The sequence below is a fragment of the Zingiber officinale genome, chromosome 1A (genome assembly GCF_018446385.1).
Source record: "Zingiber officinale cultivar Zhangliang chromosome 1A, Zo_v1.1, whole genome shotgun sequence".
NCBI classification, from domain to species: domain Eukaryota; kingdom Viridiplantae; phylum Streptophyta; class Magnoliopsida; order Zingiberales; family Zingiberaceae; genus Zingiber; species Zingiber officinale.
In genome coordinates this window covers 172,336,829-172,408,917 of record NC_055987.1, presented here as the reverse complement: position 1 = coordinate 172,408,917, position 72,089 = coordinate 172,336,829, and the positions used below count along the sequence as shown (strand labels likewise).

Here is a 72,089-nt window from a genome sequence, read left to right as displayed (position 1 = left end):
TGGCATCACACATCATCGAGCACCTCCTTGTCGCCTTCCTTTGCTATAGCTTTTCCTTTCCTTTATCTGCAGTAAGAGGAAATGCAATCTATAAGCAAAATTACTTAGTAAGCGCTATCTAGCTCACAAAACTCGGATATGCATGTATTAAAAAAGAAACTAGAAACTGAATGCTTTAACAAGGAAACTGCTCATGCTCATCTGATAGCAAGGAAAATTACTCAAGCTCAACTAATAACAAGGAACTAGAAATAAGAATCAATACTGCTCATGCTCGAATCAATAGCAAATAAAAACTAAAGAATCTGCTCATGTATATCTAATAGTAAAGAAAACTGGTCATGCTCAACTCATGGCAAATAAAAGCTGCACGTGCTTAATAATAGCAAATGAAAACTAGAAAATCTACTCATGTAATTCTAATAGCAAAGAAATCTAGAAATCTGCTAATTAAAAATTAATATCTGCAATGCTTCATGAAAGTAGCAATCAAACTAAGGTTTGCAGTGCTAAAAAAAATCACAAAACTCAAGTATGCATATTCACCAAAATCCGGAAAACAGGATAAGAAGCTACTCATGCTCATTGATTAGCAAGTAAGGTACAAACTGCATGCTTAAATAACAGAGGCTGTTCATGTTCAGAAATCATGGAAATCCAAGGCTAAAATACCAAACTTAAAGCTAATTATGTTCATGGAATTAGCAAGGAAAACTAAACTACAATGTACACTATGTATGGCTGTTCGTGCCTATCGCATAACAAAGAAAACTATAACTGAAATTAGTTAACTTGTTGAAATAAAACTAAATTAGCTATCTTGCTGAATTTGAAACCAAAAGAACTAAACTTGCTGAATTTGAAACTTATATAAAGTTTATTTCATTTTTTCCAAAACTTATACTCTTATACTTCAAAATAATAATAAAGCTTCTCTTGGGCCCAGGCTTAGTACCAATAAGCGCTCCCTAATAGAGACTATGGTAGCTAGTCACCAGTCCTACGAGGGTAAAGACCTTAGTCTTACCAGGGCCAAGACCTTGGAATTGGTCACTTGGATTTGTTTAAGGACAATCTTTGTAACGACCCGCCTTCTACTGACTAGGCTGTAAGGCCGATCGTTACGTAATGTTGTGCTAAATTACTATTGCGGAAAATCTGGATTGATTAAAAGTTTACTAAACTGAGTACTGTAAAATCAGAACTTAATATTCTAGGTGTACCTAGGAGTTGTACACATGCTAGGGAAGGTAATCTATGCCTCTCGGATGTCCTGCTAGCTATAATCAGGCATTTCAATCGATCCGTGAATCGATTGGGCTGTCGGATCGATCCAGTGATCGATCCAACTTGACACTGGCACGGAGAAACGCTCTGGATCGGTCGGCTGACCGATCCACAAGCTATCTCGCTTCTGGATGTGGCTGGATCGGTCTACCGACCGATCCAGGAGTACACTGATCGGTCGGCTGACCGATCAGTGAGCTTCTGCACCCACTGTTCGCATCTGGATCGGTCGGATGACCGATCCATAAACTCTCTGTTCGCGACTAGATCGGTCAGCTGACCGATCCAGTGGCACAACTAAACTCTGATCGATCCGTAGATCGATCGGAGTTTCTGATTTCCCATTGAAACTCTGATTTCAGCACTAGTTCGTGCCAAAACCTCACACAACAATTATACAATGCATGGAAAACATTCTAATATCCACTAACTAGCATTCTAACATGACATAGTGCAAGGTTTATTAATTCATAGCATTTAAACGACTAGAAATGCATAAAAGTGTCTTAAGTAAAGAAACTAAGTTCTTAATTTGCTAAACTTCCTAAGGATCTTCATTCCAGGTTCCTGCCACACACACCATCACTGCATTGACCTCCAACTTCCTCTGCTAGTCCATCTTTCCTTTACCCTTATCTGCAGTATAAGGAAAAATAGTATCTGTAAGCTTTAAGCTTAGTAAGAAACCATCTACCTCACTAAAACATGCAACGATGCAAACATGTTTTTAAAGAATGCTATTTGAAAACATGCACTGAATTTGTTAAAGCATGGCATATTGGAGTTACATGGCATAAACACTGAAACATGGCATGCATAATAAAATCTAAGCATGGAGCTATCTCATGATATCAACTAGGAGAAAATAAGCTGAAACTGTAACTGAAACTGAGCTAAAACTGAGCTAGTGCTGATCTTAAACTATAATCACATAACTAAATTATGAGTTTGAAAGCTATTATCGTAATAAGTGAAAATACATAATCATGTTGCTAGTGGGCCCGGTAACTGTACTTTGCTGTGCGCGCATCCCTAACTAGACCCGGGTTTGCAAGTCCCGAATTTAGTAGGGTTACTAGGTTGTCTGAACCTAGGGACGACTGTGGGAGTCCAACCCAATGGATATCTAATCCAGTACAATGTCACTAAAAATAAAATACTGAATATAGCTACTAGTTGCTTATTTTGCTGTTTCTAGGTTATCTGAACCTAGAACTAGGTTATCTGAACCTAGAGGCGACTGTGGGAGCCCACCCATTGGACCGTAATCCCATGTAAGCTGAAACTAGACTAATATACTGATTTAAATGCTACTAATGCATTTAACTGAGCTGTTAAAAATATCTGAGGTGGTATTTAGCTACACTAATCATTTTGTCGAACACTTGGTGTGCCCCAACTCTCCCCTCTAATAGGGAGACCACCTCTAGGCACCCGACAACGTCTAGAGCCTCCAACTGAAGGAGAATAACGTGTCTGGCCCATCTAGAGGTGCTCAACTAGATCCCTAGTCTGCGAGGAGTAAACACACCCTGAGTGCCGAAAAATCTGCATATAGCTAAACTAAAGGCATGCAATCAAACGAAAGCTACTTATACTGCAGGTGAGGGGTTTCTTACCTCGTACGCTAATTTCCTTACAATTCTATTCGCTAGAATTCCGGTGGAGACGACCCCTTCGACAATCTTCTCGCGTCTATGCGTTCCTCTCGCGAAGAAGAGCGTCCTCGTGCCGGAGTTGTCGCCGGAAGATGACCTTGGGGCCCTAGGGAGGGAACCCTAGAGTTGGCGCCGAGAGGAAGAAGGAGAAGGGAGGGTTGCGGCGTGGCTAGGGTGAGGAAAGAAAGTTCACGGTGGAAAATAATCTCCTCACTTAATAATTTTCCTATTTATATTTAGGAATTAATTCTCCCAATTCCAATATAAATTTAATTGATTCCCTTTCCTTTCAGCACGGCCCTGCTGGGTTCAACCGGTTACTTAAGCGGTCTAAAGGTTTAACGGACCCGAGGGGCCCCGGGTTCGATTCCCGCTTAAGCTATTTTGCTTTTCTAATTATTTTTGCTACTTCCGCTGCTCTAAAAATTCTGGAAAAATATCTAAAAATTCCAGAATAATTATAGAATATTTCTAAAATAGTTTTGAGAATTTTCGGGCATTACAACCTTAGAAGTCGGGTACTAGCCTTTTAAAAATAAAATACTTGTTATCTTTAATATTCTTATAATAAAATGCCTTGGCATTTCTTTGAGCACTTGGTGTGTTGCTGATCCAAATTCTGAAATTTAGGGATCCTATCAAGACCTTGGTCTTTTCTTACTTATAGCTACTCATAATCCCCTAAAAAGATTTAATAGAACACATAATTATTCCACTAAAATACATGGCTGCTCATGCTTGTTAAAATAGCAAAGAAACCTAACTATATGCTTCAATTTAAAGAGCTATTAGAAGCAAATGAACGCATATATGCATATGTATCAAAATCCGGAACATGATCAAGGACTATCTTGCTCACGGCAGCCAGAAAAGAAAGAACACTAAACTGCAGCTAAAAAAAATGGAACTTCGTGCTTACTGGAATAACCAACAGAATCTTTAAGGGCTAATATAAGTTCACAACAGTAACTAAGGCCCTAAACAAAAAAATAGAATTTCTGCTGCTATCAAAAGTTAACACGTGATATACTAAAACATGCACCCAATGGATCTACACAATCTAAATTCTTTCCAACTAAGTAAAGCATAAAGAAAAGTTGCTCAAAAATCTATACCATTACAGGTTCATTGCCTGGCAGCAAAAATTCGAAACCTGCAAGGCTCAAAATGATCCGATTGTGCCCCTTATAGTAACATGTAGAAATCTAAATATGAAACACTAATTATAAGGGCTAAAGAACCTCATCTACAGGCCTAATCTATACAAATCCCATTTTAATTTCTTTATGAGACTCACGACAACAAGCTTCACAAGCAACAAACTTTACAGCATGCTTCAAAAATCAAGAGAAACAAGGACCCGAGAGCTACTCCTACTACAGGTGAGAAGCACTTACCGAGGTGTTCTTGAACTTACAACTGAAAAGGAACTTCTAGGGTTTCGGATAGCTCAAATTCCGACGACTCCTTGCGTCTCCGTGCTCTCCTCGACGAGGGGATCTCGAGGATGCAAGGAAACCCTCGGACCAATCCTTGGCCGGCCGCTGGAGACGATGCCCTAACCCCTGACTTCGTTTTCGCCCGAGCAGAGATGACACACGCAGAAGAGAAGAGGAGAGAAGGAATTAGGTTTTCGAAAAACAATTCAAGTTCTCCTCTTAATACCTAATTATTTCCGTTAACTACTACTACATAAATATAATTCCGACCTCTATTTGATTAACAACGCCCGATTGGGCACTTGGTCAGCTGGATTCACTTAAGACTTGGTTCGGCCGGAGGTCTCCGGTTCGAATCTCGACTTGGACAATATTTTTGTCGAAACTTCTTTCGTTTAGTAAAAATACCAAACGACCTCCAAAAATTGCATAAAAATACTCTAAAAATTTCTAAAAATCTCTAGAATATTTCTATAGCATTTCTAAGTATTAATAAGGACTTTTAGAACTTAAGACAAGGAAATTTTGGGTCGTTACAAAAGTCTAGATAGGTCTGCGGGGATTGATATTTGGCGGGAAGTCCGGTTGGGTCCACGGGACCTGACAATCGACCGAAATCCAGTTGAGTCTAGAGACCAGACAACTAGTGGGAAGACCTGGTGGGTTAGAGGCAAGTCGAGTGACTGCAAGTGGTAAGTAAAGGTAAACAACTGGAGGAGAGATTCAGTAAGGACGCGTTCCCCATTGAGGAAACTGTAAGCATCGGTCCATCTTAGGTTTATTTGGGAAACTTGAGATGAGACCTTGACTAGATCCTGGCCTCGGGGAGACAGGATCTAATTACTACTCATATTCTATTATGTTGTGCTAAATTTGTTTTGCACAAAGGGGTCCGGGCGCCTGGAATGAGTCCGAGCTCCGGAAGGAGTCCGGGCGCCCAAAAGAAGTCTAGGCGCCTGAACCAAGCTCACCCGGGTGGGCTGCAGGCGCCCAAGGGGTTGTGGCGCCCAGAGTCGATCCAAGCGCCTGGACCCAAAATTTCATCCACAAGTTGATATGGAGCGCGTTGGTTGGTCGAGCCACGTGGTCCAGGCACTCGGAGGGGTTCCAAGTTTCCAGAATGGATCTATATAAAGGCCTTCGACCCGGAGCTTTAAAATAATAACTATTACAAGTTTTCTTCTTGCTCGGTGCTCTGAAAAGGCTCCCGCAACATTGCTACGCTCCACCGACAATCAGTGACCAATACTTTTTCATTTTATTATTGTTGGTGGTAATTTTTATTTCAAGTTCTTGTACTTAACTCTTATAATCTTTTGTGAACTGTTAGTAGATTGCCCAATTAAAGCACTCGATGAGTGCGAACCTTGGAGTAGGAGTCATCGAAGGCTCCAAACCAAGTAAAACTCGGTTTGTTAGCATTGGTTCATTTCTTTCTTCCGCTGCGTACTTCGATTAATTTGTTATCGATTTTCGCAATCGCTATTCACCTCCTTCTAGCATTTTTTTCGATCCTACAAGTGGTATCAGAGCCAGTACTGCTCTGAATTGGTGCAACCACCAATCAAGCAAAGGGGGTCCTTTTTTGAAAGAAAAATTATATTTTATTTTTCCCTCCAATTTTTTTTGAAAAATTCACTATCATTTTTTCACCATTAATTAGAATTAGTGAAATAACTCTCTTGACAAAATTTATCAAAATATTTTTTATTATTATTATTTTATTATTTTATTATTTTATTATTTTATTATTTTTTTCTCAAAATTGGTGAAACACCTTTATTTTCTTTTTATCTCCCACACTACTTACCCCAAGACAAAGTCTTGGAAATTGCTTCTCGTCTATATTTTTTGCTAGTATACCAATTGTTGGACCCCGTGGGTGTTTTGATGTGATCAACCAAGTTAGGTCAGGTCCTGCTTGTTATTTGATCCCTGTATCTAAGTGTGCAGAAACTTAAGAGCGCAGAAAGTCGAGCGGAAGACGTAGCTAGAGAGAAGGACGGTACGGGAAGGGAGCTGACGGGCTCAGTGCGTCCAAAGGACGAAAGAGCTGTGGAAGACTACACCGGTGGACGAAAAGAACATGCACAATGTTCGAGGGACGAGAAGCCGGGTCGGAAGCCTGCTCGAGGAGAACGCCGGAAATTGGGTTCGGGTGAGCCCTATTTCGGTTGGCCGAAATCACCCAAGCGATCGGAGCTTTGGAAGAAGAGGAAAAAGAGAAGCTTGAAACTATTTATACCATGCAGGTTGAAGGCAGTATTTATACCATGCAGTCCGAGGCGTCTCCATCACCTTGAAAGCGCCTCAGACCAGTCTGAGGCACCTCCATCACCTTGAAGGTGCCTTAGACCAGTCTTCGGCACCTTCAAGGGCATTGGAGGTGCCTTAGACCCAGTCTTCGTGACCGTTTGTAACCGGATAGAGTTTTATCCGGTCAAACTGCTTGGAGGCACCCTCAACCCTCTTGGAGGCACCTTTAACACTCGAGATAAGATTTCCAAGAGCTATATAAAAGCCCCTGGAGCTAGAAAATTAATCAATCAATTCTGTAACAACTTCCTAGCAACTTGTAAGAGCTTTTAGTGTGTAAAAGGCTTCTCCGCCTTCAGAGAATGAGACTTTTCTAGTACGCTTTCCAACCACCTTGGATTAACAACCTTCTTGATTGTAACCAAGTCAAAATCATTGAGTCTTCTTTCTTTTTTGTTATTTTGCTTTATTTTATTTTCTTATTATTGCTGCTAATTTTAGAGTTGAAAGTTTGAGGAGAGTATTCTTATTTTGCAAGCAATTCACCCTTCCTCTCTTGTCGGCCCCGCAACACCAACAAGTGGTATCAGAGCCTGACAGTCTCAGAAGGACTAACCGCCGACTAAAGCAACAAAACGATGGCTGGAGCTAACATCTATCCACCAGCATTTGAGGGGGAGTTTACTTTCTGGAAGCAACGAATGGAGGTATATCTTAACACAAACTATGATATTTTTTTAATAATGAAATTTGGTTATGAAGCACCAAAGACAACGAATGGAGAAGACATCAAACAATACCTCTGGACCAATAAGCAACGTGACGAGTTTATGGCAAACGCTCAGGCTGCATTTCACCTTCTAAGCGTACTACCAGATGAAGAGCTTGATAGGGTTGGCGACTACCAAAGTGCAAAAGAACTTTGAAAAAAGTTCTTAAAGCTCCACGAAGAACCAAGAGAAGTCGACTCCTCGATGGATACTGAACCGTCAGAAGACTCCGAGATCGAGGAAACTGTTGGGTCAGCCTCAACAGCCAAATTCCATCTCGAGGACACAGAAAGCTCATCCCAGATGAGCATCGATGAAGGGGGAGAGTCTTCGGAAGAAGACAACTCAACAGGGGGAGAATCCACGACCGACAAGGTAAGTCAGGTATGGTCTCCACCTCTTGATCAATTGGTTAAATAAATCAAAACGTTGCTGCAAGATTTTTATGAATTACAAAATATTTTGTCAAAAGATTTTTGCAAATCAAAATATTCCTGTCAATTAGAAAAATTATTAACTAATAGTGAGTTAAAAGAAACAATCTGTCAATTAAAGGATTTTGACAAACTAACAATAGAAAAGATACTACAATTTTCTGAATGTTCAAATTTCTCTACTTTAGATTTGAGTAATTATGATAAACAAAAATAAAAATTTAAATATCATAGTGTAAAAATTAGAGCATTTGATCTAAATTAAAACTTTAGACTTAGCACTTTTAGCGAGAAAATTAAACATTAAAATTTCTTTATGAGGCTTTGTCTAAAGAAGTGTTGTTGCTCTAATAACCAAGAAGGCCTAGTACCTCGCCACGACCTGGAAGCCAAAATATTGGAATAAAAATATTTAATTAACTTTCTGATAAAACATTAAAATTAGACTTAAAGAATGCTTTAGAAAGTTTTTTTTAAAAAAAATTAAATTCTTTAAAAATATTTTTAAACTTAGAAAAATGTCTAAAATTTTATACTTAAAATTTTTTTAAAGACTTAGAAACTTTTTCAAAATGCTTAGAAATTTATTTTGAACATGTTTATACTCCGTTTTTATTGTGATCAAAGGGGGAGAAAGATAGGTACAAGTTTAGGGGAAATTTTTAATGTTTTTACTTAAAATTTATTTTTAACTTGTGTTGCAAATTCTATTGCAATCCTTATACTTGAACTGTAAGTTTAGTAATTTCTATAAATTACTGTTTGTCTATTTTTGTTTCTCTAACTTGAAATTGGGTTGATGGACATCAAAAAGGGGGAGATTGTTGGACCCCGTGGGTGTTTTGATGTGATCAACCAAGTTAAGTTAGGTCCTGCTTGTTATTTGATCCCTATGTCTAAGTATGCAGGAATTAAGAGCGCAGGAAGTCGAGCGGAAGACGTAACTAGCGAGAAGGACGGCACGGGAAGGGAGCTGATGGGCTCGGTGCGTCCGAAGGACGAAAGAACTGCGAAAGAGTACACCGGTGGACGAGAAGAACATGTATGACATTCGAGGGACGAGAAGAACGTGTATGACATTGAAGGTGCCTTAGACCAGTCTGAGGCGCCTTCAAGGGCATTGGAGGCTCCTCAGACTGAGTCTTCGTGACCATTTGCAATCGGATAGAGCTTTATCGGGTCAAACTGCTTGGAGGCGCCCTCAACCCTCTTGGAGGCGCCGTTAACACTCGGGATAAGATTTCCAGGAGCTATATAAAGGCCCCTGGAGCTAAGAAATTAATCAATCAACTCTATAACAACTTCCTAGCAACTTGTAAGAGCTTTTAGTATGTAAAAGGTTTCTCTGCCTTCAGAGAAGGAGACTTTTCTAGTGAACTTTCCAATCGCCTTGGATTAACAACTTTCTTGGTTGTAATCAAGTCAAAATCACTAAGTCTTCTTTCTTTTCTGTTATTCTACTTTATTTTATTTTCTTATTATTGCTGCTAATTTTAGATCAGTTGAAAGTTTGAGGAGGGTATTCTTATTTTGTAGGCAATTCACTCCTCCCCTCTTGCTGGCCCCGCTGCACCAACAAGTGGTATCAGAGCCTGACAGCCTCAGAAGGACTAACCGTCGACTGAAGCAACAAAATGATGGTCAAAGCTAACATCTATCCACCAACATTTGAGGGGGAGTTTGCTTTCTAGAAGCAACGAATGGAGGTATATCTTAACACAGACTCTAATATTTTTTTAATAATGAAATTTGGTTATGAAGCACCAAAGACAATGAAAGGAGAAGACATCGAACAATACCTCTAGACCAATAAGCAACGTGACGAGTTTATGGCAAACGCTCGGGCTGAATTTCACCTTCTAAGCGTACTACCAGTTGAAGAGCTTGATAGGGTTGGCGACTACCAAAGTGCAAAAGAAATTTGGGAAAAGTTCTTAAAACTCCACGAAGAACCAAGAGAAGCTGACTCCTCGATGGATACTGAACCGTCAGAAGACTCCGAGATCGGGGAAACTGTCGGGTCAGCCCCAACAGCTGAATTCCATCTCGAGGACACAAAAAAACCTCGAAGGCGTGATTACTCTAATGATGTCCAAGTGACTCATCAAAACCCAGAAGTTTATCCAAAAAATGTTTATTTGTTGAATACAAAGCTAAACTTGAATCTAATATAAAGTAAAACCCAACCTTGAAATTAAACTTAACTCATCACACAAAACTATAGTATTTCCTTATTGAAAACATAGATCGGGTGAGATGATTAAGGATTTAAAATTAAATTAAATTATAATTATAATTATAATTATAATTATACTTAAAATTAAATTAAATTAAATTAAATAAGGAATACATTAATTTAAATTAAATTAAATCAAATTAAATACCAATATTAATTTAATTAAACACCAAAATAAAAAATGAGTTAAAAATATTTTAATTAACGTATCATATATAAATTATTTAAAAAATTATTATTGTAAAAATCTTTTAAGTTCTTTTAAAAATTCTTTTAAAAAATCCTTTAAAAATTCATTAATTTTTTTTTTTTAAAATAAAAATCCTTCAAAAATTATTTAAAAAATCCTTTTAAAATTATTTTTAAAATTCTTTAGAAACCCTTTTTAAAAAAAACAATCCCTTAATTTTCTTTTAAAAAAATCCTTTAAAAAAATACTTAACTTAAAACTTAAATCTCTATTAACAAACGATCAAAATTGAATTAACTTAAACTTTAAAATCAATTAAGTAAATAATTAAAATTTAATTGTTTAGCCTAACATTATTTAAGATTTAACTTAACTTGATTAGTACCCTAATTTAATCAAATTAAAACATTAACTTTACTCTAATTTACTTTAAATCAAACTTGAATTTATAAGTTAATTAATGCTTAACCTTTATTTAACTTAATCAACTTTAAAATCAATTAAGTAAATAATTAAAATTTAATTGTTTAGCCTAACATTATTTAAGATTTAACTTAACTTGATTAGTACCCTAATTTAATCAAATTAAAACATTAACTTTACTCTAATTTACTTTAAATCAAACTTGAATTTATAAGTTAATTAATGCTTAACCTTTATTTAACTTAATCAACTTTAATTTCAATGTTAATAAAAAATCTTACCTTTTCTTTAATTAAATCTTAATTTATATTAATTAAATATTGACTCAAATTGAACCGTAACTCATTTACTAACTTTAACTCTGAATTAATTCAAACTTACAATTCACTTAATCCTAACTTAACTTTAATCAATAAATTTGTTTAAGTTAAACCTAATCAAAACTTAAAATTAAAACTAATACTTTCATTCGTTAATCAATTAATATGAAATGTAAATTGTTTTAACTAAATAAGTAGTAAATTATTGAATTGAGTCAAGTAAAAATTAATCAATAAATCATTGATAATGATTAATTATTATTGAATTAATAACAAATTATTTCATTTAACCTAAAATTTAATTTTAACTTAATATACCCAAATCTAAGGTTATTTTTTATTAATGATTAATCAAACTTAAGTGAACAATCATAATAAGGTGTAAATAATATATTTGATGAACATTTGTATTACGAATAGTAAATTCCCTAGATACTACGATAGAAATCCTTGTTGCTAACAAAGATAACTAGAAGATGCTAGTTTAAGGGGGAGCAAGGGCCTTGAAAATGTGTTCAATTTAATATGTCCAAACCCTAGTACAATTTAAGAGAGAGTGTTAGTTGGGAGATTGTTGGTGCAATATTCCCCAGGTCAAGGTTGACCTAGTTTGACTAAGCTTGAATTGGGTCAAGCTCGAGTCTTAATATTTATGTTTTGATGGTTTGACAATACATGTTGACAATACATGTTTGACAATACATGTAGACAACACATAAAAATTACAGGTGCAATTGTTCATGTGTGGAGATTGTGATGGAGAGTCAAGTAGGTCAAGGTTGACCGGATACTTGACTAGAAAATCCTGGTGAGTGAAGCCAGGTGAAAGTCCTAACTTGGAGGTTAGGCAAAGGAAGTCCTGGCGAGTGAAGCCAAGCAGGGGGAAAATCCTGGTGAGTGAAGCCAGGTGAAAGTCCTAACTTAGAGGTTAGGCAAAGGAAGTCCTGGTGAGTGAAGCTAGGCAGAAGAAGTCCTGGTGAGTGAAGCCAGGCAGAAGAAAATCCTGGTGAGTGAAGCTAAGTGAAAGACCTAGTGAGTAAAGCTAGGCAGTGAGGAAATCCTGGTGAGTGAAGCCAGGTGAAAGACCTAGTGAGTGAAGCTAGGCAGTGAGGAAATCCTGGTGAGTGAAGCCAGGTGAAAGACCTAGTGAGTGAAGCTAGGCAGTGAGGAAATCCTGGTGAGTGAAGCCATGTGAAAGACCTAGTGAGTGAAGCTAGGCAGTGAGGAAATCCTAGTGAGTGAAGCTAGGTGAAAGTCCTGGTAAGTGAAGCCAGGCAGAGGAAAATCCTGGTGAGTGAAGCCATGCATGTCAAAGGGATTGACCGGATACTTGGCACGAGGAAGAAAAGTCCAAGTAGGTCAAAGGGATTGACCGGATACTTGGCAAGAGGAGAAAAGTCCAAGTGGGTCAAAGGGATTGACCAGACACTTGGTGAGAGAGTCCTAGCTGGTCAAGGGTGACCGGATGGTAGGTTTTATGTACCAACAAGTCATGGTTGACTGGATGTTGGTTTAGGGGGCTTTGGACTTGGTTTTGGACAAAAACCAAGATCTGGATCGATCAGCCGATCGATTGGATCATGCCCAATCGATCGGCCGATCGATCAGGTGAGTCCCCGCAACAGGCATTATCCCAATCGATCAGTGGATCGATTAGAGAGAAGTGTCGCGCGAACATAGCCCCTTTGGATCGATCGGGCGATCGATCCAAAGCTCCCAATCGATCAGTCGATTGATTAGGAGGCACGATTTCGCGCAATAAGCCCTGGATCAATCGACCGATCAATCCAAGCTATTCCAGAGAGCACATAGGCGCTCTGGATCGATCGGTCGATCGATCCAAAGCCTCTGTGATCTATTGGGAGCATTCCAATCGATCGGGATCCGATCGTTGGCATCGTATTTAGCTGCAGGCGTTCGATTCCTTCGGCAAAACTTCACGCATACATCTCAGATCATCTCAGCGCTTCCACAGCATCTCTACAAAGTTCTCACTGCCAGTTCTTGAAGGATCTTGGAGATACGCCCAAGTCAAGAGGCGAAGAAGAAAGCTAGGGTTAGGGTTTTTCTTGTGCAAACTTGTAAGCTCTTGCTTGTATTTTATTCCCTTTCCTTTCCTTCTTGTAGTGTGAACTTGTAGGGCTTCTCCGCCTTTGGTAGTTACCATAAAGGAGTGTTTTTATTAGTGGAGGGTGCATGAGTGTGTGGATCCTTGGATTAGTCACCTCTTCTTGAGGTGGATACCAAGTAAATCCTTAGTGTTAGCATTGTGTTTGTTTTCTTTGTATTTTCTGCTGCATATCTTTGAAGAAACAAGCAATGAAGAGCACGACGAGCGCACCGAGCTATTCACCTCCCCCCCTCTAGCTAAATAATCGGTCCCAACAAGTGGTATCAGAGCAAGGTTGCTCTTCACCGGAATCATCGCCGGAAGGGGCAAAGAGCTAGAGGGTGAATAAGTTGGAGCAAAATTCTTCAAGTCAAAGATTTCTTCAAGCTCAACTTCGACATGGAATTCCAAGACGGACTTGGATTCGATACAAGGGTGACTCCATCATTTACTTCAACAAGCTTCGATCTTTGGAAATCAAAGATCGAGAATTTCTTGATGATGGAGATAGAGCAATGGTTTGCTCTCATGGAAGGTTTTGAAGCTCCAACAAACTCCAAGGGCAAGCCTCTCAAGAAAAGCAAATCGAGCCAAGAGCAAGTTCAAAGGAGCAAGGCAAATGATAAAGTGACCAAGCTTTTGGTCAATTTATTGCCGAGCAATATTTTGGCTCAAGTTAGAGAATTCAAGGATGCCAAGGAGCTTTGGAGCAAGTTGGCAAAGATTCATGAGATCCCCTCCACTGTACCAATTCAAGAAGAATTCAAAGAGGGTGACTCATTGGATCAAAACCAAGAGGAAGAGGACTCCGAGGTTGAGATATGCTCAACTTCTGAAGAAGAAGTCCAAGAAGCTTCATCTTCAAAGGAATTCAATGAAAAGGGCAAAGAGGGAGCACTCTCTTTGTTTCACATACAAGATGAAGATGAAGAAGCCTCCACCTCTAGGATTGAGGGGGAGCAACCTTCAGTGACACCGGATCAAGAAGAAGGAGAAGTCTCTACATTCGGGTCAAGAGAAGAAGAGGATGAAGAAGCTTCTATCTCCACAAGTCAAGACAAATCTATTGGAGGAGTATCAAGTTCGGATCAAGAGGAAGCTTCTACCTCCGGATCAAAAGGAGAAGATGCCACCCCTACAAGAAAAGGTATAACAATTTCAATAGAAAATAACAAAAATCATATCATTTGCTTTGAGTGTAGGGAAAAAGGGTATTACAAAAGTAAATGCCTTGAATTGGCCAAGAAGAAGGGCCAAGTGGCACAAAAGGGCAAGGAGAAGCCCAAGGAAACCGCTCCCGGAACAAAAAGGAGCAAGGAGCACATTGTGTTCTTTTTGTGCAATCAAAAGGGACATTACCGGAGTCAATGTCCCAAGGGGAAGAAGGTGGTAAAGGATCAAGGAGGAAGCACACCTCAAGGGGGAGTCTCCAAGGTAAAAAGAAAGGTATCATTTATTGAGCCTACTCCCTTGAACAATGGTAAAAAGCATGCTAAGTCAAGTCTTTATCATTTTATGCTATTTACCATAAGAATAGAGAGCATGATAGCATTAAAGAAAAACACATGGCTCTCCATGCTAAAACTACCACACCTAGGGTTAGGAAGGTAGATGGAATTTTAGGCAAGAACTCTAAGGATTTTAGCTACAAGCCTAGAAACAAAAATGCTCATGGACTTAATGGAAAACCAAAAACTAAGGACTTAGTGATGGAAAATCAAGTCTTGAGGTCAAGACTTGACAAACTAGAAAAGACCCTAAAAAGGATGGAAAATATCCTTAAAGGGCAAAATGAGCAAAATCTAAGTTTACGATAGAGTTCCATATAGTTATGGAACAAACCCTAGGTCTAGTGGTTAAGTCAAGAATACTAGGGAGGTTATTCCTAAGAGTATTTTTACAACAAATGTGACTAAAACTTCTAAGAAGTCCAAGAAAGTCACAAAGAAGGTCACAAGGGAAGCAATCCCTAGGGTTGACTTAGAAAATGTGACCAAGGCTTCTAAGAAGCCAAACAAGGTCACTAGGAAGGTATCTAGGGAAGTTGTTCCTAGTGAGTACCTAGAGCATCCAAGGAGCACCAATAGGTTTTGGGTTCCTAGGAGCATCTTCTCTACCTTATAGATGGGTTAGAGAGTGTCAACTCTAAGTGGAAGGGTAGTTAACCCAATCATGATGAAGTTGACACTCAAGGAGCATTTTCAAGGTTATTATTAACCTTTGAAAATGAAAAGGATAAAGGGTTTACTCTTGGAAAGAGTAAAATGTGTCATATTTTGAGAAATTGGATGAAATTTTAAATGACACAATCTGAGAAAATCATAAGAACTACCAAGTTGGGATTTTGGTATGTTCTTAGGAAGTTAAAGACAAATTTAAGCTTTAACTCAATTGATTACTCTTTAAAAGAGTAAATTGTGTCAAAATTTGAGGAATATGCTTAATTTAAATTGGCACAAATTAGGAAAAGCAAAAGAAATGTCAAATTTGGTTTTTAACATTTTCTTGGGAAATAGTGGGCAATCTAGGGTTTAAATTTTTAAGTTAGCTAAGGGTTAAGGATACTTAGGTAGGTAATCTAGGTATTTTTTTCTATGCTAACTTGTCATGCTTTGCTTGCCCATTAAATGCCGTGACATCATATTTATTTATTTGTGTTTGCACTCATGCCTTATTATGAAAAACACAAAAATACCATGTCATATCATCTATACATCATATAGTTATTGTAATGGCCGAAAATTCTCAAAACTATTTTAAAAATATTCTATGATTTTTTCTGGAATTTTAGAATATTTTTATGGAATTTTTGGAATAACGGAAGTAGCAAAAATAAATAAGACCGTAAAATAGCCTACGCGGGAATTGAACCCGAGACCTATTGGGTCCTACGACTTATAGATAGCTTTAGTAACCGGATGAACCCAGTAGAGTCGTGCTGAAAGGAAAGGGAAACAATTTTATTTAAATTAGAGTTGGGGGAAATAATTCCTTAATATAAATAGGAATTAATAAGTGGGGAGATTAGAGTTGGGGGAAATAATTCCTTAATATAAATAGGAATTAATAAGTGGGGAGATGGGATTTAATCGGCAACTTCTCCTTTCCTCACCCTAGCCACGCCGCAACCCTCCTCCTCCTCTCTTTCTCTCGGCGCCAACCACAAGCAAGGTCAGGGTTCGGCCCAAGGGCACTTTCCGGCGACGACTTCGACATGAGGACGCTCCCCTCCGTGAGAGGAACGCTTAGACGCGAGAAGATCGTCGAAAGGATTGTCTCCTCCGGAAATCTAGCGATTAGAATCGTAAGAAAATCCGAACTCGAGGTAAGAAACCCCTCACCTGCAGTATAAGTAGCTTTTCGTACGATAGAATGCTTTTAAATTAGCTATATGTAGATTTTTCGACGCATAGGGTGTATTTAACCCTCCTCGCAGGTTTAGGGATTTAGTTGAGCACCTCTAGATGGGCCAGACACGTTTTCTCCTTTCAGTTGGAGATTCTAGACGTTGTCGGGTGCCTAGAGGTGGTCTCCCTAATAGAGGGGAGAGTTGGAGCACACTAAGTGTTCGACAAAATGCTTAGCTTAGTAAAATGCTACCGTAGGCATTTTTAATAGCTCAGTAAATGCAATAGAAACATTTAAAATAGCTTAGTTAGTCTTGCTACAGCATATATGGGACTACGGTCCAATGGGTGGGCACCCACAGTCGCCTCTAGGTTCAGATAACCTAGTAAAAGCAAGATAAATTAATTAGCTATTATCTAGTATTTTACTTTCAGTAGGGGCACTGTACAGGACTAGATGTCCTTGGGCTGGGCTCTCATAGTCGGTCCCTAGGTTTAGATAACCTAGTAAACCTTACTAAATTCGGGATTTGCAACCCCGGGTCTAGTTGAGGATGCGCGCATAGCATGTACAGTTGTCGGGCCCATTAGCAGCATGATTATGTATTTTAATCTATTATATTGTTAGCTTTTCAAAACTCATAAAGATCAGTTATGTTAGTTGAGTTTGAATTCAGTTCCAGTCTAGCTTAATTCATGTTCAGCTCAATTCTTCTTTATTGATACACATGATAGTTTATGGTTAGCTTGTTATGTCATGCTTTGGTGTTCATGTTCAGTGATTTCAGTATGTCATGTTTTAACAAGTTTAACATATGTTTGATAGCATGTTTTTAAAAGCATAAATGCATCGTATGCATGTTTTAGTGAGTTAGATGGTTTCTTACTAAGCGAAAGCTTATAGATACTTTCTTTTCCTAATACTACAGATAAAGGTAAAGGAAAGATGGACTAGCGGAGGCTGGAGGGCAATGCTACAAAGATGTGTGTGGGCAGGAACTTGGAATAAAGATCTTAGAGAATTTCAGCAAGTTTATTTTGAAGCATTAGAACCTTTAGCATTTCTTATTACGCTACTTTTGCTTATTTAAGTGTTTGCATGCATGGAATAATAGAAACTCTGCTTAGATTGCTAGTAAACCTGTTTAGAATGTTAGCTGTTTGTTTTTAGAGTGTTTCCTAGTCATTTTAGAACTTGTAATGTGATTGAGGCACGAAACAATGCTGAAATCAGAGCTTAGCTGCAAAATCAGAAACCTCAATCGATCGGTGGATCGATTGGGGGATTCCAATCGATCAGCTGATCGATTGGGCAATCTGTTCTGCAAACAGTAGGCTTCTGGATTGATCAGCCGATCGATCCAGCAATTTCTGTCGCGAACAGAGAGCTCTGGGATCGATCACTGGATCGATCAGCCGATCGATCCAGAATATTGCCCCGAGCACAGTAGCGTGCTGGATCGATCACTGGATCGATCCAACCCACGTCCCGGATACAGTAGCCCTCTGAATCGATCTCCGGATCGATTCGACCATTCCAATCGATCGGTGGATCGATTGGGAGGCCTGATATTAGCTAGAAACCCTTAGTTAAGTTCCTTGACCATTGGGGGATGTAATAGATGTCATGAATATCTTAGATTACACCCCTTAGCACATGTAGAACCAAGAAATGATAATAGTTTAGCAAAAATTTTAATTAGTACATCTTCCGCACTTAGATTTAATGATGGTCATGGATTAGTTAGCACAGCATAATGTGACGATCGGCTTTACAGCTTAGTTAGTAGAAGGCTGGTCGTTACAGAGTGGTATCAAAGCAGTGTTCCATACTTCCTACACACACATCTGCATTGAACCTGCAGCTTCCAAGTAAGAAACATCTCTCTCTTTATTATGTTCTTTCTTTCATGTTTATGGATAATGTAGCATGTTGATTGATGATAGTACCTAACATGATAGTGATAGTAGTTATATAAACATGATTTCCTTAGTTATGTATATCCTCTATGTCTTTAGCAATGGCACGAGGACGCCCAGCTAGAAGGGCACCAGCTACTGAGCCCCAGCATGAGGCAGGCAGTTCAGTGCCTCCCCCAGACCTTACAGCATTAGTGGCTCAGTTACAGCAGCAGCTAGCTGAACATGCTGGTCCGGTTGATGCTCAAGATGCTCAAGATGCTGGTCCGGTTGAACTAGTCAGCACAGAAAAAGAACGAGTCCGGTTGATGCTCAAGATGCTGAGGCCGGAAATAGCAGTGAACGTGGTTGGCGGCGTTCACAGGCCGCAAACCACCGAAGAATTAGTCAGCAGTGCTTTGACCACCGAGCACTACCAGAATAGTATAAAGCAGCAGAAGCAAGTCCTCTCAGAATCTAAAGGTCAAGGAGGCTCAGGTACTCAGAAACAGCAGGGTCACAGCTCCCATGGCTCTAACTGGAAAGGGAACTCCAGCAACAAGCGCAAACCAGGGAGTTACCCAAAAGGAGGACCGGCTAGTAAACAGCCTAGCTATCCAAAATGTGCTACTTGTGGGAAATTCCATCCTGGAGTTTTTCGTAAGGGCACACGAGGATGCTTTGAATGCGGACAGGAAGGGCATATGGCCAAGCAGTGTCCGAACAAGACTAGCTTTCCTCCACCACAGCCGATCCAGTACGAAGCCAAGCCAGCACAGTTGCATCAGATGCAGGCCACCTTAGATGGTCCACACATCAGCCAGGGCAGACTAGAAGCCCCCCCAGCTATGACGAGTGCACGGATCTACTCACTGACCAGAGAGGACGTAGCAAATGCCTCGACAGTTGTTACAGGTCAGATTAGTATTTTACAGCAAAGTACAACTGTCTTATTCGATACTGGGGCAACCCATTCATATATATCCAGGGCATTTGCTGAGAAGTTAGCAATACCTCCAGAGGTACTCAGTAGTCAGTTTCTGACGACGTCACCTTCCGGAGAAAGTATGGCATCCACGCACTGGCTCAGAGCAGTGCCAGTCATTATAGCAGACAGAGAACTCTTTTGTGATCTGATAGTGTTAAATATGACTGACTACGATGTTATCTTTGGGATGGACTTCCTGATCAGATACGGTGCTTCCATAGAGTGCCGTAAACAGAAAGTCATATTCTAACCTGAAGCAGAAGTGCAGTTTGAGTACATCGGAGAACCAAAGAGAAAGTCCAAGAAATTTCTCTCAGCTATGAAGGCACAGAGATTAATGGATTCAGGATGTACGAGATTTTTAGCACATGTAGTCAGTACCAATCAGGGCAAGGACCAACAGCTAGCAGAGGTCCGAGTCGTATGTGACTACCCAGCAGTCTTCCCTGAAGAGTTACCAGGCTTAGCACCAGACAAGGAGATTGAATTTGAGATAGAGCTCGTTCCCGGTACAAATCTTATTTCCAAAGCGCCGTACCGCATGGCTCCAGCAGAACTGAAGGAACTTCATGAGCAACTACAGGAGCTGCTTGACAAAGGCTTCATACGCCCTAGTCACTCACCATGGGGAGCGCCTGTATTGTTCGTGAAGAAGAAGGACGGGAGCATGCGCCTGTGTATAGATTACCGGGCACTGAATCAAGTTACGATCAAGAACAGGTATCCTCTTCCCAGAATAGATGACCTGTTCGATCAGCTAAAGGGAGCAGCAGTGTTCTCTAAGATAGACCTCAGATCAGGTTATCATCAGGTGAAGGTCAAAGAAGGAGACATACCCAAGACAGCATTCAGGACTAGATACGGACACTACGAGTTCGTAGTCATGCCCTTTGGCGAGATAAATGCTCCAACTACTTTCATAGACCTCATGAACAGAGTATTCAGAGACTACCTAGATAGATTTGTTATTGTATTTATCGATGACATTCTTATCTATTCAGGAACTCAGGAAGAACACGCAGAGCACCTGAGAACATTATTGCAGACCCTTCAGCAGAATCAGCTGTACGCCAAGTTCACAAAATGTGAATTTTGGTTAAATCAGGTGTCCTTCCTGGGTCACATCATCTCAAAGGAGGGTATCATGGTAGACCCCAGTAAGATAGAAGCTGTGAGTAACTGGAAAAGACCCAAGAACGCCAGCGAGATCAGAAGCTTTCTGGGATTAGCAGGTTATTACAGAAAATTCGTAGAGGACTTCTCCAAGATAGCCTCCCCACTGACAGCTCTTACCAGAAAGAACAGAAAGTTTCAGTGGACAAAGGACTGCGAGAACAGTTTCAGCGAGCTGAAAAGGAGATTGACCAGCGCACCTATTCTGACTCTACCAGAAAACACAAACAACTTTGATATATATAGTGATGCCTCTAAATTGGGACTAGGAGCAGTGCTGATGCAAAATGGCAAGGTAATCGCCTACGCCTCCAGACAACTCAAGGATTATGAGAGGAATTACCCTACTCACGACCTTAAGCTTGCAGCAGTAGTGTTCGCTCTCAAAATTTGGAGACATTACTTGTATGGAGCTCAGTGTAGAGTGTATACAGATCATCAGAGTCTGAAGTACTTCTTCACTCAGAAGGATCTGAATATGCGACAGCGCAGATGGCTAGAGCTGGTCAAAGACTACGATATAGACATCCTCTACCACCCAGGAAAAGCAAATAGGGTAGCAGACGCCCTTAGCAGAAAGTCCAGTGCTGCCCTATTATCTCTAGCAGCCATGTCACCGCCCCTACAGAAAGAGGTCACAGATTTCGGTCTTGAACTCATAGTTGGACAGCTCTCTACTATGACATTAGAGTCTACCTTGCTTGGTGATCTCCAGACAGCACAGGAGCAGGATCCTAAAATTCAGAAAATCAAGCAAGGATTAGCAGAAACAGAAAGTGGAGAATTCAGAGTGTCCGCTAACGGGGTATTGTACTTCGGTGACAGATTATGTGTTTCAGATCAGGAGGAACTACGGAGAAAGATTTTAGATGAGGCTCACAAGACTCCCTATGCGATGCATCCTGGCTCCACCAAGATGTACCAGGACTTGAAGAAACGTTTTTGGTGGCCTGGGATGAAAAGAGACATCGCTAGATATGTCAGCACCTGTCTAACCTGTCAGAGGGTCAAGGCAGAACATCAGAGACCAAAAGGAGTCTTGCAGCCTATTCAGATCCCAGAATGGAAGTGGGAAGACATTTCTATGGATTTCATAGTGGGATTACCCAGAACCACGAATGGTTTTGACACCATCTGGGTAATAGTCGACAGATTGACTAAATCAGCCCACTTCTTAGCTATCAGGATATCCTACTCCATGGAGCAACTAGCTCAGTTGTATCTCAAGGAGATCGTTAGACTACATGGAGTCCCACGAACCATTATTTCAGACAGGAACAGTAGGTTCACGTCACACTTCTGGGAGTGTGTATGTGCCCTAGATTTCAAAGGAAGTTGGTGCAAATATCTGAGCTTAGCAGAATTCGCATACAACAACAGCTATCAGGCCACCATTGGCATGACACCTTATGAGGCTCTCTATGGGCGGAGGTGTAGATCTCCAATCTGCTGGTATGAGAGTGGTTAACAGAAAGAACTAGAACTTCAGACAGACCTAGTGGCAGATACCACAGCAGCTATACAGCAGATCCGCCAGAGGATAGAGACAGCTCAGAGCCACCAGAAAAGCTATGCTGATACACGGCGCAGACCTTTAGAGTTTTCAGTTGGGGAGTTAGTGTTCCTCAGAGTAACTCCCATGAAGGGAGTAATGCGTTTTGGGAAGAAGGGCAAGCTAAGTCCCAGATATGTGGGACCATATCTTATCAGCAGAAGAGTGGGCAAGGTAGCGTATGAGCTAGAGCTACCTCAGGAAATGTCAGCTGTCCACAATGTATTTCATGTCTCTATGCTGAAGAAGCATATCCCAGATGCCACCCAGGTGATTGAGCCCTAGTCGGTACAGATCCGCGAAGACCTCAGCTATGATAGTCGGCCTATTCAGATAATAGACCGAGCAGTTAAGAAATTGCGAAACAAGGAAGTACCATTAGTCAAAGTCATTTGGCACAGGCACACAACAGAAGAGGCAACTTGGGAGACAGAAGCCAGTATGAGACAGAAGTACCCAGAGTTATCCTAAGTTCGAGGACGAACTTTTTATAAGGTATGGGGGATTGTAATGCCCGAAAATTCTCAAAACTATTTTAAAAATATTCTATGATTTTTTCTGTAATTTTAGAATATTTTTATGAAATTTTTAGAATAGCGGAAGTAGCAAAAATAAATAAGACCGTAAAATAGCCTACGCGGGAATTGAACCCGAGACCTATTGGGTCCTACGACTTATAGATAGCTTTAGTAACCGGATGAACCCAGCAGGGCCGTGTTGAAAGGAAAGGGAAATAATTTTATTTAAATTAGAGTTGGGGGAAAAATTCCTTAATATAAATAGGAATTAATAAATGGGGAGATGGGATTTAATCGACAACTTCTCCTTTCCTCACCCTAGCCACGCCGCAACCCTCCTCCTCCTCTCTTTCTCTCGGCGCCAACCACAAGCAAGGTCAGGGTTCGGCCCAAGGGCACTTTCCGGCGACAACTTCGACACGAGGATGCTCCCCTCCGTGAGAGGAACGCTTAGACACGAGAAGATCGTCGAAAGGATCGTCTCCTCCGGAAATCTAGCGATTAGAATCGTAAGAAAATCCGAACTCGAGGTAAGAAACCCCTCACCTGCAGTATAAGTAGCTTTTCGTACGATAGAATGCTTTTAAATTAGCTATATGTAGATTTTTCGACGCATAGGGTGTATTTAACCCTCCTCGCAGGTTTAGGGATTTAGTTGAGCACCTCTAGATGGGCCAGACACGTTTTCTCCTTTCAGTTGGAGATTCTAGACGTTGTCGGGTGCCTAGAGGTGGTCTCCCTAATAGAGGGGAGAGTTGGAGCACACTAAGTGTTCGACAAAATGCTTAGCTTAGTAAAATGCTACCGTAGGCATTTTTAATAGCTCAGTAAATGCAATAGAAACATTTAAAATAGCTTAGTTAGTCTTGCTACTGTTGGTTGCTACTCGGAAAACCTAGAGGTTCCACTGTACAAAAATTTTGTACAAAGGTCTGAACCTTTTCCTAACTACCATGTGTTCTTTTAAATTAAATTTTGGATCGCCTGCGGAACTTAACACGTTTGATCCAAAACTTAATCTATTTGTTCTTTAAGGTTTTGACTTGGATCTCCTGCGGAACTTAACACGTTCGACCCAAATCACCTTAAGTTATTAATTTCATTAAATATTAATTTCCATAATTGGTTCCCAGTACTAACGTGGCGAGGCACATGGCCTTCTTGGATATGGGAGCAACCACCACCGACTAGACAAAACCTTTTATGGAAAGCTAATATTTAATTTCCTAAAATAACTTTAGGTTAACCGAAAAGAACAATCAAAACACAAGAAAAAACAAAACAAAAGAACACATCATCGAAAAACATATTCGAGATACTAGAATCGTAAGCCTCTTGTATTTGGTATTATTTCCATAAATAACTAGCATGATGCGGAAAGAAAAAAATTACTAGTTATACCTTCTAGAAAGACCTCTTGATCTTCTACCGTATTCCTCTTCTAACCTCAGACGTTGTGTGGGCAACGTTCTTCCGAGATGAGAAACCACCAATCACCTTCTTCTTCCTTGCAAGTTTCGGCTATCAAAACATCTTCTAGGATGAAGAGGTTCGGCCACCACCACCATGCTCCAAGGGATGCTAGAAACGAGGCTTGTTTTCTCTCCTTCTTCTCCTTCCTTGATCCGACCACTAACAAAAGCTCCACCAAGAGATAAGTTTCGGCCAACAAGAGGAGAGGAGAGAAATAGGGCCGGCCACACCACCAAGGAAAAGAGGGAGAAAAATAGAATAGAGTCGTTAGCCTTGAAGCTTCCTCTACCCCCTCTTTTATAATGCTTGATCCTGGCAAATAAGGAAAATTTAATAAAAATTTCCTTAATTCTTTTTCCATTGAAAAGGAAAAATTATTTAATTAAAATAATTTTCTTTCTCAATTTTATTTGGCCACATAAAAGCTACAAACAAGGAGAGTTTTAATTAATTAAAACTTCCTAATTTGTCTCCAGAAATTTATAAAATTTCTCCAATAATTTAATCCCTTCATGATTGGTTTATAAAAAGGAAATTTAATAAATTAAAATCTTTCTTTTAAACATGTGGATAAAAAGAAAGTTATCTCTAAAAATTAAAATCTCTTTTAATCTACAAATAAGGAAAGATATCAAATCTTTTCTTAATCTTTTGTAGAAACTTATAAAAGAGAATATTTAATTTTAAACTCTCTTTTAAATCATGAACATGATTAAAAAGGAAAGTTTTCTTAAAATTTAAAATCCTCCTTTAATCAACAAATAAGGAAAGATTTCAAATTTTAAACTCTCTTTTAAACATGTAGATGATTTACAAATAAGGAAAGTTTTTACCAACAATTAAAAACCATCCTTTTAAACTACAAATAAGGAAAGAGATTATTCTCTTCTCTTAATCTTTTGTAGAAAGTTATAAAAGAAAATTTTTAATTTTTAAACTTTCTTTTAAAATCATGATATCCATATAAGAAATAATTTTAATAAAAATCCTTTTTAATATTCTAGTGGCCGGCCACCTAAGCTTGGGACCCAAGCTTTGGCCGGCCACCTACATGACTAATCCACTTGATCTTGGCCGGCCCGAGCTTGGGTTCCAAGCTAGCTTAGCCGGCCCCATTGGATGGGTAAGAAGGTGGGTATACGGTGGGTATAAATCTCTATATACTAGAGGCTACGATAGGGACCGAGAGGAGGAATTGGTTTTGGTCTCCCGATGAAATTAAGCATCCCGTGTTCGCCCCGAACACACAACTTAATTTCATCAATAATAATTCATTCCACTAAAGAACTATTATTGAACTACCGCACCAATCCCAAATTACATTTTGGGCTCCTTCTTATTATGAGTGTGTTAGTCTCCCTGTGTTTAAGATAACAAATGTCCACTAATTAAGTAAGTTACTGACAACTCACTTAATTAATATCTAGATCCAAGAGTAGTACCACTCAACTTCATTGTCATGTCGGACTAAGTCCACCTGCAGGGTTTAACATGACAATCCTTATGAGCTCCTCTTGGGGACATTCTCAACCTAAATTACTAGGACACAGTTTCCTTCTATAATCAACAACACACACTATAAGTGATATTATTTCCCAACTTATCAGACTTATTGATTTATCGAACTAAATCTCACCCATTGATAAATTAAAGAAATAAATCTCAAATATATGTGCTTGTTATTATATTAGGATTAAGAGCACACACTTCCATAATAACTGAGGTCTTTGTTCCTTCATAAAGTCAGTATAAAAGGAACGACCTCAAATGGTCCTACTCAATACACTCTAAGTGTACTAGTGTAATTATATAGTTAAGATAAACTAAAACCTAATTACACTACGACCTTCCAATGGTTTGTTCCTTTCCATCTTGGTCGTGAGCTACTGTTTATAATTTAGAAGGTACTGATAACATGATCTTCTGTGTGTGACACCACACACCATGTTATCTACAATATAAATTAATTGAACAACTATATTTATCACAAATGTAGACATTTGACCAATGTGATTCTTATTTCTAGATAAATGTTTTATACCAAAAGCTAGGCTTTTAGTATGCATTCTAACAGCTACAGCATATATGGGACTACGGTCCAATGGGTGGGCACCCACAGTCGCCTCTAGGTTCAGATAACCTAGTAAAAGCAAGATAAATTAATTAGCTATGATCCAGTATTTTACTTTCAGTAGGGGCACTGTACAGGACTAGATGTCCTTGGGCTGGGCTCCCATAGTCGGTCCCTAGGTTTAGATAACCTAGTAAACCTTACTAACTTCGGGATTTGCAACCCCGGGTCTAGTTGAGGATGCGCGCATAGCATGTACAGTTGTCGGGCCCATTAGCAGCATGATTATGTATTTTAATCTATTATATTGTTAGCTTTTCAAAACTCATAAAGATCAGTTATGTTAGTTGAGTTTGAATTCAGTTCCAGTCTAGATTAATTCATGTTCAGCTCAATTATTCTTTATTGATACACATGATAGTTTATGGTTAGCTTGTTATGCCATGCTTTGGTGTTCATATTCAGTGATTTCAGTATGCCATGTTTTAACAAGTTTAACATATGTTTGATAGCATGTTTTTAAAAGCATAAATGCATCGTATGCATGTTTTAGTGAGTTAGATGGTTTCTTACTAAGCGAAAGCTTATAGATACTTTCTTTTCCTTATACTGCAGATAAAGGTAAAGGAAAGATGGACTAGCGGAGGCTGGAGGGCAATGCTACAAAGATGTGTGTGGGCAGGAACTTGGAATAAAGATCTTAGGGAATTTCAGCAAGTTTATTTTGAAGCATTAGAACCTTTAGCATTTCTTATTACGCTACTTTTGCTTATTTAAGTGTTTGCATGCATGGAGTAATAGAAACTCTACTCAGATTGCTAGTAAACCTATTTAGAATGTTAGCTGTTTGTTTTTAGAGTGTTTCCTAGTCATTTTAGAACTTGTAATGTGATTGAGGCACGAAAAAGTGCTGAAATTAGAGCTTAGCTGCAAAATCAGAAACCTCAATCGATCGGTGGATCGATTGGGGGATTCCAATCGATCAGCTGATCGATTGGGCAATCTGTTCCACGAACAGTAGGCTTCTGGATCGATCAGAGAGCTCTGGGATCGATCACTGGATCGATTGACCAGTCTGGATCGATCAGCCGATCGATCCAGAATATTACCCCGAGCACAGTAGCGTGCTGGATCGATCACTGGATCGATCCAGCACACGTCCCGGATACAGTAGCCCTCTGAATCGATCTCCGGATCGATTCGACCATTCCAATCGATCGGTGGATCGATTGGGAGGCCTGATATTAGCTAGAAACCCTTAGTTAAGTTCCTTGACCATTGGGGGATGTAATAGATGTCATGAATAGCTTAGATTACACCCCTTAGCACATGTAGAACCAAGAAATGATAATAGTTTAGCAAAAATTTTAATTAGTACAACTTCCACACTTAGATTTAATGATGGTCTTGGATTAGTTAGCACAGCATAATGTGACGATCGGCTTTACAGCTTAGTTAGTAGAAGGCGGGTCGTTACAGTTATAGGAAATTTTCTGTTGAAAATTTTTTTTTTTTGATGTATGTCATAACATCATCATGCATCATTTTAATTCCTTGTTTATTAAGGACTAATGACATTAATTAACAAGTAACATCCTTGGTGGATGTCTATAATTCAAAAATGCCTAGATAGATATGCATGATCCCTAGATTAGGGTAAAACCAAACTTTACATCTCACAAAGACTCATAAGGTGACTTGTATGTGTTTTAGTGCACATTAGATACAAGTGAGATGTTAGGATGATAAACAAAACTCAAGATGTTGATTTAGTGCATTCTTTTGAGTTTTAAGTTCATCAAAACACATAGTTATGTGTTTTCCCATCATTGGGAAAGCTAATGTACAAGTCATGTGTATTAAACCCAAGGAACATGGTGGGATATTGGTTTTTGAAAATTGTTTTAAAATACTTTTGAAAAATCATTGGTGAAGGCTATCGTTTGATAGTAATCACCATTGAATAGTTAGGCACAAACTAGAAGAAAACACTAAAGTTTTTGCAAGTTTTCTAGTTTGTGTAAATCTTTGAAAATATGAAGTATTTTCTTATAAAACTATTTTTCCATGATAATATATGCCCTAAGTAGTGTCTACACAAATTTTCATGATTTTTAGAATGTTAGGGAATTTTTGTGGAGTTTCTGAAATTCACCGCAAGTGAATTTTAGAACTATCAAGCATTCAATCGATCACCCAATCGATTGAAGGGTCTCAATCGATCGGGCAATCGATTGAGAGCAAGCTTCTCGCGAACAGAAGCTTCCTGGATCAATCCACCGATCGATCCAACCCTCCTGAATCGATCAGTGGATCGATTCAAGCTGGTTCAATCGATTGGGACCCAACTCCAATCGATTGAGGAAGCTGATTTTGGCTGGGAAAGCCTGATTTCAGCATTCCAAACCAAGTTTAGTCTAGGAAACCATTCCTAACCCCTCAAAATATATTTGTATATATAAAAAGGGTGTTTTCATGTTGAAAACAAGGATGGATTGGTTGAGGAAGACTAAATTGAAGTTTAGGTTGAGGTTTGGTTTCAATATTAAATTTTTGAACCTCAAAACTTCTAAATTTGGGTTTCCTAAAGTTTTAGGGATTCCAAGTCATTGTTGGTGCAATGACAGAAGTAACGACCATGTCTTTAGGGAAAACTACTCTTTAAGGACATGAAAATTTAATTTTCATACACCTTGGAAGGTGGTTAACCTTCTTTCGTGAAAATGCTCAAGATTGGGCATTTGACTACAATGGAGAGTGGATATCTTCATTGTTTAAGTCGTATATGCTCATGGATGAACATTTGATGATAATGAAGGGAATGTGGTGTCAACCATATTACATGTCACGTGGTGCATCAAATTAATTAATATTGGAACATTTCAAGACTAAAAATAAGAGATGTAGTATGGAGTCCCAAGTCGTATTTTTCCAAGGTTAACTAGTAAATGTGTGCTAATTTTAAAATTGATTCCAATCAAGTTATTACATCAACAAGGTCTACTATGCTTTTCCACTTGATTCACAAAACAAATTAAATTCTTCTATAAACAAAGATAAAATCAAAGAAGATTCATTCTCTTCAAACTAATATCAGTGAAGGATCATTAAACACAATCACACTAAATCCAATCAATTGAACCAAAGAATTTGTAACTCTTTGAATTGAACCTAAGCACTAACTTATAAAAATCAAAGTATCATTCAATTCACATTTACAATCAAATGCAACATTTAAATTCAAAAACTCAATCACAGTAACATCGAACAGAGGTACACAACCAATAATTTCCAATTAACCATTCACCAATTAAACTCAATCACAGCTATAATTAATCTCAAGAGCTCAAATTAAACATCCAACATTCAAACAAGATTACAATCACAAGATCAATTCAATTGAGCAAGAAATTGCTGATTAAATGACCATCTACTAGTTAGCAGTTAACTAAACTACGAAATCAGAATTTCAATGAAGAAAACAGAAACAGGATTGTAACAAAACTGAAACAACAATGAAATTGCAAGGGAAAGGAAATCAGATCTAAAGATCTGAGTAATTTTGAGACAATTCAAAGACAACTAATGAAGAAAACCTAATATATGGCATTCCACAAACCAAAACCAAGCTCCACATCCTTCACCTCTGCCATGGCACAGAGCTGCCTCAGGGAACACCCTTGTGGCAATCACCAGCAATCCACTAAATAACCAGCACATTCAGGAGAAGTCCAGAACTATAGAGAACGCCCTAGTTAGCTCGGATTCACCTGAAATCTCCAGCCGACGAAGAAACAGAGCACTCTTGCCAAATCCGGAGACGCGAGGTGGAAATGAAGATGGATCGATCTCTGGAGAACCGGAGAACGCCCCTAATCCTCCAGAGAGAATGGCAGCAGCTTAGATCGGAGAACGCCCCTAAATCTTCGCCTGGATGAAACCCGCGGACAGCAAGATCACAACCGGAGAATGCCCCTGCATCGCTGCTCTGTGCTTCGTTTGCTGGTTGCTGGATCATAGAAAGCTCGCCGGCGACGAAGAGATTGAATCCTGGATCTGGAAGTATGGAATGGGAGGCAGCGGCGTCGCGGAGAAGAAGGATGAACAGTGGCTAGAATCGCGAGATCGCCGAGCTCCTCTTCTGCACTGTAGCTTCTCAGATTTAAATCAGATCTGGAACTGAACAGATGGCTGAGATGATTCCGGGCTAAATCAACGGTGAAAAGTCATCCAAAATATGATCTGAAGGTACTGATGTTGATCTAGGGTCTGGATCTACTCTCCTATAGGTCAGATCGATCAGATCATCACTGGATGGTCCAGATCCGACCAGTCTTCAATGAACGGTCCAGATTAATCCGGCTGGATCAATGGCTGGATGAACTCAGATCTGTATCAAAACTTCTGGATCTTCATAAATAGCTCAGATCTGCTCCCCATTAAGTTGGATCGGCCAGATCTTCAACGGATGGCTCAGATCTGCTCAATCTTGGATGAACGACCTATAATGCTCCGAGGCTTGATCGACTTGATTAGCCCTTGATTTGAGCCCAAATGCAGCCTGATCTGATCGGGTCCATGATTCTTTTGATACCTACAAAATAAGGATCAAATATTAGCATCAAATTAAACCATAATAACATAATTTGTAATTTAGTCCAAAATTGATACAATGTATAAAAATGTAATGTAAATATGGGTTCTATATATGAAAACTACATCAAACCATGATTATATGAATGAGAATAGTATAGTAAAATCATAGTTATCAAATTCCCCCACACTTACTCTTGAACGTCCCGTGAAAGTAAAGAAAACTAAAAATCATCTCCATAGAAAATTCCCTAGCAATACCTAAAAGATAGTAAAAAGAATTTAGCTAAGACCATATTAAAGATTACAACAATCATGAATACAATCCAAACAATATTCAGTAGGTATGGTAGTTTCAATCCAATTGAAAAATTAAGCAAGTTGCAATCTCACAAGGGATTTACCTAATCTATCTCTCACACTCAAGCATGTGTATAAGTGGAGCTCACTCAATGCAACTCACAACATTTCACTACCATAAGCTTGCTTATATTCTACTTCTCAACCACTATAAAACATGGCATACATGAATCAAAAGGATTTAATCATCAAGAATTGAAATGGAAGCAAAAAGAACAATGGAAGTAGATAAAATAGCAAAAGAAAAGAATTTTCATGAAAAATTAAGGAGATAAGAGTATTGGAGGAATATACTTGATGAGTTGACCAATTTGATATAAAAAGAGATGAATATCATTTGTCATTACTAATTCAACATATCAAGCTAACCTCTCCTTCAATTTGATGGCAAACAAAGAATCTTGATACTCTATCTTCCACTTGATACTCTCTTGAATGTGCCATTTTTTCCTTTCTTCACTGTTTTTACTGTTTTTCCCCTTCATTCCATAACTTTGAAAGCTCAAATAATCCCAAATCAACTAATGGAGAAGAGCTCCCTCCCCCACACTTAAAACATTGTCCGTCTCGGTCAATAGAATACATCACATGTTAACCACTTGAACACTTTAAAACCACTATTTCCTTGTCCTCATTCTGCAGATTTCTCTTTCTCTGATTCTGATTTTTTTTTCTGTGGTTTTTCATCAGTTATAGATTTCACACAATTGCAACAGAAAAGTTATTCAGAAGTTAAGTAGCATAAATTGACTAATCTGTTCAAAATCAGCATTTAGAGTTGGCACAATTCTAAGCTCTAATTCCATTTCCAGCAAAATATAACCTGGATTCCATTTATATTCTTGCATTCTTTTAAGTCAAAAAATAAGTTTACAATAAAAATCCGGTCCCAGAAAATTGGTACTCTAGCAAATTCCAACAGCAACCTTATCATTTCTGCATTTATCCTTGCAAGTTCCAAATTCAAAAGGCAAATCAGAAATGTTCACTATTGAAACTCATTTATGAAATTCTTAAGTTACAGAATTCAGTATTAGAATTCTAAATCCCAGTTATGCTCTGAAAATACAGCTTATCAAAAGGGAGTATTTTCCACTAAGTTCACAGGAACACCAATTGAGATTGTTGGTAAAGAAAGATTCGGCAGTTTGAATTCTGAATTTTGGAAATCAGTAATTCAGAACTCAATCCCAGCAGCATATAAACAAGTACAAGGATCTACATCAGATTTTACATCACTTCACATATAGACATCCACCACTGATTTCCTGCATTTCTGAGCTCCAAAAATTCCAGCAAGTCACCGATTCCAGCTTTGATGTGCAACTAGCCAACTCCAAACTTTGAGTTTATCAGTAACCAAGAAGCTATACAGAAAGTTTGCCACATAACTAGTCCAAATTGATACACAACTGCTACCCTTTATAGAAGCACATCAATAGCGATATCAGAAATCAGATTTGTTAATTGTTATTGTCACTTCCCTTCTTTCTTATGAACGACCTCAAACTATGGACAGAAACAACCACCAGAAATATCTTTCGATTACATAGATAAGGATTCAAACTGAGCCCTGCAGTAACCCAGCAAATCACCTCTTTCAATCCTTAACAACGACAGCAACTTCAGAATTCTGCATTCACAGAATTAAGGCTAACATGAAAAGAAAGAAACACCAATTGATACCATTCAGACATCTCAAACAGTTTTCGAACTCCCTGCAATAGAATTCCAGCAATGAATCACAAGATACTTGAGAAAAAATGAAATACCACTTGTCTTTGAGTAAGCAAGAACATTACTAGTCTTTCCACTTATCAGTTACTTGCCACAAAAGTTTGGCACGTAACTTGTCAAGGTTGATACTTCAATTACAGATTTACTGGCTATTCTTTTCTTCATGTGTCATGTCAGATCTTAACTCAAGGATCCAGCTTTTGCAGGAAAACTTTTAGGCCAGCAGCCTCAGCAAGGTGAAGACAGGATCAAGATTTGATAGTTAAAGTAGTTCCCACTTATATCATGTAGAATTCAGCTTAACAAATATTTCCATTTAGCATAGAATGAATACGAAATTGAATTCAGTTTCTACTGATCAGAATTAACAAACAGAATTGGCACTAAATACTTTTAGTTTCTTCAGTTGGTACCAGCCTTTAAATAAATTTGATAAGCTTCTGAATTCCATGCAGTAGCAATGTGCAACTTAATTCCAGCAGCTTATAGCTCCTTACAAATTTGCATCAACATGATTTTGAAATTCTAAAGTTACTAGTGTCATTTCTCTACTTCTATATCTTTCAGTTTGAAAAGAAACATGGATGAGATGGAAAACATTTCCTACATAGAATGCAGAATTCAGCAGGCTTCAGCAGCAACAGATTTCAGCTTCTTCAAAATCAGGAATATCAGCATCTCTGAATTCCAAATTCTGAGCACTTCCTTCAATTATATTTCCAGTTTTTAGATGACAAGAATCACTCATCATAAACAGATTTAAATTTCCATACAGGTTTCAGAATCCAATTCAAAATACTGTAGGTTCCTGCAGTTTCAGAGTCAGATTCCTGAACATATTGAGACTTCAACAGGTAAGTAAAAGTGTCATCAAAATTGTTTCCAATAGCACAATGCCTTCAAATGCTTCCTTAGTGAATTTAAAAACTAGCTATACAAAGTTAATACACAATTGATACTAGAATCAATTTCTGATTCTGCACACTGCTGTGAGCAGTAGTTGATACTTTAATTTCAGAATTGATCTTTGTCGCAATTGAATTGTAGTCTCTGCAAGAAAGCATGCATTACTGATCAAAATCTACACACAAAATTTTCACTAAACAGATTTTAATAACAAGTATTATACTGAATTCTTGCACTGCAGTGCAAATGATTCCAGGTTCTGCATCTCTGTCAATTCCCAGTTCTACAATTTCCAGTGAAGATCCAGATCAAATTCTGCACAGTGTCTGCATATCCAATTCCAGCAACCCCTGATTTAATTGTCTAACAAATACTAGCTTTCCAGAATTTAATGTGGAATCTGCAAATGTTGTATGATTATCAAAGAAGCAGAATTCCAGCACGTTTACATTTCTTTCTTCTTGCAGTTTCTACAGATTTTTTTTTCCACAATTCAGCTTAAAAACCTCACTGTTATACTTCCAATCCCAGTCTCAGATATTGCAATTTGAAAAACAACTCAGGTTTATACTCTCCTCAAAGGTCTTCTCAATTCCTACACTTTTGTTACTAGTGTTTTGAACATTGCTATATTCTGAAATTTAAGTGTGCCAGTACAAAATCTAAAAGATTTCCCTGCTGTTGAACATTTGCTCCCATAGAGTTTTGAATGTATCGACAAAATATCAAGACTCAAAATCCAAAACAATTGTAGCTTGCTCTTGACATGATAAAGCTCAAAATTGAATTCATTTGGCATACACTCTTAAGAATACTTCATTCACAACAGTAGTCTTCCAAAACTCCTTCGTTGGCTTAAATGAATCCAAAAATTCAAAAACACCGTACGCTTCCCCCACACTTAATCCTTTGTCCATCTAGTCAATTCAACTCGCCAAGATAGTCAACCATAACTCTCAATGAAATAGAGCAAGCAAAGGTAATTAAGAATTAAAATGCTAGATGAGAATGTATAAAGAAAATTGTGAGGAAAGGAATTGGAATTTATGAGGGATCAAGAATGAAAACAATCCTTCATTTCCATGCACACAAATGCTATTGTGACTTTGAAAAGAAACTAAGCAAGTTCTAGAGTTTAATTTGCTATGAGTGCATGTCACACAAAAGAAATTAATGAAGCATAGGCTTAAAGTGGTCCTCTCTAGGTATTTTTATGCAATCAAGCTTAATCAACCAAAATGGAATCCATCACCAATTTAACCAATATCATGTAAGTAGAGCATCCACTCATGTCCCATGACCTAAAATTGATGATCAAATTTAAGAAGCTTTTACCATCTTAAAAATATTACTTAGAAAATTCCATGGAGGGTTTTATTCAAATGAAATGCTATGTATACTAACAAAATGCAAAGTATGAAAGCAAAGTGTGGAAGTAAAATGCAAATATAGGAAAATGATACTAAAGGAATTTATAAAAGGAATTTATTAACAAAGAATGAATTAAAATGCAAAAGAAAATGAAATTAGAACCAACTCCCCTTTCATTCCGGTGGTCGAAGAAGATTTAGCAACAAAATCCACACCGGAAATGGAGTATCTTTGTTTGCGATTAACTTCTTTTTATTGACCTTTTTTTCATTACAAATTCTTTCTGGAGGTCTTAGACGGTTCAGTTCAAGCATCCACTCTGGAAGCTTATGTTCTCCTACACAATCAACAAAAGATAACACCTCCCACACACATGTGGGGTAAAAAGAAGATAGGAGAACATTAGTGTGGGTATAAAATATATCAATGAATGAATCACATCTAATAAAGTCTACAATTGGTACCTCAATTAAATTTTTTGAAAAATCACAAGAAATACTCACTTTGTCATGTTGAATGGTACCTGGAGCGGTGATTGTTACCTTCTCTTCATCATGTAAATGCTCAAGCTCTGGTTCTGTTGAATGTTCATCCTCATGTAGTGATTCTTGGGTGCTTGGCTCCATAGCACAAGTCCCTACACTTACATCTTCAACTCTTGGTGATTCTTGAGGTAATGCTTCCAGAAAGTATTCCCCTACACTTAAATCATCTTCAAAAATATGTTCAGAACCTGAATCACTAACAACATCTTCAGCAACAATATCCGTAGGATCAGAAATTTGCATAATCACATAATCATCACAAAGAATACTAGAAAAATCATGTGAAGTAATGGGAGTAGGGTCAGGCCTGACAGAATCACTACTTCCTATCTCTTCACTGGAATTTTGTACTTGCAGCTGATTGATGGATAATGCAATTTGATCTATCTGACTCTGTATGTTCTGTATCCTTGAAAATTGTTGCTCTTGATGTTCACTCATTTGTTGCATGATCTCCTTGAGTTTCCATGTTGACTCATCCATCTGAGATTCATTTTGTTGAAAAAAATTTGGCATAAAATTTGTTGAAACTTTCTGGAACCCATATGAACTTTGGAAAGCTGGATATGGTTCAACAAATGGTCCTTGTGCACTTTCATACCTGAAACATGAATTATCTACCCAATTAGCATTAAAACCATTTGAAAATGACTCATACCTATTTCGTTGATCCAAATTTGGGTAAAATTGATACTCAGGTTGAAAACACTGATAACTCTCCATTCCACCTCCAAAATTCTGAAAATATGGATCCATGCTTAAGAAATCTCATGTTCTTCACTTCAATACTAGAACAAATTGTTAGAAGACTCAAGAGCATAAAGTTTCAATCTCATGAAAACATAAACAGTAAAGGCACTTAAAAATTCAAGAACAAATCAACATGAAAATACAAAAAGAATAAGCAATCAAATCAACCAAGAAAAATGCTAACCAATAAAAATCACACAATGATCAATCTAAAATTAACACACATTGCTAGTTAGTTTCCCCGGCAACGGCGCCAAAATTTGGTGTCAACCATATTACATGTCACGTGGTGCATCAAATTAATTAATATTGGAACATTTCAAGACTAAAAATAAGAGATGTAGTATGGAGTCCCAAGTCGTATTTTTCCAAGGTTAACTAGTAAATGTGTGCTAATTTTAAAATTGATTCCAATCAAGTTATTACATCAACAAGGTCTACTATGCTTTTCCACTTGATTCACAAAACAAATTAAATTCTTCTATAATCAAAGATAAAATCAAAGAAGATTCATTCTCTTCAAACTAATATCAGTGAAGGATCATTAAACACAATCACACTAAATCCAATCAATTGAACCAAAGAATTTGTAACTCTTTGAATTGAACCTAAGCACTAACTTATAAAAATCAAAGTATCATTCAATTCACATTTACAATCAAATGCAACATTTAAATTCAAAAACTCAATCACAGTAACATCGAACAGAGGTACACAACCAATAATTTCCAATTAACCATTCACCAATTAAACTCAATCACAGCTATAATTAATCTCAAGAGCTCAAATTAAACATCCAACATTCAAACAAGATTACAATCACAAGATCAATTCAATTGAGCAAGAAATTGCTGATTAAATGACCATCTACTAGTTAGCAGCTAACTAAACTACGAAATCAGAATTTCAATGAAGAAAATAGAAACAGGATTGTAACAAAACTGAAACAACAATGAAATTGCAAGGGAAAGGAAATCAGATCTAAAGATCTGAGCAATTTTGAGACAATTCAAAGACAACTAATGAAGAAAACCTAATCTATGGCATTCCACAAACCAAAACCAAGCTCCACATCCTTCACCTCTGCCATGGCACAGAGCTGCCTCAGGGAACACCCTTGTGGCAATCACCAGCAATCCACTAAATAACCAGCACATTCAGGAGAAGTCCAGAACTATAGAGAACGCCCTAGTTAGCTCGGATTCACCTGAAATCTCCAGCCGACGAAGAAACAGAGCACTCTTGCAAATTCCGGAGACGCGAGGTGGAAATGAAGATGGATCGATCTCTGGAGAACCGGAGAACGCCCCTAATCCTCCAGAGAGAATGGCAGCAGCTTAGATCGGAGAACGCCCCTAAATCTTCGCCTGGATGAAACCCGCGGACAGCAAGATCACAACCGGAGAACGCCCCTGCATCGCTGCTCTGTGCTTCGTTTGCTAGTTGCTGGATCATAGAAAGCTCGCCGGCGACGAAGAGATTGAATCCTGGATCTGGAAGTATGGAATGGGAGGCAGCGGCGTCGCGGAGAAGAAGGATGAACAGTGGCTAGAATCGCGAGATCGCCGAGCTCCTCTTCAGCACTGTAGCTTCTCAGATTTAAATCAGATCTGGAACTGAACAGATGGCTGAGATGATTCCGGGCTAAATCAACGGTGAAAAGTCATCCAAAATATGATCTGAAGGTACTGATGTTGATCTAGGGTCTGGATCTACTCTCCTGTAGGTCGGATCGATCAGATCATCACTGGATGGTCCAGATCCGACCAGTCTTCAATGAACGGTCCAGATTAATCCAGCTGGATCAATGGCTGGATGAACTCAGATCTGGATCAAAACTTCTGGATCTTCATAAATAGCTCAGATCTGCTCCCCATTAAGTTGGATCGGCTAGATCTTCAACGGATGGCTCAGATCTGCTCAATCTTGGATGAACGACCTATAATGCTCCGAGGCTTGATCGACTGGATTACCCTTGATTTGAGTCCAAATGCAGCCTGATCTGATCGGGTCCATGATCCTTTTGATACCTACAAAATAAGGATCAAATATTAGCATCTAATTAAGCCATAATAACATAATTTGTAATTTAGTCCAAAATTGATACAATGTATAAAAATATAATGTAAATATGGGTTCTATATATGAAAACTACATCAAACCATGATTATATGAATGAGAATAGTATAGTAAAATCATGGTTATCAGTATGGAACCTTCATTTGAATTGTTTGTGATTATACCAGGTGGTATATGCTCAAGGTTGAGCGTTAAGGATAATGAAGGGTATGAGACCTTCATTATTGTGTTGTGAGCAACGATTGAAGTTGTGAACAGCGTTGGGTAACTCTTCAGGGGGAGAGTTTGAATTTGATGTGTGCCCAAAGATGGGGAGAATGTAGGGTTTTGATGTGTGCCCAAAGATGGGGAGAATGTAGGGTGTTGATGTGTGTCAATAGGGGGAGAAATGTAGGGTTTAAGTTAGGACTTCATTATCTAAGAGGGAGTTTGCCCTCTTAAGAGGAGAATGAAGGGTTTAACTTATGCCTTCATTACCTAGTGGCATGAAGGAGGTTTAGGCTATGAGATTAACCTAACTTAAAGAACGTATTTTCAAACATCAAAAAGGGAGAGATTGTTGGTACAATATTCCCCAGGTTAAGGTTGATCTAGTTTGACTGAGCTTGAATTGGGTCAAGCTCGAGTCTTAATGTTTATGTTTTGATGGTTTGACAATACATGTTGACAATACATGTTTGACAATACACGTAGACAACACACGGAGATTGCAGGTGCAATTGTTCATGTGTGGAGATTGTGATGGAGAGTCAAGTAGGTCAAGGTTAACCGGATACTTGACTGGAAAATCCTGGTGAGTGAAGCCAGGTGAAAGTCCTAACTTGGAGGTTAGGCAAAGGAAGTCTTGGTGAGTGAAGCCAGGCAAGGGGAAAATCCTGGTGAGTGAAGCTAGGTGAAAGTCCTAACTTGGAGGTTAGGCAAAGGAAGTCTTGGTGAGTGAAGCCAGGCAGAAGAAGTCCTGGTGAGTGAAGTCAGGTGAAAGTCCTAACTTGGAGGTTAGGCAAAGGAAGTCCTGGTGAATGAAGCCAGGCAGAAGAAGTCCTGGTGAATGAAGCCAGGCAGAAGAAGTCCTGGTGAGTGAAGCCATGCAGAAGAAAATCCTGGTGAGTGAAGCTAGGTGAAAGACCTAGTGAGTAAAGCTAGGCAGTGAGGAAATCCTGGTGAGTGAAGCCAGGTGAAAGACCTAGTGAGTGAAGCTAGGCAGTGAGGAAATCCTAGTGAGTGAAGCTAGGTGAAAGTCCTGGCGAGTGAAGTCAGGCAGAGGAAAATCCTGGTGAGTGAAGCCAAGCACGGGGAAATCCAGATGGGTCAAGGTTGACCAGACATCTGGTGAAAGTCCAAGTAGGTCAAAGGGATTGACCGGATACTTGGCACGAGGAAGAAAAGTCCAAGTAGGTCAAAGGGATTGACCGGATACTTGGCAAGAGGAGAAAAGTCCAAGTGGGTCAAAGGGATTAACCAGACACTTGGTGAGAGAGTCCTAGCTGGTCAAGGGTGACCGGATGGTAGGTTTTATGTACCAACAAGTCATGGTTGACTGGATGTTGGTTTAGGGGGCTTTGGACTTGGTTTTGGACAAAAATCAAGATCTGGATCGATCAGCCGATCGATTGGATCATGCCCAATCGATTGGCCGATCAATCGGGTGAGTCCCTGCGACAGGCATTATCCCAATCGATCAGTGGATCGATTGGAGAGAAGTGTCGCGGGAACAGAGCCCCTTTGGATCGATTGGGCGATCGATCCAGAGCTCCTAATCGATCAGCCGATCGATTGGGAGGCACGATTTCGCGCAATAAGCCCTGGATCGATCGACCGATCAATCCAGGCTATTCCAGAGAACACAAAGGCGCTCTGGATCGATCGGTCGATCGATCCAAAGCCTCCCTGATCGATTGGGAGCGTTCCAATCGATTGAGATCCGACCGTTGGCGTCGTTTTAGCTGCAGGCGTTCGATTCCTTCGGCAAAACTTCATGCATACATCTCAGATCATCTCAGCGCTTCCACAGCATCTCCTCAAAGTTCTCACCGCCAGTTCTTGAAGGATCTTGGAGACACGTCCAAGTCAAGAGGCGAAGACGAAAGCTAGGGTTAGGGTTTTTCTTGTGTAAACTTGTAAGCTCTTGCTTGTATTTTGTTCCCTTTCCCTTCCTTCTTGTAGTGTGAACTTGTAGGGCTTCTCCACCTTTGGTAATTACCATAAAGGAGTGCTTTTATTAGTGGAGGGTGTGTGAGTGTGTGGATCTTTAGATTAGTCACCTCTTCTTGAGGTGGATACCAAGTAAATCCTTAGTGTTAGCGTTGTGTTTATTTTCTTTGTATTTTTCGCTGCATATCTTTGAAGAAACAAGCAACAAAGAGCACGAAGAGCGCACCGAGCTATTCACCCCCCCCCCCCCTCTAGCTACATAATCGGTCCCAACAGTATTAACATAAGGGTCAGAAAGGGTTCAATTATTTTGAAAATATGTTGAAACATTGATGTGGAATTTTTTTAAAAAACAAAAAAAAATTGCAACTTACAAAAAAATTATTTTCCTTAAGAAAGTTTTTAAATAATTAAATCATTTTTTTTGAAATTTTTTTCAACTTTGAAAATCTTTATTAAATCTTTTCTGTAAAATTACCTTGAATTTTTTTTCAAATTTACATTGAAAATCTTTCTTAGAATATTTTCCTTTAAAATTATTTTGAAAAATATTTTTACTTTATTTAAAATACATTTTGATTATATTTTTAAAATTAATTTTCTGAATTCCTTTGAAACATCGATTTGAAAAAACTCTTCTAAAAATTTGCCTCAAAATCCTTATAATATGCTTTATTGAATCTTGTTTGAAAAATATGAAATGTTTCAAAACTAATTTTCATCTCTTTGAAAATATTTTTTAAAATTATTGCAAAGTTTCAAAATTTGAAAATCTAAAGAGACTAAACTTAAAAAAATATATACAAAATTACTTTGAAAATGGATAACTTAAAAAATGTTTTTGAAAACTGCTTTAACTTATCCTTTGAAAACCTCTTATTAAATTATGCATTCAAACATGATTTTAATACTTTTTTGAAAACTTCTCTTTAAAAAATATTTTTAGGATGTTTTCAAATGTTATTCTATGTAAAAAATTACTCTTAAAATGTTAAACAAATTAAGAATTTCTTTATCTTAAAAATTTTCTTTCCAACTACTTTGAAATTACTCTTAGAAAAAAGTTTTGGGTCAATTTGAAATTGTGACTTAGAAAATTTTATTTAACATTGTTTGAAATAATACTGAGAAATTTCTCTTTAAACTCTCTTTTGAAAATCTTCTTAGAGAATTTTTCTTTAACTTTTCTGTCAAGTTCTTTAAAAAAAGTCCTACTTAGAAAAATTTAAATCTTTACAAATTAATTTGGAAACGACTTTAAAATATTTTTGAAAAGTTAGTACTTTTGAAAATTCACTTGCAATTTTTTTTCCTCCTCCCTCAAATAAAGCTAAGTTTTTAAGTTATAACCATCACTTTGCGATTCTTTTAAGTGGTTGCTTGACAAACTAAGATTGCAAAATTTTGTTGCTCAAATTGTTACTTAGTTATTTATGCCTTATGCATGTAATTTTTTGATGTATGTCAAAGGGGGAGGATAGTGGGTTAAGTTAGAAAATTGAACTCACTTTAAACACTTTATGCTTTATTGTATTTTTTCTCTAACTTTAACCTAGGTTGTCATTACATCAAAAAAGGAGAGATTGTTAGTGCAGGTTGCACTAACAGTCTGGTTTTGATGTATGACAAATAAGTTAAAGTTAGATGGATTGTTTGTCTAACGCTTCTTCCAAGTGTACAGGAGTTGACTGGTCTGAAGGACCTGACACCAAGTTGAAATCCAACTAGGTCTGTGGGGGCCGATAGTTTGTGGAAATTCCAGCTGGGTCCTCGGGGCTCGATAGTTGGTGCAAAGTCCAGATAGGTCCGTGGGGCTCGATATCTGGCGGGAAGTCTGGTTGGCTCCATGGGACCTAACAATCAGCCGAAGTCCAGTTGAGTTTATGAACCTGACAACTGGCGAGAAGACCTGGTGGGTCAGAGGCAAGTCAAGTGACTGCAAGTGGTAAGTGTCACGCCCCGGAGGAGTCCCTGTCCGAAGAAATTTCGACAGCATCTCCCCTGTACGGCGGACAATCTGAAACTTTCTACATATCCACATACCTCAGCCACATGCGGCTGGAATAATAACAGTAAATAAAATACAACACAAACATTCCACGCAGTTTATATAACAAGTAAACGGAAGAATAATACTCTGACTCGAAATCAACCCTACTCCACTACACTCGTAAAGCTCAAATCCGATTTACTCACCTCTTCTGCCATCCAGGCAGACATGTAGTAAAACATATCGAAATAAAATCCATCGACACATAAAATTCACACCAGATCCATAGTATCAAAAATCCATAATATCAAAAATAGAATAAGTCTGAACATAGACTAATAAAGAAGAAAACCAAAAGATTACTAAGCCCTCGTGATCAGCAGGGGACTAGCGATTGGAACTCTCTCCTGACAGCATCAACCTGGAAAAATAACAACAATGGAGGCGGGGTGAGTCCAACACTCAGCAGGTACAACTGATATGCAAAGTAAGGAAATAACACCTAGCACTAACCATGCGTATAGTCTCCTGATAAAAATATAGGTAAATGCAAACCGAAGTAAACAGGAGAGAAACTGTACTAACCAGCACCTGGGTATCAGGACAAACAGTCCGAGTGGTATAGAAATCCTGTATGCATGTCAAACATAGGTATCCAAATAATATGCAGCATATAAATGCAGCAAACACAAACACAAGCAATAAATGCATCATGCATATGATGTCAATGTCATGGTCACCCCTGACGCCAATCAGCCAACTCACAACAAAAGTGGGACCGAGTGGGTAGGACTATGACGACCGTGCACTCTGCATCACTACCCCTGATAAGTGACCGAGTGAACGGGATGTTGTCGGAGTACACACATACTCCTACCCCAAATCATAAATGGGGGAGCGCAATGCTCTCATCTCCCGGTACACTATGACGGGGAGGGATCTCTAACGTGCTACACGCTGCGTCACACTACCCATGAGCGGACCAACGGAGCACCGGAAGAGCAAACTGACGTGCTACCACGCTGCGTCACGCTATCCATAAGCGTCACAACGGAGCACCAAACAGTGATGAAACTGGCGATGTGCTCGACAATAATGGAGCAATCTATCACACAGCATGCAATCATGCGAATGGTGTATGACACTAAGCATGGTAATATACTAAACCAATCTCTGGACATATAATGATGTGCACCATAGTGAATAAATCAGATCAAAGTACACTGATCAAATAAGGTATCAAACCTAGGTCCTGAACATGGTGAAGCATGGTTATATCACTACCCCTATGAGCATGTGTAATCAGGTACATAACGACACGAAATGTAAAACAAACAATCAATCAAGCAGATAACAGGTAATCGGGTAGTGATTAACTGAAACAAATGAGGAACATAATTAATGCAACTTGTTAATTTCACTACTATGCATATCAAAGACAATAAGTCAAAAGTACCCGCCTCCAATAAGGAAGAATCATATCTGGTCCAAATTCGACGTCGAGATACTGTCTCGAATCAGAGTCTTGTGTTATCAACAAAAGGTCTAGTTTAGCTAATCATATCATACAACAATTAGCCAACTAAATTCCAAATCCAATTAAAAAAATTCTAAATTGGATCCAACTAATCAACACAACACAATTAACGAACCCTAATTAAATAAAATCAGTGGGTCCACTAGGGTTAGTTCCTTAACCCAAATCAACACAACCATCGAACATAATTTATCTACAACAAAAATGATCATACCTAACTAATATCAAATTCGAAACATGACTATAATTTATCATGTATTATAACATAACATACCTAATTCACCCTATAACCAAATTAGGTACGTATCAATTCATACCTAAAACATGTGTCAAAATCCTACATTTTCACCTCAAATCACAGCAGGAGAAGATTCGCTGTTGCAGCACAGTAGGCAAAGTTGCTGCCAATAATCCTATCCGGAGCGAGGTGGAGTCATTGCCTAGCAAGTCAACCCTTCCAAATCAGCACCTAGACAAAACAAATGTCTAATTCACAGTGTGTACATACTCAACCATGCAAGACTAAATCAAGGCTCACCTTGTGGTCTGATCACCTTACTCACTGTCGGCAACTTCACAGCAACCTGAGGCTGAGAATCCAGCACTGGTCTTGAGGCTAGATTGGCGACTTCTTTCGCTTGGCCACAGATCAGCCCGTGGAAGGAAGTGTGGCACAAAGGGGACAATGGCACAGAGAACCCGTGTAGGCAGATTGGTTGGCTGCCGGCGCTAGGGCACTCCTCGGAGGGGTAGCCGGCGATGGTGCTAGAGCACGAAGGTCGGCTCTGGCAGCACGGAGGAAAGAAGACCGGCCCGGCGCTAGGGAACAGAGACACCAAGTCTGTAGAGGAAGAGGACTGTGGTGGCACCGGCTAGGGCTCAGGCGACTGGAGTTCCTGTGGCCGGCGGTGTCTCGGCGTCGGAACGGCAGTGGCGCACGTGAGGGAGGAGAGGCTAGGGCATGGGGTGGCGTTGGGAGGAAAGGCTCGGCTTCACCGAGAAGAGGAGAAGATAAAGGGAGGAACCGCTACAGTCGGCGGTTAGGGCAGATTCGCCGCAAGGGGGAGCAGGCGCGGGGAAGGAGTCGGGAGGAGAAGCACTGGTTCGGCGTGAGGAGAAGAGAGCAAATAAAAACAAGGAAAAAGAAAATAGAAAAAGGAATTAAGAAAAAACAACTTTTCCTTATTTAAATGGGGTAGTCAAAACAGGCTTTTCCGGGCCCCGTTTTTATCCTCATTAACTCGTTCGTACGAACTCCGAAAAATTTCCAAAAATTCTAAAAAATTCCCTTACTAATATTCATCTATTTCCGGTATTTTACAGTAAGTAAAGGTAAACAACTAGAGAAGAGATCCAATGAGGATATATTCCCCATTGAGGGAACTGTACGTGTCGATCCAGCTTAGGTCCATTAGGGAAACCTGACCTGAGACCTTGACTAGATCCTGGTCTCGAGGAGACATGATCTAATTACTACTCATATTCTATTATGTTGTGTTAACTCTATTTTGTAGGGAAACATCTATTTTTAGGTTGCTCAGGACTAACCTTTTCAGTAGGGGAAAGCTATTGAAGAAAAGGGATAGGGTGCCTAGACCAAGCTCACCCGGGCAGGCCACAGGTGCCCAAGCGGTTCGGGCACCCGGAGTCGGTCTAGGTGACCGAACCCGAAACTTCATTCGTAAGCTGACATGGAGCGCGTTAGTTGTGAAGGCCCTGGAATTCCGTTCTGTTTAAATTTTCCTGTACAAAAAATTATACAAGTACAGTACTTTTCCTAGCAACCCGCATGTTTGATCAGATATGTGTTTGGTCAATCAAGCAAGTTCTTGATGTATCAAAGCACACCTTGATCGAAGTACAAGATCGCTGGCCTCTTATGTTGGTATTCAAATCGATACAAAGAACACTAAACTAATTACATAGTGGAATTAAAGAACTAGTTGTACCTTTTCTTTGTAGCTAAATACCTCTTGATCTTCTGTCGTATTCCTCTCCTCTTCTTGAACATTGTGTGGGTGACGATCTACCAAGACAACAAACACCCTTCCTTTCATTGTTTCCAAATCTCCGACCACCAAGAGAAGCTCTACGATGAGGCACCTTCTTCTCTTCTTCCTTCTCCTCTTCTTCCTCTTCTTCCTTCTTGTCTTCTTCCTCTTCTCCAAGCCGCTGCCCACCAAGGAGGAGGGGGTGCCGACCCTTAGCAAAGGGAAAGGGGGTGCCGGACCTAGGTGAAGAAGGTGGGTGGCGCCGACCCTAGGAGGAAGAGATGTGGCTGGCCCTAGCAAGGAAAAGATGTGGCGGCGCCGAAAACAAAACAACAACTACTCGTGGATGGGTGGATGCAAGGCTTTATATAGAGGCTACAACAGGGACCTCAAGGAGGAATTGGTTTAGGCCTCCTGATGGGCTTGGACTTCCTGTATTCGGCCCGGATACCCAACTCAAGTCCATCAATAATAACTTATACCACTAAAGGGTTATTATTGAACAACCGCACCAATCACATATTACAATATGAGCTTCTTCTTATCATGAGTGCATTAATCTCCCTGTGTTTAAGATATCGTATGTCCGTTAATTAAATGAGTTATTGATAACTCAATTAATTAACATCTGATTCTAAGAGTAGTACCACTCAACTTTATTATTATGTAGGACTAAGTCCGCCTGTAGGGTTTACATGATAATCCTTATAAGCTCCTCAAGGGGATATCATCAACCTAAATAATTAGGATACAGATTCCTTCTATAATCAATAACACACCATATAAACAGTACTATTTACCAACTCATCAGGCCTATTGATTTAACAAATAAATCTCACCCATTGATAAGTTAAACAAATAAATACTAAGTATATGTGCTTGTTATTATATATGGATTAAGAGGACGCACATCCATAATAACAGAGATTCTGTTCTTTTATGTAGTTAGTACAAATCGAACAACCTCAAATGGTCCTGCTCAATACACACATAGTGTATTAGTGTAATTTTACAATCAAGACAGAGTAATACCAAATTACACTACAGTTGTTCCAATGGTTTGTCCCAATCCATCTTGGTTGTGAGCTACTATTTATAATTTATAAGGAATCGATAACATGATCTTCTGTGTGACACCACACACTATGTTATTTACAATATAAATTAAATGGACAACTGCATTGACATATATATAAATATAAAATACAAACATTTGATCAAAGTGATTCTCATTTCAAAATATTTCAAAACAGATGTTCATACAAAAGCTAGGCTTATAGTATACATCTCAACAATCTTCCACTTATACTAAAAGACTATGCTGTCATACATCTGATTTCCATCCCCTCACCATGTCTATCAAAAGCTCTCGCCGGAAGGGCCTTAGTGAAAGGATCTGCCAGGTTATCTGCTGATGTAATCTTGGTGACAACAACCTCTCCTCATTTTACGATGTCTCGTATCAGGTGGTACTTGCGCTCAATGTGTTTACTTGCCTATGGGCTCATGGTTCCTTCGAGTTTACAACTACACCACTGTTGTCACAATAAATTGTGATAACTTTGGCAAACTAAGAATCACATCTAAGTCCATCAAGAAATTTCTGAGCCATATAGCTTCTTTGGCTGTCTCAGAGGCTGCCACATACTCAACCTTCATGGTGGAGTCTGAAACGTATTTCTGCTTAACACTTCTCCATACTATAGCTTCACATCCCAAAGTAAACACATACCCCAAGGTTGATTTACTGTTGTCCCTATCTGATTGGAAGTCCGAATCCGTATAACCCGTAGGGAGCAAATCATTTACCTGGTAAACCAGCATATAATCTTTAGTCCTTTTCAGGTACTTTAATATATATTTTACGATAGTCCAATATCTCGGTCCTGAGTTACTTTGATATCTGCTAACCATGCCCACGGTAAAACAGATATCCGATCTCGTACATAGCATCGCATACATTAGGCTTCTTACAGCCGAAGCATAAGAAACTACCTTCATCTCTTCTATCTCCTTTGATATCTTAGGACACATCTCTTTAGATAAAGGTACTCCATGCCGAACAGGTAGAAAACCTTTCTTGGAGTTTTGCATGTTAAAACGAGATAAGATAGTATCGATATATGAAGCTTGGGATAAACACAACATCCTTTTCTTATGATCCCTTATTACTTTGATCCCAAGAATATGTCTACATTCTCCCAAGTCCTTCATATCAAACTGCTTAGACATCCATACCCCTACGTCTGACAACACTTTAACATTGTTGCCAATGAGCAAAATGTCATCTACGTATAGTACAAGAAATACCACCATGTTTCCATCACTTTTCTTGTATACACAAGACTCATCTAGACATTGAATGAATCCATGAGACTGGATCACTTCATTAAATCGGATGTTCCAAGATCTTGAAGCTTGCTTCAGTCCATAAATGGACCGATTGAGCTTACATACAAGATGCTCTTTGCCCTTCGCAATGAATCCCTCTGGTTGCTTCATATAGATGTTTTCTTCAAGACTTCCGTTAAGAAAAATTGTCTTGACATCCATTTGCCAAACCTCATAATCCATATAAGCAGCAATAGATAAAAGAATCCGGATAGACTTAAGCATGACTACCGGTGAAAAAGTTTCCTCATAATCGATTCCCTCTTTCTGAGTATACCCCTTTGCAACAAGCCTCGCTTTAAAGGTTTCCACCTTCCCGACTGTTCCTCTTTTCCTTTTGTAGACCTATTTACATCCAATGGCTTTTATACCATTTGGTGGTTCTACAAGCTCTCAAACCTAATTAGAATGCATAGATTCTATTTCAGAGTTCATTGCACTTTGCCAAGATGCTACATCTTTATCTTGGAGTGCTTCATCATATGTCCAGGGATCAGCTTCATGTTCACCAAGGATCAAGTCCGAAAACTCTCCCAAAAATATGAATCTATCAGGTTACCAACAATCCTCCCACTATGACGAGGCACTACCTGTAATTATGCATCATTTGTGACACGTGTTGCAGTACTTACTTGTGGTATCTCATCTTGTACCATTGGTACTAAAGTAAAAGTGTCCTCTCTTACTTCCTCAAGAACAATTTTACTCGTGGACTTGTGGTTCATTACACAGTCCTCTTCTAAAAATCAGGCATTGGTGCTAATAATGACCTTCTGATCTTTAGGACTATAAAACAAATCACCTTTCATTCCTCTAGGATATCCCACGAACAAGTGAACTTCTGTACGTGATTCCAACTTATTAGCGTCTCCCTTCAACACATGTGCTGAATTACCTCAAATCTGAATGTGTTTTAAACTAGGCTTACGCTCATTCCATAATTCTGTGGGAGTAGAGGATACTAATTTAGAAGATACCAAGTTCAGAATGTACACCGCCATTTCCAGAGCATATCCCCAAAACAAATTTGGTAATTCTGAATAACTCATCATTGATCAAACCATTTCTATAAGAGTCCTAGGAAAATCATACCGATTCCACTGTACAAAAATTTTGTACAAGTGTCGAACCTTTCCTTAAATAACCTATTGTGTTCTTTAGAAGTTAAATTAGGAATCGCAGACGGAACTTAACATCATTGATTCCAAATTTAACTTATCTATTCTTAATGGTTTAGATTTGAATCGCAAGCGGAACTTAACACTATTGATTTAAATCCACCTATGTTATTAATTCATTAAATATTATTTTCCAAAATTGACTTCCAAGACTGCATGGCGAGGCACATGGCCTTCTTGGATATGGGAGCAACCACCACCGCCTAAACAAAGCCTTTTAAGGAAAGCTAATATTTAATTTCCTTAAATAACTCTAGGTTAACCAAAAAGAACAATCGAATCACAAATTCGACAAAGTAAAAAAAAACACAAACTCGAAAATAAATTTGAAAACTCTAGAATCTTATGCCTCTTGTGTTTGGTATTTCCATAAATAACTATACAAAGAAAACTAGTATGATGCGGAAAACAATTACTAGTTATACCTTTCTTTGTAAGCAAAAATAACCTCTTGATCTTGTACCGTATTCCTCTTCTAACCTCGGACGTTGTGTGGGCAACGATCTTCCGAGACGAGAACCACCAAGCACCTTCTTCTTCCTTCTAGGTTTCGGCCACCATAATTCTCCAAGAGAAGTAGAGGTCCGACCACCACCACCAAGCTCCAAGGGATGCAAGAAAAAAAAACTCCTTTCTCTCCTTCTTCTCCTTGCTAGAACCGGCCACCATCAAGAGCTCCAAGAGGGGTTGCCGCCGGCCACAAGAAGAAGAGAAGAGGGAGAAGCTAGGGCCAGCCACCAAGGAGGAAAAGAGAGGAGAAGAATAATAGAGTAGTTCTTGCAAGAAGGCACCTCTACCCCCTCTTTTATAATCCTTGGTCTTGGCAAATAAGGAAATTTTAATAAAAACTTCCTTAATTCTTTTTCCATGAAAAAGAAAAATTATTTTAATAAAAACAATTTTCTTCTTTTAATAGTAATGGCCGGCCACCACAAGCTATAAACAAGGAGAGTTTTAATTAATTAAAACTTCCTAATTTGTCTCCAGAAATTTATAAAAATTTCTCCAATAATTTTAATCCCTTCATGATTGGTTAGTAAAAAGAAAATTTTATAAATTAAAATCTTTCTTTTAAATATGTGGATAAAAAGAAAGTTATCTCTAAAAATTAAAATCTCTTTTAATCTACAAATAAGGAAAGATATCAAATCTTTTCTTAATCTTTTGTAGAAACTTATAAAAGAGAATTATTAATTTTTAAACTCTTTTTTAAATCATGAACATGGTTTAAAAGGAAAGTTTTCTCAAAAATAAAAATCTACCTTTCAATCTACAAATAAGGAAAAATTTCAAATCTTTTCTTAATCTTTTGTAGAAAGCTATAAAAGGAAAGATTTAAATTTTAAACTCTCTTTTAAAAACATGATATCCATATAAGAAATAATTTTAATTAAAAATAAATTCCCTTTTAATATGGTCGGCCAATCAAGCTTGGGCTCCAAGCTATAGCTGGCCAATTAACTTGGCTCAACCTTTGGGTCTTGGCCGGCCCTAGCTTGGGTTCAAAGCTAGCTTGGTCGGCCACCAAAGAGTGGGTAAGAAGGTGGGTATGTGGTGGGTATAAATCTCTATATACAAGAGACTACGATAGGGACCGAGAGGAGGAATTGGTTTTGGTCTCCCGATGAAATTAAGCATCTCGTGTTCGCCCCGAACACATAACTTAATTTCATCAATAATAATTCATTCCACTAAAGAACTATTATTGAAGTACCGCACCAATCCCAAATTATATTTTGGGCTCCTTCTTATTATGAGTGTGTTAGTCTCCCTGTGTTTAAGATAATGAATATCCACTAATTAAATGAGTTACTGGCAACTCACTTAATTAATATCTTAGTCTAAGAGTAGTACCACTCAACTTTATCATCATGTCGGACTAAGTCCACCTACATGGTTTAACATGACAATCCTTATGAGCTCCTCTTGGGGTCATTCTCAACCTAGATTACTAGGACACAGATTCCTTCTATAATCAATAACACACACTATAAGTGATATCATTTCCCAACTTATCAGGCTTATTGATTTATCGAACTAAATCTCACCCATTGATAAATTAAAGAAATAAATATTAAATATATGTGCTTGTTATTATATTAGGATTAAGAGCACACACTTCCATAATAACTAAGGTCTTTGTTTCTTTATAAAGTCAGTATAAAAGAAACGACCTCTAATGGTCCTACTCAATACACTCTAAGTGTACTAGTATAATTATATAGTTAAGATAAACTAATACCTAATTACACTACGACCTTCCAATGGTTTGTTCCTTTCCATCTTGGTCGTGAGCTACTGTTTATAATTTATAAGGTACTGATAACATGATCCTCTGTGTGTGACACCACACACCATGTTATCTACAATATAAATTAATTGAACAACTACATTTATCATAAATGTAGACATTTGACCAATGTGATTCTTATTTCTAGATAAATGTTTATACCAAAAGCTAGGCTTTTAGTATACACTCTAACAAAGACCTCTTGATCTTCTGCCGTATTCCTCTCCTCTTCTTGGACGTCGTGTGGGCGACGATCTACCAAGACAACAAATACCCTTCCTTTTGTTGTTTCCAAATCTCCGACCACCAAGAGAAGCTCTAGGATGAGGCACCTTCTTCTCTTCTTTCTTCTCCTTTTTTTTCCTCTTCTTCCTTCTTGTCTTCTTCCTCTTCTTCAAGCCACCTCCCACCATGGAGGAGGGGGCGCCGACCCTTAGCAAAGGGAAAGGGAGCACCGACCCTTAGCAAAGGGAAAGGGGCACCGACCCTTAGCAAAGGGAAAGGGGGCGCCGGCCCTAAGTGAAGAAGGTGGGTGGCGCTGACCCTAGGAGGAAGAGATGTGGTCGGCCCTAGCAAGGAAAAGATGTGGTGGTGCCGAAAACAAAACAACAACTACTCGTGGATGGGTGAATGCAAGGCTTTATATAGAGGCTACAATAGGGACTTCGAGGAGAAATTGATTTAGGTCTCCTGATGGGCTTGGGCTTCTTGTGTTCTGCCCGAACACCCGACTCAAGTCCATCAATAATAACTTATAACACTAAAGGGTTATTATTGAACTACCGCACCAACCCCATATTACAATATGGGCTCCTTCTTATCATGAGTGCGTTAATCTCTCTGTGTTTAAGATATCGTATGTCTGTTAATTAAATCAGTTACTAACAACTCAATTAATTAACATCTGATTTCAAGAATAATACCACTCAACTTTATTATCATGTCGGACTAAGTCCACCTGCAGTGTTTATATGATAATCCTTATGAGCTCCTCAAGGAGACATCATCAACCTAAATAATTAGGACACAGATTCCTTCTATAATCAACAACACACCATATAAACAGTACTATTTCCCAACTCATCGAGCCTATTGATTTAACGAATAAATCTCACCCATTGATAAGTTAAAGAAATAAATACTAAGTATATGTGCTTGTTATTATATAGGGATTAAGAGGACACACATTCATAATAACAGAGGTTCTGTTCTTTTATGTAGTCAATACAAATTGAACAACCTCATACAGTCCTGCTCAATACACACATAGTGTACTAGTATAATTTTATAGTCAAGACAGACTAATATCAAATTATACTGTAACCGTTCCAATGATTTGTCTCAATCCATCTTGGTTGTGAGCTACTATTTATAATTTATAAGAAACCGATAACATGATCTTCTGTGTGGTACCACACACAATGTTATCTACAATATATATTAAATGGATAACTGCATTGACATATATATAAATATAAAATGTAAACATTTGACCAAAGTAATTCTCATTTCAAAATATTTCAAAACAGATGTTTATACAAAAGCTAGGCTTATAGTATACATCCCATCAAGTTGGTTGAGCCACGTGGTCCAAGCGCCCGGAGGGGTTCTAGGCGCCTGGAATGGACCTATATAAAGGCCTTCGACCCGGAGCTTCAAAATAACAACTACTACAAGTTTTCTTCTTGCTCGGTGCCCCAAAAAGGTTCCTGTAATGCTGCTATGCTCCACCGACAACCGGCGACCAAGACTTTTTCATTTTATTATTGTTGTTGGTAACTTTTATTTCCAATTCTTGTACTTAACTCCTGTAATCTTTTGCAAACTATTAGTAGATTGCCCAACGAAAGTACTCGACGAGTGCGAGCCTTGGAGTAAGAGTTGTCGAAGGCTCCGAACTAAGTAAAACTCGGTTTGTTAGCATTGGTTCATTTCTTTTTTCCATTACGTACTTCGATTAATTTGCTATCGATTTTCATGATTGCTATTCACTCCCCCCCTCTTTAGCGTTCTTTTCGATCCTATAGCTTGGTGGTAGGCAGACTTTCTAGAGTAGCCACAGAGAGCCGAAGCAGGCGAAAGCTCAATCGAATGCGCAGTATCTCGTATCGAAGTTATATGTCAAAGTGTGGGCGAGCACCTCTTTTATTGAACATGGAAGACACCTCCAATGGGACAAATCTGATCCTAAAGCTTGCTGAAGCTTATTGCCAAGAAGGTCAAACTTTATCCTGTGGAAGCCATCTTCCATAGCATTGAAAGTGCCTTCTATGAACAGTGCGAAAGCGCCTTCCATCTCTTGGAAGGTTCCTCGGGTGAATAGAAACCGAGGTCTTTTGTGCTTTTCTTACCCTGTAAAACGTGTTAGTCCAATAAACCTGTAAGACAAATGTTAGCACAGTAATAATAAAGAGTAGTAATTAGATCCTGTGTCCCTGAGACTAGGATCTAGTCAAGGTCTCGATTTAAGTTTTCAAAATTGACCTAAATCGAACCGACGTCTACTGTCCCTTCGAACGGGAACATGTCCTCATTTAGTCACTCTCTTCTAGTGACTTACCTATACTTACTAGGTGTAGGGTTACTCTCCGGAATCACACATCCGTACTTTGAGAATCGAACATCCCGACCTACCGGAATCACACATCCGATCTTCATCCATCGAGAATCACACATCTCGACTTATTGGAATCGAATATCTAGTTACTAGTGACTTACCTCTACTTACTAGGTGTAGAGTTATCTAGTGACTTACCTCTACTTACTAGGTGTAGAGTTAGTCTCCGGAATCACACATCCGGACTTTGAGAATCAAACATCCCGACCTACCGGAATCGCACATCTGATCTTCATCCATCGAGAATCACACATCTCGACTTATTGGAATCGAATATCTAGTTTTCACCCATCAAGAATCGCATATCCCGTCTTGCCAAAATTGCACATCCGGTCTTCATCCATCAAGAATCGCACATCTCGACTTGCCGGAATCACACATCTAGGCTTCACTAATCGGGAATCGAACATCCCAAAACCTGTGCACTCGGTAAATGCATTAGATCACGATAGCACCTAACTTAACTCACTTGTCATTTATCAAAACATGAGCTAGGTCGTTAGTACAAATTGCACCAACAATTAGGCCTTCTATCACCAAGTTATGTCCCTCATATGCTTTGAGCCCCGTAGCTTCTCCTTATCCATCCTTCTCTCCTTTGCTTGTGTAGGTTTCCTCCTTGACTTATCATGCTCTGATGCTCCTCATCCTATAGTCCCTTAGATGTGTCATCCTTCTTCGATCTTATAGACCTTGAGCCATTAATCCCTCGAACTTTTGTACTCATCACAACTTAGTAAACATATCAGATTATCACAAAAACCATTTAAAGTCTCTTTTTTTATGATTGACAATCCATTTATGTTAGCCTAGAGTTGCACTAAAAATATAGATAATGAAAATTAAACTCCCTCACTTATTAAATTTAAATCGTGCACCTAAGTCTAACATTTACTTAAGAAAGCACTTTCTTTTCTTAAAATGGCCCTCCACCTAGACCCGACCCCGGTTTGAAACCAACGGTTGACGGTTCAGAATCGTTGGTTCGATGATTCTTGGGGTTCGACTCTTAACCTTAACCGTCCAAAACGGTTACAGTTCACGGTTCATGCACGATTCACCATGGTTCACGGTTCATGTATGGTTCTCCACGGTTTAAGATTATTATATTAAAAATTATAAATTCATTAAAAAAATGTTTACACTTATTTAAGTTTCCTATGTATTCCCTTAGGTTATCAGGGAATCAAAGTCCATATAATTCTCTTATAATTTTACCTTTTTACCTTGTGAAATGACATTGTTACTCACTTCAATTTCCTGTTCCTGTAGTATTTATTCCTTTGATATCAAATTCTTTGAGTTTGTCATCTGAAAGTTACATTCGTTGGATTCTTTTTTCAACTCTGGTCCAATCGTCAAGTAATGCTTGAGCTTCTAATAAGTCAGGAGACAAAGTCGATCATCGTTCATCCAATATGTAACCACTGATATTGAATGTTTGTTCCACATCAATTGTTGATATTGGATAAGCTACAAAAATTTTGGCGATCATGAAGAGGACGAGAAAGCTTTAAGCCTTCTGTGACTACCATTTTAGGACATTAAAATCTACTTTGCTATCTACTTCATTAAAATCAAAAGAAGTCGTAAAATAATTCTCAAGCTCCTGTGTGGAACTTGAGGATCCTCGTGGGTGTTTCGTCCATTCTTTTAATGAAATTTATACTTTTCTAATTTTAAAATTACTACTATTAGTATTTTGTATTTTAGAAATATTAGGTTGTATTTCATATTTTATACTATATTCTTTATAAATATCATATAAATAATTTCTAATATTTTATACAATATTATTTAAATAAGGAGAAGAAAATATTTAAATAGAATTAAAGCATTATAATTCAAACCTAACATTTCTTATAAAACTTATAATTTATATTTATGGTCTAAAGAAAATACAACTAAATAAATTTTAGGAATATGAAAAAAAAATATTTTTTCCATTTCACTTTCATTGCTAATATACAAGAAGATAAAAATTCATTTGTACTATTTTCATTTAAAACTAATACTATATTATAAAAATCTCTTAAAACTAAATGAGAAGTAGGATAATAAAATTCAGAAAGTTATTCGGTTGTTTCATTCAATACTTTTAAAATTTCATAAATACTACTACAAAATATTTCATTATTATGAAAATAAATATATATTAGTATTATTAATATTTTGTGCAAAAAATGAACATAATAATTCTCTATATTGAAATGAATCTTGTTATAATTGATATGTTGAATTCCAACCTGTTGGTATATCACGTGGAAATTGTCTAAGTCTCATTCCATTAATTTTATAAAATTTACCCCATTATTTCATTATAGATGAATGCGATCATAAATAGGAAATAACATTTTTAATTGATTCAATATGATTTGCTAAACTTCTTAATCCATCTTGAACATATAAAATTAAAATATGACAAATGCAATGAATATGAAAAAATAAATCACCAATAACAGGTTGACATATAAATTTAAGTTTTTCAATAGTAGTAGTATTAGAACTAGTATTATCAAATGATATTGAAAATATTTTGAGTTAATCCATATTCTTCTAAAATTAAACATAATAATTGTGAGATGTTATTTGGTTATGGGGAATAACCAAGGTTATGAGTTAATCACATAACTAAGGTGAGTTAATCACATAAACAAGGTTATGAGGAATAAAATATAATATAATATTATTTAGTTTAATGCTAGATGATCCGGATATAGTTGAGTGGCAGAGAGGAAATTAGGAGGAAAAGACAGGGGCACTTAGGTCTTTTTACAAGCTAGGGCTTTAAAGGGAGAGGCGGCTCGTGTTTTGAGAGAGGGAGGGGGTTTTGGGGGAACGCCGCCAGCCGAGGAGGATGGTTCTCCTTTTGGTGCCTGTCGCCGGCGACGACGGAGACGCCGGCACTTTCTTTCCTTGCTCCTCTATCCTCTTCCCTCTAGCTTCGTCATTCTATTGTCGCCGCAAAGAAGAGGAGGGCGTCTTTTGGCCGCCGTCAGCTTTGTAGACGGGAGATCTCCCCCTCCACGCCCATGGTCGCCGCTTTCTCTTCTCGCCGGCAAATACCTCCAGTTGACATCTCTACCGGTCGTCGCCTGCCGGAACTGAGAGGGTACCTTCGTTACTGTCGACACCGGCCATGTATGCTGCCTCAGCATGTGTTGCCTCAGGCAACCGCAGTCGCCTTCCCCAGCTGCCAGCGGCATCTTTCACCATCACTCTCGCCTCCGGCGACTGTGGGTGACGCCGCTGCTTCTCGTAGCTGCCTCTGTCACCCACGGGACAGTCGCCATCCGGCGGACTCAGGTTTGCTTCTTCCGGCCATCGTGCCGAGATTATGTCCGACCATCGAGCCAGAGTATTTCATTCGTCACACCATTATCATGCTTGTGAGTCATCTGCACTATCCGACCTGCGTGCTGTACGCCGGCCTATGAGCCGTTGTGATATTCCCGCCGAGGTGCTGTTACCATATCCTGCCTACGAGCCGTCTCTTGGGACCCTTGCTGCATTAGATCCCATGTCGCCACACGATGACTAGATCAGCACTACGATCGGCTCACCGATCCATCCGAGGGTGCCCCCCTGGGCCAGGGTATGTCATTGCACTCGTTTCATGCTTATTTTATTATCATGTTATTATGCGGTTGCTTATGCATTTGTGGGATCCGCCTCGAGCACCGAGGTACCAGAGACCGGGGCAACCCGGTCACTGGTTGCAGGTATAGTTGCCCGGAGGACTTCAGACGACTTGGTCAATGCAGCGAACAGATCATCAACCGGGTCATGGGGATGCGGTCAACCTTCCAGACACGTCATTCCGGCAGGTTCGTCTTCTCAGCCTCCCGACAGGATCACTAGATTATAACCCAATTTAGCATTTATTGTATTACTCTTTGTTCAATCCTAGACACTTTTGCAACTAAATCAATTATATTTGATTTTTTTAAAAAAAATAAATTAATAATATTAATGATAATAATAAGTTTATAATATATATAATAAATAAATATAATTGAATATAATCTAATATTGTTTGGTTTAACCTTAGGTTATAACCCAATTTAACATTTACTGTATTACTCTTGGTTCAATCCTAAACACTTTTGCAACTAAATGAATTTAATATTTGATTATTTTTAAAATTAAATTAAATTAAATTAATAATATTAATATTAATGATAATAATAAGTTGATAATATATATAATAAATAAATATAATTGATTTCAATAGGATATGGTGTATGGAGAGTTGTAGTAGAGGGCAACTATCACAAAGGACTCCTTGCAACGTCATAGATCTGTAGATGTGGTGGTAATCTCCTCTCGGATCTTGGATTGAAAGAGGTCGTAAAGGGTGTAGAGGTGGTCGACAATGACGGATTTGATACCGAGGCACTTGGGAAGGTCAGCTTGGAGGAAGTGGTAGTCAAATGGGATCATGGAACTAGAACGTCCAAGGTAAGAAGAAGCGTATGACTCGAAGCGGAAGTAAGGGGAATCTAGAGGGGCATCGAGGGAGTCAATCTCAGTGGCAATGTCAGAAAATTGATGGAGCTTGGAGAGGGCACGAGCAGAGACAACGAGGGTGAGGGGGAGATGTTAAGCCTATGGAGGATAATTTTGGAGCAAAAATCTTGATAACCTTGGAATCGTGAAAAACCTTAGGCTTCCAAGGTTTTTTTATTCTGGGTTGTATTCCCAAATTGCTTACATGGTAGGAATCACTCATTACCTAAACCAAATAAGATTTTTGCTAATAATCTACCAAGGTTATTAATAATAACTCCCAACCAAACGCACCCTATAAGCTATCAATCTTTTTTTTTGCTTACATGGTAGGAATCACTCATTACCTAAACCAAATAAGATTTTTGCTGATAATCTGCCAAGGTTATTAATAATAACTCCCAACCAAATGCACCCTATAAGCTAGCAATCTTTTTTTGTATATTCCAGGTGTTGTCGATCCAATGACAAGCCACACCCATATATGAATGTGTGATCACTTCAAATATTAGAATATAAAGAAACATCATTATTTAATTGACTAAATTCTTTAATTAATTTTTTCCCTCTTGTTTTACTAATCTTTTAATTATTTTTGTAAGTGTAGTTCTAACAACATGTTTAGCAGATGGATTAAAAGATTCTTTATAAAAATTTTCAAAAATACATTTAGATCCAAAACTAAATGAAAGATGCTCTACGTAAACAAATCTAGCTAATGATTCTCTTAATTTACTATCAGAATAAAAAAGTAAATTAGAATCACTACTTCTGCTAGTAGAAAATCTAGATAATTGTGCTTGAGCATAGTCAATTTTAAATTTCATCGAGTGTTTCACTTCTATGTATCGTTTCAATGACCCATAGTCATCGTCAGTTTAAAATTTGTAGGAAGTATTACAATACTTACATTTTGTATGCGATTCTCTCGACAAAAGAGTGACTTTATCAAAATATTTAGTAAAGGTAGAAGATTTAAAGGAGGAATTTTCCGAACCTTATAAGTAATTGCATTGGTATTTCCTTATGTTTCAGGTGTCGAAGTCAAATTCAAAAGTTGTTCGATCTCATCATTGGTGGATTGAATGTTTGGATTGGCTATTTCCTTACCCCTCCAAGATCGAGATGATGAACCTCCTCGCCCTTGGCCTCCTTCTTGCCCTAGGCTTCCTTCCATTGTAGTTGGAATTCAGAAGAGGAAGTTGAAAGTGTAAAGAATTGAAGCCGAAAGCATATGGAGATTGCAAAGTTGAGAATGAGAGTAGAGAAGATGTGTGTGAAAATAATGAAATGAACTATCTATTTATAGAGTTTGAAGAGTAATAAACATTAAATCATAATCTTTAATCAAAAAATGATCAAATGATATCAAACATAGGAAAAAATATTTTAAAAAACCTTCATTTTTCATCTCAAAGGCTAGAACTGACGGTTCTAACAGTCCAAACTAAAAAAAAAAATTAAACCATTATTTGAACTAACGGTTAACTGTTGATGGATCATTTTTGGATGGGATGAATTGGAACTAGGTCAACGGGTACCCTACCCGTTGACCTAGTTCTAGGTTTGAGCCGGGTCTAGTTTGGACCCGGCCCGAGGTTGGGGCAACCTCCACCCATTTCAGCCCCAAGCCAAATCATTAATCATTTTTTATAAAAAAAAAATCTAAATCAAAGCGAAGAACTGCACTTCTCTCCTCTCTCAAACTTCGATGATGAACCATGAAAAAGGAAATATCCTTCCCTAAGTCACAAAATTACTACTCACACTTTTATCGTTAGATCATAAGCATTTATAGCAAGACATGGTGTATGATCATGAAATCATTTTACATGATAGTTGCTCCAATAAATCTTAAAATCAATTTCTAATGGATACAAAATGTCTGTTTGATTTCCCCATATAAAAAGTTTCTGTGCTAAGATAAAAATACTCCCCATGATTTAGTTAGAGACAGACGATATTGACTATCTGAAATGAACGTTATCACATTTTACTCTGAATTCATAGCCACCTCAATCTTACAACTAAGGAAAGATGTTTTTTTTTTCATGATTTATCAACTTAGCTTAAGAGACCAGAGAAGAAAGATTCTACTATTTTAGTTTAGCTAAGAGAAATAATTAATAATTTAATTTAAGAAGAGTATTTTAAGGAATCGATACACACCTTTAATAAATACTAAAATTAGGCGTTATAACCTTTTCATGATTTATCAACTTAGCTTAAGAGGCCAGAGAAGAAAGATTCTACTATTTTAGTTTAGCTAAGAGAAAATAATTAATAATTTAATTTAAAAAGAGTATTTTAGATACACACCTTTAGTAAATACTAAAATTAGGCGCTCATTAAAAATATTTTTAAAATTTAAATGCATGATTTGATAAATTGCCCTCATCATCCATTAGCCTTTTCTTCCATTGGTTGGCTGCTCTATTTTCGGTCGAACAGTGCTTACTTATAATAACATTAAATTATAATAATAATCATTATTTGGATACGATAAATGTAACTGCCTATCTAATCAAAATAATCTTTTTGAAAAATTGTGACCTATTTTAAACAACTGTAAAATGCTTCATAATTGAAACATTAAACCAAAGAATTTTTTATTTATCCAAAAATATTCTTTACAAAAAAAAATCAACTTCCACACCCAACAGCAAATTGCTCCCGCAAGAAACAACATTCCAAGTTGGCCTCGTCTGATCTAATTAGAATACAAAACTTTTCCATCCATGAGATATTCAGGGTTTCTGATGGATCTACAACCAAACCACAAAGATACATTTCTTTGAAAATGAGGAAACGAGAAAAAAATATATATATGGATTGTCATCTGTTATCCACAAAACAAATTTTTAAATGTTCACTCGGTTTGCCATGGTGGATGATCTTCCTTTCTAGTTCGAGGTGGTTCTGCTTTCCATTGTGGTTTCTCATCCCAGTACATGTCATAATATATGTGGCCAGGGTCGTGATTCTGCAAACAACACCATAACCCCACGTACCGCTTCACGCGCTTTCTGAACTTTGCTTCCCTTGCCTGAGCAGACTTACAACATTACGACGCAAAAGAAAAATGAAAAACAAAATGTTAGATCACAGAAGAAAATGGTTGTGTTAGCTTACAGGGTTACTAAACCCTTGGAAGGTGTCCACCATGGATGAAAAGCGCAGAACTTTTATATCCTTGTACTGGGAGAATGTTTGTGAATACTGCATGGCAAATTATTTAAATAAGCTTCTAAATCCTCATACAATATTGTTAAAAGCTCTTGTAGTTAATCTGGTCAAAGTAATACAGTGCATGAAAAATAGACAAATCAGATGACTGCTGTTTGACAACAAATGAATAGTTATCAGAAGTTAGCAACACAAAATATGCTCTTTAGAGCTTGGAATGAATAGACATTTCATATTTTCCTTTACCCTTATCAACTTACAAAACGGAAAAGGAAAATTATACCAGCAGCAACATTCTAATGTCCAAGTTACTAAAACTAAATATTGATGCTATACATGTGACAAGAAAAATTTGTCTTATAAAGGAGTACAGTTTGTTTCATGCTTCCTGACTAAATATTGATGCTACTGCAAGTTATGGCAGAAATTTAATTCATGTTGATTAAATTTTGTTGGCATTAATTAAATTAACTAACAATGGCGGGAACCTTAAATCATTTTGAAAGATGATTTAGATTGCTGATTGGAATAAAGTCACAATCTCAACGGCAATGATTTAGATTGACTAGTCTATGTCATTATAAAGTAATAAGGCCATGGTAATGGCATATAATACAGTTCATCAAGTGACAAAAGTAGGAATTGTCATGATCCAATCTAGTGATCAGGACCCTATACCTCTTAGGAGTGCATATTATCTGCCAAATACTTAAAAAAAAAAAATCCACTTTTCCATGGCTAATGCATTAGCAGCCACACATTAGTTTTTTCATGACCCAAAAGATGTAAAACTTCTAAAGAATGTCAATGGTGTGAAGGCAGTCATTGTTCATCACCAAGTGGGTCAAGGAGTTGTACTCTTTTAACATCTACTTTAATTTGAAAAATATGTGCAAAAAATCACAATACGAGTATTTGTTAAATATAATGCATGGTCATATCAGTATGGACAAGCTGAATATATTGGTGGTCAAGAGTGTTGTTCATTGGCTTTCAAATCTTTCTTCTTTCAATTATGATTGTGAATGTGAAGGTTGTCAAAATGGAAAAGCACACAGAAGACCATTTATTCATTCTCTTTTCAAATGAAAGGTTTAAGTGGACACTGATTGAATGGGCGTAACACAAACTTTCTTATTTGACTCTCATTGTATATGCTTTTATTTGTGGATAATTTCACAAGATACACTTAGGTATACTTTGTGAAGAAGAAGAGGCTAGATATTTTTTCAAAATTTAAAGAGGTAATGGCAATTGAAGGTATATCACAAAGGAAGATAAGCAAGTTGCAAATTGATAATAGTTGTGAGTTCACTTAGAAGAGTTCTTATCAATTTTCATGGTATATAAACCCCAACAGTGTCACAAAGAGAAAGATTAAACAAATTACGGAGACTTAAAAGAGATTGATTTTATGTAAAGATGATTCTAAAATTCAAATTGATGCACATTAATTATAAGTCTAGGAGTACAATATAGGGGACTGTGTGGTTATCCGCATTCACCTAAAACATTTTTTTTAAAACTCCTTCAAAAAGCTTCATACTCACTCCTAGGTCCATTTCAAAAAAGGACAGCCCGGTGCACGAAGCTCCCATCATGCGAGGTTCCGGGGAAGGATCCATTGTAGGCAGCCTTACCCTGCTTTTTACAAGAGGCTGTTTCAAATGCATATGTTGTTGACTTGCTAATTTTAACATCAGTTCAATTTTCAATATTAAGGATTTACTACCATATGGAACATTCGAGTCTTCTTCTTTGTCTAGTAATTTGCCTATAGGTCATGTACCTACAACATCAATTTCGACACTCCCATTTGTAACACAACCTTCTCATCAGATTGGGAGAAATATAGACTATCAAACAATGGTCTCTCAGATGGAAGCACTCATCGATACTTAATTAGTTCGTTGGAAAGGACATTCAAAGATTGATGAAATATGGATCACTAAAGATAAACTTCAAAGTCTCTCCCCCAAGCTTCAAGAAGAAATGGAGCAACATCTACTTGATTCAACTGGAGAGGCGCCACCACCTTGCTCCAATATGTTGTGCTAACAAACTTGATTTGTCGGTTCATCTTCCCACTCTAAGGAGTCGAGTTTTCTTCAGTTGGGATGAATAATACAGGCAATAATTTAATTCAACTAAAAGTTCCCTAAGTCATTAATTTTAATAATTTATTAAAACTTTTAAAAACTTTTTTTATTTTTTTAAAAGAGTCCCTCAACTTTTATTAGACTAATTAGTATTTTATTTTATAAAGAATAGATTGTATTATCAAATTATAAAAAGGGTTAGTCTCATGTAATGAATAAGTTTGAGTTAATACAATTTCCTTTTCTTAAGGTTAGAATCGATAGCTTTCCTTTGTGTCATTATTCCAAGATGCGAGCCATTAATTAATTTAAATAATTAAATCAACTAATTTTCTCTTAATTTTGTAGTTGATGTCCTTTTAATTTTAAAGCTGCCACCCATCAATTTAATCAATTGATTAATTACTTGTCCCCACGGGGGTGCTTAGTTGGCTAACGGGTGACATATTTGCTATAATGAGGCATGAATCAATTCCCGATGGGAGCATGTCTTTGGAAAAAAACTCCTCTCACCCTCTAGCCACTTGGTAATCGACTATTAGATTTCATAATTTACCTTCCTTCACATAATCTGGGGATGGGGACGCCTGGAGTGAGCGTATTCATCTTTTTGCTATAATTGAATAATTATTAATGAATTAAACAATTAATTAATAATTAATTTTTGTATTGCCATATTAATTGATTAATCAATATTTTAATTTATCAGCATCACCAAACACATTGATTAATTAACTTTAATTAGCAGCTAGGCACACATCAATTAATCATTTAATTAATCAATCCATTGATTAATTAATTAATTAATTCTCAATGATTAATTGATTAATTTTTCTCAATTCATTTTGCAATAAAATTAATTTCAATCAATTTCATACCCCTTAATAGTTTCATGCGAATTGACATTCATACATACTTCAGTTATCGTTAGCGTTTGTGTATTCGTGTCCATGAACCTAGCTTATGTGTGAGCTAACAATTTCATTTGATTATACTATACCAACCCTTTATTAATTTTTTATTCACCCAAAAAATTGGTTTACAACGATCTATTTGGAAATGGTCATCCATGTTCTTAATCAATTTATATGAAAACCAATTTTCTAATGATCCCTCACATGAATGGAAGTTATGAAAAGTCACAAACAAAAGTTTTAGTAGAAGATTATTGCATTGAGAGAGATAGCTTGTGTTTTTGAATCTTTCATAGTGGAATATGATCGAATTTACTTGACTGTCCAAAAAATTATGTTTTGAATTGTTTCGTCTTGAAATTGTCCATTTTGGTCATGGACAACACTTGGGAATACAAAAGTACTTATAATTTTGAAATGACTCTCACTTCACACTTTATATAGGTGATCTCCTATCAAGAGTTGCTTACGATATCCCATTATACTATTTATGATATAATATACAAATCATTAAGAGCTACTGGTCACCCTATACCCATTTTGTAGGTCGCACCTTTCTATCCTCAAAGTCTCTAAGAATGAGTAAGAGTAATAATTACTTCTAGGTGCCTTGAATCTTGCAACTTAGTTATCCCCTTTAAATAATGATCTTGGATCTCCATTCCACATGGTTGAGTTACCATTAATTCAAATGTTGGATTTTTCACCCATTCCACTAGACATGTAGTATACCCATCTCTCAGTAGGCCTTTTTAATTAGTGGATTAGTAAGATTCTCTATGGAAATCTCATCACTAGAGATCTATGGAGTCAAGTCTTTGATAAATATTTCAAGATTTACCATTTCACATTAGCACCCTTCTTGTAGCTTCTTGTCTATCATAGTGTATTATAACTATTAGTACATATTCATATATTTTTATATAATCAACCCTTTCCATCCTAATTTGGGTATTTGTACCTTGCCCAAATACCCTATATTTATTGGCTCTATAGGAAGGTTCGTAACCTTTCTATGACTCATATAGAATTTCATCTCTATCTCAGTGGGGTGTGTGGTTTACCAAGAGCACAACTTCGCCCACAATTTCCAAGATCCAAATTTTCTAACATAACATTTATCATCTTCTTGATATGCAGTTTTTGCGTTCCACAATATCATTGAATTGAGGTGAGTAGGATAAGTTGATTGATGAATGTTGCTTTACTCGAAGGGCATTCCTCAAACAATATTCTACATTCTCTTCCTCAATCACTATAGATGATTTTACTTAGTTGGGTTTTTTCAACCATATTTCTGGTGTTTTTAAAGACTTTAAGGGCCTCGATCTCACTTCTCAACAAGTCTCCATATCAAGACTAGAAAGGATTTTATCAAATGTAGACCATACAAATCAAAGTGAGTTCATTACCTATTGAGCACGGAAGCCAAGATTGTACGATTGCTAGTTTAACCTGACGCCAAGGACGTGCCCTTTGGTTAACGATTGAAGCAGTGCAAAGCAAAAAATCCTTTTGGCGTCCGCACAAGTTAAACTTGATATGTTGGTTAATTGTGACATATGTGACGCAATCCTTCTAACTCATCCATTTTAACCTCCACACAAGTCTCAAGATGCATTAGGGGAATCTTTCGATAGTAACCCTACGAGGTACATTTTCTTCAAGTAATACAGTGTCTTTTACTCACTACTTAATGAGGGGTTTTTTTGAGAATTTTCTCTAAATTTCTCTCTCGTAGGAGTGTCTTTTATTTCTGAAAAAAAAGTTTTTCAAATGTTTTCAAAAGTTATCTTAAAAAATTTAGCTATTTTCAAAATATTTCTTATTTTTATTTTTAAATTTTCAAACCTTAAAGTTATTTTTTCAAACACTTTTCTTTTTAAAATCTTATGAAAAATTAGTAGATTTTGAAAACAATTTCAAATTTTCTAATTTTTAAAGTTATTTTTACAAAATCTTAGAATTATCAAATTTTTGTATCTTTTGGAAATCTTAGGGTGCGTTTGTTTGTGCGTTTTTCATTTTCATTTTCTGAAAAAACGTGCATTTCTGAAAAATGGTGTTTAGCTTACATTTTTCATGTCAATTTTTTTAAAAAATAGATAGCATTTTCTAGAAAATGAAAATGAAAAACGTGCAAACCAAACGCACCCTTATATTTTGAAAATTGTGTAGATTTGAAAAATAATTTCAAAATCACCTTATTTTTAAAAATCCTGACATAAGTTTTTTACTTTTAAAAATCACTTTACAAATTATCTTTAAAGATTCTCTTCAAGTTAATTAACTTATTTTGTAAGCTATTTTTAACTCCCCCAAGTAATCCTGAAAATTTTCTATTGTCAAAGTTTTTTTGGTTACTTTACTTAGCAATTTTTTTCCCATGTATTGTCTATTCCTATTTTTTGATAAATGTCAAAGAGGAAGGGTTAGGTGGATTAAGTTAATAAAATATCAAGCATAACATCAAAATAAGACTAACTTAAAAACCATGTCATTTATTTTTACATATTTTTTTTCCTAACTTAACCCAGTTTGCCATTGCATCAAAAAAACAGAGATTGTTGGTGTAGGTTGCACTAACGGTCTAACTCAGGTTTCATGAATGACAAAGTAAGTTAAGTTAGATTTAATGTGATCTAACGATTTAACTAAGTGTGTAGGAGAAGTCCAGATAGGTCGACGGGCTGACCGGATATCTGGCAAGAACTCTAGCTAGGTTGACAGTCTGACTAGATAGCTGGTAGGAAGTCCAAATAGATCGACGGGCTGACTGGATATCTGGCACGAAGTCTAGTTTGGTCAATGGGTCGACCGGATAGCTGGCATGAAGTATAGACAGGTCGACGGGCTGACCAGATATCTGACAAAGCAGTAAGTTAAGTCACTGAGAAGAGTGACTTGGTGAGGACATGTTCTCCATTTGAGGGAACAGTATGCGTCAACCCAACTTAGATCCATTTGAGAAATATAAGTTGTGATCTTGATTAGATTCTGGTCTTGAGAAGACATAATCTAATTACCATTTTTTACTATAATTGTGTTAACACTTGTTTTGCAGGGTAATATAAGTTTTATTGTCTCGAACTAACTTCATTTTGCAGGAAATAAAGGTTGCTGGAAAAGTTGGTCTAGGAGCTCGGAAGGGATCCGAGCGCTCGGAGTGGTCCAGGCACCCAAAAGTGATCCAGGAGCCCGGAATGCCCAAAATCAATCTTGTCGTCTGCTTGGAGCGCGTTGATTGGATGAGTGACGTCACGGTCTAGGCACCCGAAACTACCTATATAAGCAGCCTTCCACCAGAAGCACAAAACACAACTTCTCTTGCAACTGCTTTCTTTCGCGCTGCTCCAAAGACGCTCCTACGTCGCTGTAAAGCTTCTCCGACAACCTGCAATTCAGTTTTTATTTTCCTTGTTGTCGGTAACTTTATTTTATAGTGCTTGTACTTATTGTGTAACTCTTTTGCGAACTATTAGTGGATTGTCCAACAAAAGACTCTCACGTGTAGGCCTTGCAGTATGAGTCGACAAAGACTTCGAACCAAGTAAAACTTGGTGTGTTAGCGTTGTTTTCATTATTATTTTTCACTACGTACTTTGACTCGATAATGATTTTTTAATGATCGCTATTCACCCCCCCTCTAGTGTTCTTTTCGATCCAACAGTTCGTGTCCTCTTCAACGGCTCTTCCCCGAGCGAGACGGTCAGGCGCAGTTAGTCAATTGGCAATACTTCATTGCTGGTGAACCCGTAGAGTGGAGTCATCATGGGTAGTAAATCGCTCCGATCGATTTATAGCTGATCAAATGTTTTCTTAGAAATGATGTTCACCGAACTTCCTGTGTCAACAAAGGTACGGTGAATAACATAATTAGCTATTACCACTCGGATAATCAGGGCGTCGTCATGGAGGATCTCTACCCCCTCCAAATCCTTCGGACTGAAGCTGATCTCAGGTCCTTTGGTATTCTCCTTGCTGTAACCGACTACGTGAGTTTCAAGCCACTGAGCGTGCAACTTTCTCGCTTGATTGGAATCACTGTCGGTCGGCCCTCCGACGATCATTCCTATTTCACCCCAAGCGGCGTTGCTCCTATTTTCTTCCTCTCGAGCTGAGTGTCATCTCCGTTCACCTGCTCTCGAACAGGACTTGGATTGTTATGTCGTTGAGATTGATGGCGGCGTGATTTGACCGTTGTCTTTTCGTCTTCCCTTTGTCTAGCTAATCGATGCCTATATCTCCGATCATGCGATGGTGATTGACGATACTGCCTTCTTGGGACTGGCCTGCTAGCCAGGTAGCAGTCCCGTGTATTATGAGTCACCGACTGATGAAAGGAGCAAAACATTGACGTCCATATTTTTCCCCTGGAGGCTTTTGGGCATCCGACCCCAACGTGCTGCACGACATACATCCTAGGCTCGTGTTATGGTTGAGTTCCTTCCGATCGAGGCCCTTTGGGAGGCTGATTGTTGCTCGGTTAATGTCACTCGGACGCCACCATTGGTTCGGAGGGCGCCTCCTTTTTCTTAGCCGCATGGGCTTCTTATACATTGATGTATTCATTGGCCCTTATTTAATTTGTAGATGGCCAAAGTCCTTTGGTGGCTTCTAAATGAGTGATCGAAAAAAATTCTCCTTCAGTGAGCCCCTGAATGAAAGCATTTACCAATACATCCGAGGAGATCGCCGGTATGTCCATCACCACCTGATTGAAGCGTTGGATATATGCCCTTAAGGCCTCTCGCGACCCTTGCTTCAGTGAGATAGATTCACACTCGTCTTTTGATAGCGACGACTGTTATCAAAGTGATGTAGGAAGGCCGTTCGAAAGTCTTTGAAGCTGTGAATCGAGCCGCTCGGTAAACATTTGAACCAACGTTGTGCCAATCCAGATAACGTGATAAGGAAACCTCAATATTTTACTCCATCCGTGTATTGGTGCAATGTGGCCGCATTGTCAAACTTGGCTAGGTGGTCGTTAGGGTCGGTCATCCCATTATATTCCACAATCGTTAATGGGGTGTAGTGCTTCGGCAGAGAGTCATTTAGAATCACTTCTGAAAACTGTTGGTTGACCTGTTCGAGTGAGTTATCGTCCTTGGGTTTCCTTCTTGTGTTTTGAATGAGTGCCTCATCAGAGGATGATCCCCGATCTTTGTCAGCCCGACCTCTCTCTTCTGCTAGGGTCCAAAATGGCACTTGACATAGGGGGCAAACGCATGAGGTTCTTCCCCATAGGTGTCAATCGACCTCTTTCCATTCGGGTCCCAAATAGAAATATGTTCCATTCGGTCTTCTCACTCAGCGCGGTGACCCTCCGTGGGAGCTGCAGGCTCTTGTACTCTCTGTTCAACCAACGCCTATTGTTGTTGTTGCTCCAATATCTTCGCCACTTGAGCCTGTATTAATGCATCGAGATCCTCTCGTGTCAGCGTCACCATGGTGAGTCATCCAGCGTCTTTCATCTTCTTGCTCTGATGTAGTCTACTTTCCCACAGACGGCGCTAAAATGATCCTGTCCAAAAGCGCAAAGCTGGAAAGCTAGGGAGGTGGCAGTTCCGCTGACTGGATGAAGACCTCGCTCTCTGCAAAACAAAACCAAAACCAGGGAAGGGGTCCCTGGCATTGATCCTCCGACTCTCAAGTCAGAAACAAGAGAGGAAAATAGTAAGTACTGAGGATAAAGATTTTTCTTGCTTTTCCTCATACCTAGCATGTCCTTTTTATACCTTTTCTGGTGACCCTCCTGATAGGACCTTTGTGTTTGGCTAGAGGGGGGGGGGGGTGAATAGCCTTTCTTCAATTTTTCACCTACAACTTGTTAGCGGAAGCAAGTAGAAATGAAGGAAAGACAAGAAACACAAGAAAACAATGCTAACTCCTTGGTTTACTTGGTCTCCACCTCCTTGAGGTGACTAATCCAAGGGACACACCCACACAATCAAGCTCCAATATGAACTTCTCATTCTCGTTATCACAAACGAAGGTGGAGAAACCTTTACAAGGTTGCCTCTTCCTCTTACAAGATGAAATTTAGGCTTAGGAGGAAGAGACTCAAAATCTTTTGCTTGGAAATCACTTGGAGAGCTCTATCTTTTCTTAGCAGAATGAGTATTCGAGAGTTGTTTTTGCTACAGTGCATTTCCTCTTTTTATTTGTCTTCAAAAGTAATCATTTCTCACGTGATCGTCGTCGTCGATCGATTGAGCACATCTCCAATCGATTCAAATATAGCCGTTGAGCGTCGTCACGATCGATTGGGCCAACACTGGATCGATTCAGCCGCATATTTCATAAGTACAGAAGTGGATTCAATCGATCGCCCGATCGATTAGTTACCTCCAATCGATCAACTGATCGATTCAAAATCACACTGCTCCTTCGTGCAGAAGCCTTGTGAATCGATCGACCGACCGATTGGTTATCTCCAATCGATCGGCTAATCGATCCAAGTTCACACTGTGCTCTTGTGCAGAAAGCATGTGAATCGATCGACCGATCGATTGGATTACTCCAATCAATCGGCTGATCGATTCAAGTTCATTCTGTGCTTTCGTGCAGAGGCCATCAATCGATCGCCCGATCGATTGGTTTCCTCCAATCAATCGGCTAATCGATTCAGCAATATTTTGTTCAGTTATGTGCCTCAATCGATTATTTGCTGGTTTCCCAACCAATACCTCGTGCCAGATAAACGCATCCCTGAACTTTCTTACCAAGATTCCGGTCCTCGACCTCCTTG

General features: G+C 38.2%; 1 long non-coding RNA gene across 1 annotated transcript; it reads right to left on the bottom strand.

Moving 5' to 3' along the window:
- Window positions 1-38,252: 38,252 nt before the first annotated feature.
- Window positions 38,253-45,371, bottom strand: LOC122012473. Its single transcript, XR_006120227.1, has 4 exons — window positions 44,702-45,371; window positions 44,513-44,632; window positions 42,990-43,047; window positions 38,253-38,436 (listed from the first exon to the last, which is right to left on the bottom strand). It is a non-coding gene; the product is annotated as an uncharacterized LOC122012473 (long non-coding RNA).
- Window positions 45,372-72,089: the final 26,718 nt, after the last annotated feature.